This window comes from Blastomyces dermatitidis (assembly GCF_000003525.1).
Source record: "Blastomyces dermatitidis ER-3 genomic scaffold supercont1.9, whole genome shotgun sequence".
In the NCBI taxonomy this organism is placed as follows: domain Eukaryota; kingdom Fungi; phylum Ascomycota; class Eurotiomycetes; order Onygenales; family Ajellomycetaceae; genus Blastomyces; species Blastomyces dermatitidis.
Genome location: NW_025544782.1, coordinates 2,623,971 through 2,693,438, shown reverse-complemented (window position 1 = coordinate 2,693,438; position 69,468 = coordinate 2,623,971). Strand labels below are relative to the sequence as shown.

Here is a 69,468-nt window from a genome sequence, read left to right as displayed (position 1 = left end):
TCATGGTTCCATTTTGAGATCTGATATATAGTCACTTTGCATATTTATTTAATGATTAGTCCCAGCGGGATTCACGTCAAGAAATGTATGAGACCAGACCAAATGAGACCAAATGTGAAATTCATAGTCTCAGCGGCCAGTCTAGTCTTAAGTGACTTCTGTTGTTCATTCAGTTCTGTGTCTCTCTCTTTCATTTCTTCTGTCTCTGCTCTCTCTCTCTTGACTTCTGATTCTGCAGATTCTATGCTCTTCTCTAATTTCTCTATGTGTACATGTATGCATTTCTATATTGACATTTCAGTCAATCTTGCAATAAATGACATTAATGTTGTATGCAGAGCAGTAGAGGAATTGAAGACATGTATAATATTATTACAAGAGTGGCTTGCAGCTCTCAAATCTCTTACAGATCTTGAGTTTTGAGATTTTCTTTATTTTTAGCATTTTTCAGATGGTGTGACATTGAAATTAGATTAAATATATGATATATGAAAATGAATGAGATGTGTATAATAATATTTATCTTTTATAGCTGACTCTTACAGTTGATAATCAATTCATTATTTCTTTTCTTACACTTTTTCTTTATCTGCTAGTCACTACTCTTACACAATCTCTATATAATACAGTGTTCAGTATAGACTGACCGTGTGACCGTGTCTGAGACCAGGACCAGAATTTTTGATAGTCTCATTGTCAATTCAACAGATTCCATTACACGGTTCTAACATTAGATAGTAGTTTCATACTGTCCCAGTGAGACTTACTGTCTACTCTTGTCACATTTTCCAAATGAGACCATGATTTCCACTTCTCAATTTAAATTATTTTTATTGCTTTAAATGACTTTAAATCTCATTTGAGTGTTACCAAAAAGCGTTACTTTTTAAAAAATTAAAAATAGTCTAAAAAAAACCTTAAAATGTCTAAAAATAGTAACTTTATGCCAAGAATGAGACTAAATGGGACCAAATGAGACCACTTTCTCATTTTTTTCAAGTCATGATTCCATTTTGAGATCTGATATATAGTCACTTTGCATGTTTATTTAATGATTAGTCCCAGCGGGATTCACGCCAAGAAATGTATGAGACCAGACCAAATGAGACCAAATGTGAAATTCATGATCTCAGCGGCCAGTCTAGTTCAGTAACTAGATTCAGCAGCTTTCATCTTTTATAATTCTGTCTTGTACATTATACTGTCTCTCTTCATTCACTCAGATCACTACAGTGAATAACTTATTAAAACTAATCTTATCTGATCTCTGAGTATTCTTAGAGATTAAGATGACTTAGTCTCACATATCTGCAGATGTTTCAGATAGTTCATTCTCTGTGATCTTTGTGATTGAACTAGTGTAAACAGTTGAATTCAACTCTGAATTCCTTTTTCTTCTATGATCTGACTCATGTGTAAGTCTGCTGCTTTAAGACTGCTCTTTACTGTGTTATACTTACTATCTATAGTGTGTTATCATACAATTAGCTACAGTCTTATCACTTATTGAAGTGTAGTGTTTGTCTGATTTCTTCATTTCTTTCCATTCTCTTCTTATAATTATGAAAAGATCAGAATAAGTGAGATCATCTGATTTATAAGTATCTATAATTTCTCTTACTTTGTAAGACTTTTCAATTATAAGTCTCTTCTTTTTCAACACTGATGATAGTGCTGTGAATAATTATAATCTACTCAGATCTTGTATCTTTGCTTTTATAAGTTATGAATCATTTATTAAGTTGTGTAAGATCTGTCTCTCTGATTCTTTCAATACATATATTCTCAGAGAATATGATTTGAGTATTTTATATGACTTAAATCATCTAGGTTGAAACTTCTCAGAACTCTCATTATGTACAAGAACTTACATTCTTATCTTGAGACTTGATTTCTTAACTAATGAGTCTCATATTCTTTTTGATTGAATTGCTTGATTCAGAAGTAACTTGTTAGCTTTTATATGTGTATGACTGATCTCTTTCAATCTTGATTCTGTGTCTGCAACTGTTGCATTTACAACTGCTGTTTCTGCTGTATCTGCAACTGCTGTTCTCTCTCTCACCTTTTTCAAAGCATTCTTCAGAATGCGCGGATGCAATTCATACAACAGATAGAATGATGAATACTTGAAGACTGCATGCTATTGAATCCGTGTGATTAACAGTGCCTGCCTGAGATATTCATTTCATAGTCTCATAGACTTGCTCACTAGATATTTCATCAGCATGTTACTCAAGATTCTATTCAAGTGTTTCATTTTTCTGTTTATCTGCAGATGATATGATGTTGTTCTACAATATCTTGTCTGTAACTGACTCATGAACTGCCTCACTGCTTCTTCTATGAGATTCACATTATTATCAGTTAGAATCTCATATAGTATCTCATAGTTAACATAGATCTCATTATGTAGAAACTTCATTATTATCTTTTCTATCATCTCTGAAACTGCTTTTGTGACTGACCAGTCAGTAGTGTAATCTATAGCAGTGATTATTCATTGATTTTCATTTGATATCTGTGATAATATGTCTATAAGGTTCATCTCTCATCATTTAAACAGTTATATTATACACTTCATCTGATATTGTACTTTCTCATATTCTAACTCTTTCTTAGATTCTTTTGCAACCTGGCAATTCAGACACTTGCAAGTGTATATCTGAATGTCCTCAGCCATGCTTAATCAGTATGCTCTTGATTTGAGTACACTCATGAGTTCAGAGCTTTCTAAGTGACTGAATTCCTTGTACATGTGAGTTACTAAGTTATGTTTAAATAAAGGTTCTAGATAGGGAGCTTCTGCATATTCTAGATCACAGTAAAGTATAACATTGTTTTTCAATTTTCTCAGCTTGAAGTTCAGAAGCATCTCTTCTATTACTTTCATGAGACACTTATCATTCAACATCTTATCATTCTTCAAGTGAGAGATTATAGTGTTCACTTATTCTGATTCCTTGCATTCTCTCAGTGTGTTTAATGTGAATATCTCTTATATCTGATTTGCAGAACTCTCACTCATGAAATCAGATCTGTGACTGATTGTATCAGATATCACAGTGTCTGATCTCTTTTAGTATTTGATATGAAGATTGTACACTTGAAACTCCAAGATTCAACATGCTAAGTGTTTGAAAGATTTTATTATTAATTATAGATAGATAAGACTTTTGTAATTTATAATCACTGTTGTTGTATATCTGTTATTAATATATCTATCTTATAACATCAGTGTGTGCTTGATTATCAGTAATTTCTTTTCATGCACTGAGTAATTGAGCTCAGCATCTGATAGTTTTCTACCATTATATATTATCAGATGCAGCTTGCTGTTCTTACTCATTTGTAGAAGAGTGTCTCTGATAGCTCATTTGAATACATCTGTCTCAATGTAGAAAGGTTTATTACAATCTGATTGAATAAGCACTGAGAATGTTATTATATGTTCTCTCAGTGTGAGAAAAGTCTCTTTACATGCAGTATTTCAGATGATTGAATAAAACTTCTTCTTTTACAGATTTGCATCTGTTTCTCTTAAGAGATCTGAGAGTGATACAGATATTCATGCAAAATCCTTGATGAATCTGTGATAATATGAGATTAACTCAAGAAACTATTGTACATGATGTACATTTCTCAGTCACAGTCAATTCACTATGACATTCAATTTCTTCAGAATGAGGTATATACAGTCATCACTCACTATATATTCTATAAACTTCAACTCTTTCATTTCAAACACACACTTGATTGATTTGATATAGAGCTTATACTCTGCTAGAGTTGTAAGCACTTCATTGAGATACTTCAGATATTCATTGTATGAGTTTGAAAAGACTAGAATATTATTGAGATATATGAGATATGAGGTTTCATTTTATTTATAAAGAATTATATTCATCATTATTTGAAAGATGATAGATGTATTTATCAAACTGAATGATATTATCAGGAATTTGAACTTCTGTCATTGCATATTAAACATGGTTTGCAGATTATTATTATTATTCTTCAATTATAGATGTATGCAGTCAGAGACTATGACATCTACCTGAGAGCTTTTAGTTCTCAGGGTTTTTTCTATGTCTGTAAAGTTAACTATTATACATTCATCAATTTCAGATATGCAAAATCAAAAAATTCCAGCTCAGAATACAAAAACTGTTTACAAATTACAGTGTTTTAACATCTTTTGAAACTTTAAAACCATTTGACAATATCATGACAAAGGAAAAGAGAAAAAGAACACAGTCTCAAAGATAGACACATTAAATAGATAGATAGAAAGAAATTGAAAGGAAAAGATAAAGAAAAAGATAAAGTAAAGAGAGACTATAACAAAACAAATTATTAAAAGAGAGTGTATAGCTGTTTTAACAGACTATATCTGATTGATTTCCTCCTCTTCATATTCAGATAATTCTGAATTTAGTCATTTTCTTATAGCTGCTTGAGTTTCTGATAGAAAGTCTATTAAGTATTTAATTCCTGTCTCAGTTGAGAATAAGAATCTCATATTTAATTGATTTAGATTATACTTCTCTTTCAATCTGGCTCTGAGACTATTGTATAATGCACAGTGTATTACAATATGCTCAGAATTCTCATTTGTATTACAGAATGAGCATTCTATTGAGTCAAATCTATCATCAAATCTTTGTATATAAGATTTGAAATAGCCATGTCCTAGTTTCAGCTGTATTATAGATGAGAATATTTTCTTTTTACATTTAATTGAACAAGATTTCCACTTGGGTTTTGTTTCAAATCTTGAATAATGTATACTCTTCTTTTGTTTCTGCCAGCTTTCATTCCACTTATCTAAACAAGATTCTTTTATTTTTCTCTTTATAAAAGATCAGAACACAATTTTTTGAATAGATCTGCTTAATTCTGCACTCTTTTTTGCAGCTGAATCAGCCAATTCATTGCCATGAATATTCATATGAGCAGGAACTTAGTGTAGATGAATTATCAGCTTTGATGTTCTTCTCTTTTGAATTTCAAAACAGAGTTTAAGATCAGTTCAAGATTCATTTGATCATTATAAATCTGACTATTTCTAAGTCTTTTTAAAGCAGCTTGACTATAAGAGAATATTCATACCTCTTTCAAACAATTTCCTTTTTTATGAGATTTTATTTCACTGAGTTTGAAAGCTTTCACTATTGCAAATAGTTCAGCATCAAAGACTTCACATTCAGAGCCTAGATTTCAGAAATCTGAGATAAAATTAATATTATCTTCAGTATAAGCAATGCCTGCATCTAATCTATTCAAGTTCTCATTTTTTGAGTCATCTGAATAAATCAGAATAGAGTTCTTTATATTAATTGTAGAAATTCTCTTCAAATGCTGTTCATATTCTTTCTCTTTTGATAGTTCACTTATTTATAAGTTTATAAGAGATTCAAGCTTTTCTCTTCAGAGAGATAACTTCTCATGATTAACTTTTTCAACATTTAAAGAAGAAAATTGATTTTTAATCAGAGAGCATAGTCTGTACAGTTGAGAAGACATTTTCTTTGAAGAATTATTTTCATTTCAATCAAGAAATCTATTTCAATCCAGTTCATTTTCAGAGTTAATTGATGAAAATGAAGAAGAGACTCTTTCTCTGATTATATGATTTGAGCTCATCTTTACAACTCTCAGAGCATAGTTTATACAGGCCTTTTCAAATCTAATAGCAGGAGAAGGAATTGAGGCTTCAATTTCCATTGCTTTAATAGAAGATGATTTGAATGCTCTCAGAATTCTTCTCAAGACTCTGTTTTGCAGACTTTGAAAGAGTTCAGTGAAATTCTCTTGATTATTTCATCAAACTTGAACTTCATAATCAGCTACTGATGTAATACAGGCTATATATAACTGTCTCATAGCCTGAAAGAATAGACCTCTCTCTGTATTTGATAGTCTGATTATGTTATTCAATAGTCTTTCTGCCTTGACAGTTCTTTGTTGAATGTGATATTTAAAATTCAACTTAGAGTTTAACCATACTTCTAATCATTTGACATTTACACTGGGTTTAATCTCTCTATTGAAAAGAGTTAGAGATAGTTCTTTCTCATTGAATCTAGAAAAGAAATGAATTAACTCAGTTTTATTCATATCAAATTGAATTTGATTGATATCTGCTCTAACAAAGATTTCCTTTACAGCTTCTTCAATTACTTTCAAATTCTCTTTGATAGTTTTTAAGCTGTAGACTAGACCAATATCATCCACATAACTCAGAGATCGCACTATTCTCATATTTCTATTTTTGAATAGATATGCAGTGTATATTGCAAATAAAATGAGTGAGATTGAAGATTTCTGTGATACTTCTATTTTTATCTCAGTCTTGTCTTGTTTCATTCCATCAAAGAAGAGTTGTATAATTCTTTTAGATATAAAATAGTTAACTCATTTTATTAGAGAAAGTGGCAGTTTTAATATCTTCAATGTCTGAATTAACTTTGACTTTGAAACATGATCAAATGCTTCTTTTATATCAATAAAAACTGCAGTTGAGACCAGACTCTCATGCTTTACTATTTGAATATCATGAACAACTGAGAGAACAGTGTCAATTGCAGAACACTGTTTTCTACCTCTCATTTATTCACTGAATAAAAGAGAATCATCTATAGAGCTTATAAAAGATAGTTGAGTAGCTATTATCTTTTCTAAAACCTTTCCTAGGCAGTTCAATAGAGATATTACTCTATATGACTTAGGAATTGACATTTTTCTATTAGGTTTTGCAAGAATCACTCCAGTGGCTTCTCTCCAGCATTCAGAATGATATCCATTTTTCAAGAGATTGAAAAAGAGCTCAAAATATTCATTCTTTAAGTAGGAATATGTATTTTAAATAATCAAGTGATTAATTGAATCAGGACCTGCAGCAGTTTTAACAGAACTTGAGAAGATAGCTGACTCTAATTCATCTTGTGTAAGATCAGGCTATTCTCAGTCATTTTCATCAATGTAGTTGAGAAGTAATATATTCTCTTTCTCTGAATCTGAATCTGAATCTGGTGAGTTCTGAAAGAGAATTCTTATGAAAGCTTGACATTTTTCCTCAAAAGAGTTTGCTGTATATGATTCATTCTGAAACTCATATTCTAAGGCTGGAAGTTTTGCTACACTTCTTGTTTTAATATAGTTAAAAGCTTTAAAAACTTCCTTCTCTTGTGCTTCTTCAAGAAATTTATTTCAGTAGTCTGTTTTAGCTCTTTTAATATCTGAAAAATATTCATTTCTGACAGCTTTGAACTCTTTATCAGATATTACATCATTCTTTCAATCTCTTCTAGCAGTAGCTAATTCTTTTCTTTTAGATGAGATATTCTCATTTCACCAAGGTTTTGAATACTCAGAAGATTTTCTTTTTGAAATATTATCTCTAACACTTGTTAGAATAATAGATGTAATAAGCTTCACTCTATTCTTAAGTATTTCATTTGAGATATCTTGACCAGAATTTCAATATAGCTCATTCTGTCTTTCAGATTTTAACAGTTTTATACTTTCTTCAACTGCTTTTCAATCAGCTTTTTCAAAGTTATACTGATTAGAGAGAAGAGGATTTTCACTCATTTGTTTTTCACTCAGTTCAATATCAAATTGAATAATCTCATGACCTGATTCTGATGTCTCATTTGAATTAATAAACCAGTTTACAAGTCTTCTTTTCATTAGATTTTGTGACATGAAGATTAGATCTATAATAGACTTCTGTTTCATGTCTTTTCTAAAGAATGTTTGTTGATCAGACTTATTAACTAAATCTATTGAATGCTCAAAGATTCATTCAATCAGATTATCAGCTCTCACTGTTCTCTTGCATTCTGAATTTCATCAGAGATGATGTGCATTGAAATCTCCTGCAATTATAAAGTTTCTTGATGAAGTTAAGTTCAGAAATCCTTTATCAATTATTCAGATATTGTTATTTTCCTTCAATGACTTTTCATTATAGATATTTATGAGCTGTATAGTATCAAACTCATTTTCTTTATCTATAATATCACCCACCAGAATATCAGGGTCAGACATGATATCAAATCTTAGATTAAATTGATATCTTGATCTCTTTCTTCCATAGATCACTACTCTTGACTTTATCTCAGACTTTTGAGGTAAAAAGCAGTAGTAGCTTGAATGAGAAATGACATATTTTTGCTCAGCATCAAAATTCAGCTCCTGAAGCAGTATAAAATCAACTTTTTATTCAAATGCAATTTGAAGACAAGAATAAATACAATTTAAGTTTCTATTTATATTATTTTGAATAAATGTGATTTTTGAAGAGTTTTTAAACTTTTTTTATTGTTTTTGTTATATATTCATACTAAAAGAGAGTAGAGTAGAATCTAATCACTATTATCAGATAGTAGATTATAACTGTTCTGAAAAGTAGAAATCTCAACTGCTTGCATTATATCTAGTTTATCATCAGAGTCATTTCTCAATTCTCTAATCTTAACAGAAGTTTGAGAATTCAAATTCTGTTTACATTTAGCTGAAGAATTGGAGTTTGAAGACTTAGATAGTTGAGAGTTTCTTCTTTTTGAGCTTGCAGTTGTAAGTCTACTGGCTTGACTCTTCTCTTCAGTTCTAGATTGACTTTGAGCTTCATCTTTTCTTCAGTTCTTTTGAGTTCTAGAAGCAAACATACATTCTTTTGAGCTAGATGCATGTTTTTCTTTGCAATTAGAGCACTTAAGCAGAGTATGTTGACAAATTTCACCTCTTTTTAAGCATGTTTCACATTTATGCTCACTAGTTTTGTGATCTCTGGCACAGAATGCACATTTTGAGTCTCTAAAACATGAGATTGCAAAGTGTTCATATCTTTGACAGTTTGAACACTGTGTTTGAGCTTTGAGATTCATTCTTGAGTCTTTGTATTCATGAACTCTCATTTTCAAACCTGCTACTCTTACTTCAGAGATCTTTGACTGTTCAAGTGTTTTTATATATACTAGAACAGAGGCATTTCTCCTGCTTTATCTGAACTCAATTGAATTTAGTTATACAGACTCCTTTCTCAGTTGAATAGAGTTGTATTCTTTCAATTCATTTTTGAGAAGTAGCATTCCTTCTTCATAGTCAAAAATTTCAACTGGAATATCATGAAGAATGAATTTGTCTTACTTTTCATCTCTTTCAGATAGAATTGTTGTGTTTAACAAAGATTTCACTGCTGACTTTCAGAGATTCTCATTCTGAATAAGGAATTCAGCACTGAATTCAAGCATTGTAGTCAGAATGATGGAGTTTTCAAAGAATGATGACTCAATTGAAGCTATAACTGGTTTTTGAACCTTAATATCAGTCATCAACTGAGAAAAGAACTGCTGATTAATTTCATTTCCGATTCTGAAAATGAGATTTGAGTTTAGCTTGTTTCTTTGCAGAATATTCTGGTTTGAGACTTTGAGAATAAGTCTTCTATTTCTGAAGATTTGGAAGTTTTTCTCTTTTTGCATTTTCTTTTCCACTTTTCTATGAATAGAGGCATGAGCAGTATTCTTCTCAGTTTTCTCAGGATTTTAAGCAGGTTTTGAGACAGCAGGTTTAGAGACAGCAGATTCAGCTGCTTGAGCATATATTTTCTTCTGATTCAAAGAAGAAGAAGAAGTAGGAAAAAAGAAAGAAAAAGAGTAAGATGAAGAGTCAGTGATTGTACTAGAAATTTTCAAGGTTTTTTGAACTGTGTTTGAGATTCCAAGTTTGAACTTGATCATCTCCTGTAGTTGTCTAGCCTGAGTATGAAGAATTAACAGAACTTCTTCATTCATCTCACTCAGACACTGCTTTTCAAGAATCTTGCTTGCTTTTTCAAGTTTCTGTATTTCAAGAACTTGTTATTTCTCTATTTCTTCTTTCTTTCTTCTCTTCAGAATTTCAATCTCAGAAATAGCATTTGAGAAAGCATCTTTTTCCACATCAACTGAGTGTATTTTTGAACTCATTGTTTTCACTCAATGAAAAGTTGGTCAGACTGTTTCAATTGAGATATTTCTAAGTCTGTTTTCAATTGAAAAGTTGGTCAGACTGTTTCAAAAGAAGAATAAAAGACTTTTGTGTATAAAACATCTAATTTTTTTCACACTAGTTCAGTAACTAGGTTAGATTTTTGAAGAGAATCTAATAAACTAAAATTGATTTTTAAGATAAATCAATAAAATCTTTACAATCTCTTTCTTGGAATACAGTGAGGAAAAGTATGATATTAATTGATAATAAATCAGATAATATGACAGTTTTTGAGAGAAAAACTGACAAAAAATAAATCAATTTTTTGCAGAGAAATTGATTAAAACTATTCAATTTTATTCTAAATCATTCAATTCTCCTCACACAACAAGTGTGCAACTCAAATCAGTTAATAAAGAGTGTAAAAAAGAATTAAGTATTAATGAAAGCTCTTCAGCCACTGAAAAAGTAATTCTTACTTAAAAGAATATGAAATTATGATAGAAAACAACTCTGTTTTTAATTCTTTGTAAGAATATTGTGTAAAACCCAGAGAAAAACACCTTACTTTTTCAAGAGAAGTAAAAAACTATTTCTAAGATCTTTTTTTTTTTTTGCATTAACTGCTGCAGAAGAATGAGATAGAAACTGCTAAGATATACACTACTGTATACTCTCTATCAAGACTTTCCCTCTTCAGAGTCTTGATATTATAGAGAATATAAGTCTGTTTCTATATAATAATATAAATATTGCCAGCGGGATGTAGAGGAACTGGTTATTTATATCTCAAAATAGAAGACTTTGTCAATGATTATATCAATATAGAGTTAATTCTCAAATTCAATAGAAACCTAGTGTTGCTGTTCTCAATCCCTTGCAGAATCTATTGAATATTGAGGTATTAAAACTAGATTTAATATATCTCACTGTGCAGGGATCAAAGGCTCAGTCAGACCTTGAGGTATACTGATTTTATAGTTGTTGTGTCTGCTGATTATGTATCGAGTACAGTTGCTGAGGTATCTTTTTGTACTTTTCTGTTGGGAATGGGCCAGATTGAGAGGGGTGGTACGAGGATGAGACTTGGCGTTGATATGATTTGCAGAACTGACAGTTCATCTATATGAATCTGTCAGTATTCTGAGAGAAGATTGATCTTTGATAGATATCAGATGTTTCTGACTGTATTCAACTGTTGTTGAATCTGTGACAGTGAATATTCATTCTTGATTGTAAGCTTGTTAAGTGCTCAATAATTGATACACATTCATCACTTCTCATCTGTCTTTTTCACAAATAGAACTGAAAAGTCTCATATGCTTAATGAGAGTTGTATAAGATCATGTTCTAGAAGGTCAGTGATCTGATGCTTCTGTTCTTCAAGATATGTTTGTGACAGAGAGTATGCATTCTGATTGACTGATTTTATGTCCTCTGTGTCAATCTTATGTACAAATCCTCATTCCAGTGACAATTTCAGTGAAAGATCTGTTTAAAAGATCTTTTCATACTTCTTCAGAAGCTTCTTCATATGCTTGTCCTTCTGCATATCTTTTATCTTAGTTTTCTTCACTTTCAGGTTCTGTATGATATACAGAATGCTTTCAGATAAGGTCTTGTAAATCATTCTCTTTGCTTATTGATGTGTAAGCAGATTTAATTCTTCTATATCAGAGATGTGAAATGTTCTTTTCATATTAGTTGATAGAATTGTATGAATCATTTTCTTTCTATCAGTCAACTGTATATGACATGTATATTATTGAATCTGCAGATTGAATCTTTGAAATCAATCAAGTCTGAGAATAAGATTATATTTCACATTCTACAGCTCTCATACTTAAATATAGCAAGATCATTCTCTGAAGTGCAAGAAAACTCTTACTCTTGCAGATGATATTAAATATCAGTTATCAGATAATCTTATACATCAGAGATTCTTCACTCAGTGAAATTCTTTCAATCTTCAGATTATATAATTATTAATATATTGTGTAGAAGCTTCTGTGTCTGCTAATACTTTTACTATCATCTCTCAATTCTTACTCAAGTGCCTCTTATACATTAATATTTCAGACTCTAAGGCATTGAGATGAGTGTTCACTTCATTATTCTCACTCATATCTTATTCAGAAGCCTGCTTCTTCTTTACATTTACAGAATTCAGAGAGTCATCTAACACAGACATCTCTTTTACTTTGAAGACTTTTCATAGAATATCAGTGAGTGTCTTCAAGCTCACTGATTCTGCTAGTTTTTTGAGTCTCTTACTTCTCTTGACTGTACACACTGTTACAGATAAGAGAGAGAAGAGAAAAATGTATCATAGAGAGAAAAGAATCTTTTTAAAAGATTCTATCACTACTGTTAACTTTGTCTCTAAAACACATCACTTTTACAGAAAATTTTATATATAAGATGAAATATAATGAGAGATCTGCAAGTTACTTATTAACTACATTTTTCATATCTTAAATCAATATATAAGAAACTCACTTATTATACATTTGATTTAAATGAAGATGAGAAAAGAAAGATCTATATAATTAGTAGAAAAACTTATCTATTTCTTTGTATCATGTATAGCACATGCACTGTCAATTAATTGACAACTGTTACTATATAACAAAGATAACTCTTAATCTGATAATCTTAAGAGTATCAGAATTATACTCTTAAAGAGAAGAATATTATCACACTCTCAGCTATATTAAGATTTTATTACAGTTTCACACAGCTTATTACTTTTATATGAATAATTTCATCTTATCTGAATCAGTTTTCAATCACTCTATAACATTATTCAGATATATTATAGAAAGATTTAATTAATAAATATAAGAATCTCACTTTTATATAAGATCAGCAGATTACTCTTTCTTAATAGTAAGACACTGCTGAGATATTACTTCAGCTATTCTTACTTATAGAATAAGAGAAGAGTATTCACTCATTATCTATATAGAATAGTTAGATACTAACTTCTTATTAAAGAAGTCAGTGATTTATTTTTCTTTCACTGAAATATATACAAGAGTTACTGTATATCTTATACAATCTTCTTAGTATACTAAGTATTATATCTGTAATATTCTTGCAATAACTCTGTAGTCTACAAGCTCACTATTTAAGTAAGATAGTCAAGCTCATTTATACAGCTTCTTAAATAACTATCTCTATATAACACTGCTGACTAGTCATCAGTTCAGTTCTGTTACATTACAATTACACAGAGTCATTATATTAAAGAAATATTAAAAGATTTTGAAATAAATAAGATTAACTCTGCAGAGATCTTAATAATAACAGATATATAACTGAAATTTTCATCTGATAAGAATAGTGAATTAAATAATAACTTTATAGTTATAAGATATTATCAAGAATTGAAATTGTTACAGTATTTAATCTCAAGTAGTTAGTCAGATTTGATATTCACAGTTAACTATCTCTTATATTTTAACTTATGTTTATGCAAAGTATATTAAGCAGTGTTAAAGCATGTTCTATATTATATTAAAAAGATGAAAAATCATGACATATTATACAGAAAGAAGATTAGTGATAAGAGTCTGAATTCTATAATATACTATAATTCAGACTAAGCAGAGATAGATTCTTAATATAAATTAACTACTGACTATATTATATTAATTAATAAGTTACTGATCTTATAATAATCACAGAGACAGATATCTATTATTAAATTAATTATAGAAGCTGAATATATTATAGTTAGTAAAACAGCTTATAAGATAATCTAATTAAATAATATATTATATAATACTGAGTTAATGAATAATGAAAAAGTGAAAATATACTTGTATCTATAAGTTGATAATAAGAGAGTAATCAATCTAGTAAAGAGAGAATGCCCCAGTGGCTGAATGATTAATGCAGTCACCTGATAGCACCTTGATATGAGAAACCAAGGTGTGTGGGTTTGAAACCCGCAGAGAATACATTAAATCCGGAACTCAAGCACCTCAGGTTTCTAATAAATACAGAGGTGTATAAATCACTTTAATAAAATCACTCTATGTTCCTGGGCTGGGAAGTTATTATCGCATGTATCTAATTGTCACTTCTTTGTATTTCCTATGTTCTTGTTATCTTGGCATGGTCTCAACACCTGTATTTCCTCCTGTATAATCAACACTTGACCTGTATTTAATATCATGCAAGAACTCATCATAAGCTCCACTTATATATAAGTATAATGAAAGAATAATAATAATAATAATAATAGTAAAGAGAGAATTCTTAATATAAAGATTATATTATATTAAGATTAGATATCATATTCTTTATAATTTAATTAAAAAAGAGAAAATCATGATAAAATATATTAATTCTATAGTAAATATAGCTGACAGACTCACTAAGTCACTGATAAAGCCTGTGTTTGAAGATTATATTAAAAGAATTGATTTAAAAGAGATCAGAAAGAAATAATTAAATGATAATAATAATACAGTTATTATTATTATTATTCTTCAATTATAGATGTATGCAGTCAGAGACTATGACATCTATCTGAGAATCTTTAATTCTCAGAGTTTTTTCTATATCTATAGAGTCAACTTATTATACATTTATCAATTTCAAATATGTAAAATCAGAAAATTCCAGCTCAGAATACAAAAACTGTTTACAAATTGCAGTATTTCAACATCTTCTGATAGTTTGAAATTATTCAGAAATATTATGACAAAAGAAAAGAGAACATAGTCTTAAAGATAGATATATTAAATAGATAGAGAAAAGAATAGAAGGAAATAAGTACAGTAAAGAGAGCTACAGAACAAGATCTCTGCAGTTTACATCTTAAGCTATATACATATTTTAACATTCTATATAACTGACCGCTGCCTCTGTTCTCTCAGGCCCACTTCAGAGGTTATCATTCTCTCTAAAGGGCCGCTGCTCAGCTAGCTCCTGTAACTAGCTTACTCATAAGTGAGATCCTCACTAAGAATAACATCAGAGCTACTCAATTCTAGTTAAGTCTCTAATCTTCCAGCTGTCAATCTCAGCATTCCAGCCTATCAATTGGCTGTCACAGTCTTGCTTACACTAACCACCTATTAAGAGCGCCTAGGCCTCGTCTCACCTAGGTCCTTGCTAGGCCCAGGGTGTCCTAATTGAATAGTTTTTAAATCTCCTTCCCCGGAAGTGGGTGCCTAGAGTGGGGGGGATGAGACCTGGCCAGTTAAGCTTGATGATGATTTGCTATCCTGCGGGCACCCTAGACCCCAATCACTCTAGTACTGATCTAACTTGAAGCGCCCGGGGGGCTGTTAACCCTAAGATCAGTGAGAATTAGCGCCCGGGAACCCCCAGGATGAACATCTTAAGCTTGACAATGATTCGCTATAGTGCACCCGGGGGCCCCTGGTACTGTTTTATAACTTAACAGTGGAAGCTGTGGTTAAGATGGCCCTCGCAGGGTTCGAACCTGCCCCCTCTTGGCATTCATTCCCCGGGGGGAAGGCCGCTAATTGGGGCTCCATGGTAGCGTAGTTAACCACTACGCCACCGGGCCATATAATAATACAGTGAATTAATGAATTTTACATGTATTTCTTGATTTTTACAGTTATTATCATACAGATATCTTTTCTAATGAGGAAATCAGAGTCTGATTGATGTAATTAATTATTATTGTATTTTTGAAAGATTTGAGAATGAGAGAGGCCCCGGGTGATGACTTATTATAGGTTACAGTATAGCAAGAGAGGTGTTGATGATTACTATACCTACTCTAGTCACGTGCCACTTCAACCTATTTAGTGTAACTCGCGTAGTTAGAACACAACATAACAACATTATATAGGCTACTGAGGCAAAAGAGCTCAATCATCATCAGCACACTGCTGGTAGAAGGGCCGATCAACCGCGGGACCCTCAACACCCCCCCTTGAACCAGCTATCACAGAGTACAGTACTTCCTCTCAGTGGCTCCCTTCAGTGGCTCCTCACAATGGCTTCTCTTAGTGGACTAGATCACTCAGTTCTAGGGCTTAAAGGGACTTCTAGAGCACACTCCTGAGATGTCTCTTGACACTGTTAAAATGTCCAGGATATTTTGTTAGGAATTTTTAAGTCCATTCTGGGATTGAACTCATGCATGTTGACCACAGCGGGGCTCACACTTAACAGTCTCATAACCTGTAGGCTACTGGGGCAAAAGAGCTCAATCACCACCAGCGCACTGCTGGTAGAAGGGCCGATCAACCGCGGGACCCCCAACACATTATCCTTCAAGAAAACTAGATCTGTGAGATCTTAGGGTCAGGGTCCCCTGCAGATTCAGATTATTAATATCTTATTAATATCTTATTAATCACCATCACGAAGCGTTTGCTGGCCTAAGGGCAGAGGCTGGAAAATGAGTCCCCACCGAACCGAACTGAACGCAACATCGAGCCGGCTGAATGGCAACCATGGGCTAGCTATCTTTCAACGAAGAAGGGTTCTTTTTGCCTCTGGTTATGGGTAGGTAACCTGGTACGATTTGACAAGCTCTTAGCCAAGGGGCTCAGGGGCAAATATATAAAGAGAGCAAGCTCATAGTCTGTGAAAGGCTAAACTATATATAAACTATAACTATAAGAACATACTAACTACATTAGGAGTAGTGCAATTGGTGCGTGCCTATATAATGAGTATTGTGTGGAATTAAGCTTTTACACTCAAAAACATCCGAAAAAAGCCTTTTGAAACCAAATGCTGCCAACGTTCAAATGTCCCCAGTTTCTGTATTTTTGTTTGCAGTCAGAACAACCGCAAAACTCGATCGCTTCTCTATTTCATTTTCCTTTTTACGTCTACTAGATGACCAGTTCCTACATTTCTACGTATATCTATTGCATAGGAGAAGGGCACACTTCATATCGCTTGGCATACGAGCATGCTACAAATATATTGAGTTACTGCGGTATCCATGTTTTTGCGCTTTCATCGTGGTGGCTATTTCGCTCCATTTCATGTATCATCATAGACTGGACCATTTCAACTTCGCATTTACCTTCTTCGTGTTATGCTTCTCTGTCACCATGCCATACCCCTTCTATCCGGATGAATTGGCAAATAATCTAATTCTTCTCGACAGGCAACAGCCATTGGCCTCCTTACTCTCTCTCATCTATATCATACTCATTTGGTGTCGCGCACATTTTTGTTGCTGTTCCCCCAACGCAACGGTCCCGTTGGCTTTCAGCATCATCATCTTTCTGGTTCTCTGGACTGTATCGCTGGGCGTGCTGAGCTGGAGGCTCTCCCGCACCATACTATACTGCTCAGCTGCAGCGCGAAACATTGGGGAAAACCAAGCGGAATTTCCTTCTGCCATCTATCTAAAATGCTCTTCTCCTTCACAGCCATCGACGTGGTTACCCCATGCTGCCTCCGTATTCCTCGACCACGCACGCATCATTCCCGGTACACGAATTGTCATATGATGGGAATGACGAGGGTGCGGGGTGAGGAGGGGCGTTATTAAACCCGTGTAATATATACATGTATATATAGCGGTCGTTGTGCATGGGGACATGCTGATACTCTAGTATTTTGTTGTTCTTTTGGATGGATATACCTCCATTCTTAAGTGACATGGATTTCCTTCATGCATGTGCTTGCTTGTCTATGTATAAATGCTAAGTGCCGAATGAACATTGATAAAATAGAAGAGATAAAGGGGTATATATAAAAGGGAAAATAAAATTACTCGTAACAAAACAACCTCCCGCTAACAGCTAACAAAATCCTGTAAAGGGAAAAAAAAAAAGAACCTGAATCCCTGGCTGCCACCAGTCAATCAATCTGCCGTGGATCACACTGTAATAGCCCTGGTCCCCTTGACAACTTGACAACCAACCACCCAGCCAAAAGCGCATGCAGCCACCTCCCAACCACCACACTCTCCAACATAACCAGTTTCCCTCCTTCCCCGCGGCGATAGGTAGGATGCCGAGGAGGAGGAGAGCGGAGGTACGCGTGCTTGGGATCGGGGAGTCGCACGGTGGAAGGAGAGGGGATGGGGAGGCGGTTAAGAGTAGAGAGCATCTTGACTCTCTGTTACCTTATGAAAGATGATATAGTAACTAGTTCTGCGCCTTCGGGTACGTTATGATTTGAAGTTGAGAAAGGATTTGTTGAACGGATAGTCATCAAAAACAATACAATGTAGCTTTTTCTTCGGCTTCCACTTCACACTGTTTACTGTTTATCAATGACCATTTATATATACCCAAGCCTGTGAGACTGGCTGGGTGTTGTTGGGAGGTTTTATATACTTTACCTCAAATCGTTGGTCTGGAAGCCATATGATCCTCCTCCCGCATCATACTTTCTTGGAGGAGTCCGTTGGAGCATGAAGAATCGGCTAATTGACAGCGAATACGAATGGAAGCTCCGGGATGCCGATGCGCTAGGGAAGCCAATGCATAAATATCAGAATAATTCTGCGCGACCAGGGACGTATGTTTACAGCGGACTTCAGATGATGAGTTTAAAATAAATAAATAAATTATAGCACTGATTAAGCAGAACAAAACAAAAAGAGGCATTTTCTCGCACATTTTCACGTTTGGACTGGAAAATATTTATCTAAAATGGGAGGGAGTATATGGAGGGCCATAACAAAAAGGGGGGCATAGATACAGCATAAGACACTGAATGGATGGGTTAGATCGCTTTACATGATGACTTCATTGGCGACGTCCTAAACATCGAGAAATAATTCGTTAGTTTCCTGTCTACTTTCAAAACAAATAGGGCAGTTTATGAGGCCTGGAATATCATATCATACCCTCTTTAACTCCTTGTACGGCAGGCAGACGCAATTCTGCACCCGCACCTCATCACCAACACCACACTCCTTGCCCAAAATCGTAATACTCTGCACCTTCACACCGTTCTTAACGATCGTTGTCGAATGGCTCCCGACAGGCGTTGGCGTGCCTTCTACTCGGGCCCATGCCCCCACCCGACTGCTCCATCCGATTATCGAGTACAGGACACACGCATCATGTTTAATCTCTACATCTTCGAGGACGATAGATTCTTTGATGCGAACACCAGCGCCAATGACAGCGCGGGCCCCAATGGAGACATTAGGTCCCAGTTTGGCGGTTGGATCGACGGTGGCGGTTGGGTGGATGTAGACGGGTGGTACAATGTTCGCCGAGGGCGTGGCGATTTCTTCGGATTGTGACTGGAACGCCTTTTGGAGGTATAGAGCGTTGGCAGGCACAGCGGAACCGGCGGTTTTGATCTGGCGCCAGAAGTCTTTGGTCTCGTGTACGAAGAAGCGGTTGCTATCTGCGAGGTCAGAGAGAATATCTTGTTCGAGTCGGAGGACTTCCGGTTTCTCGCCCTCTTCATCTTGGTTGACGACGTGGTAGGTTTCGAGGTTGTCGGAAGATGGGTAAGAGAGGAGGCGGGGCCGCGCGGTGCGTCGCTTGATTGCGCTGCGGATGGAGGGGAATATGCACTCTGTGGCGAAGAGGTAGACACCGCAGTTGATTAGGTTGGAGATATGGGATTCAGGCTTTTCGACGTAGTGTAGTACGCGTTTGGAATGGCTATCGGACACGATGCAGCCAAAGTTGGTGGCGGCATCATTGCTCACTCGAGTTCCTAATATAACCGCCTCTGCATCCTTCTCTTCGAACAGCTTGAGCATCTCCCCAAGCGGGAACGAGCAGCAGACATCTGCATTGAGGACAAAAAAGCGCTCTGGGCGGCCCTTCAAAATGGCATCTCGGAAGTGGTAGAGGCCTCCCGCGGTGCCCAAGGCCTGATATTCTCGAAGATATTGGATGCGGAATTGGGGGAATTCCTTGGTGGAATCCTTGATGAAATCCCGGAAAACAGTTTCGTCGTAGTAGCCTACAAGGATGACTTCTCGAATGCCAGGGACTTTGGCAACAGCTCTTAAGCAGTGCCAGATGATGGGGTGGCCAGCGACTTCAAATAACGGCTAGAAAGCATATCAAAATGGGGCCCCGTCAGTAAAATCTTCCTCGAATAAGTCTCACGTACGTATGTATATGAACTGGTGGTAGTGCGGATTTTGCTTCACCAGGGAGGGGTGGTGGTGGTGGTGAGGGGTATGGAGATGGTCTGACCTTTGGAACATCAAGGGACAAAGGCCTAAATCTGGTGCCTCTCGAAGGCCCGCCCACCTAAGAGACCATTTGTCAGCTTAAATTCCCATATTGCATATATCGGACCATTGCATTGCGTACAAGGATGACGGCCTTTGTGGAAGCCATATCGGATTCCCTGATGGGGATTTGGAGCATGGATGGTAAGTTCTCGAGGCCGTAAATGGGTTCTCGAGGCCGGGGGGGGGGGGCTTTGTATGAAGATGTGCAAGGCTTTGGTTAGTCGGGGTTAAATAAGGCGCGATGGCGACAAGAGAAGCAGTTTTGAAGATAAAGTCCAGAGGAAGCTACACACACATACGGTGGAGGACACTTTGGAGGCGGGGGTTCGGAGTACACAACAAGAAGAATTCAGGCACAAGTTGTATAAACCAGAGGAAATCGCTAATAATGGTATTAAATATTGTATTTGAAGAGCTGGCACTGCTAGCTGTAATTCTCGTTTTCTTTGTACTGGTAAATAAATAGTTAGTTACACGAATCGATATTGGGCGGTGAGGTTTGAGAGTTGCCCATCTTTGGGGTTTGTTGTTGTCTCCCCCGCTAGTTAAATAGTTAACTAAGTCAACTAGTTATTTAAGTTAACTATTTAACTCACTCGACTCCATAAATAACCAGAAAGAAATCCCGTGATCCAGCAGTCGCAGTTTGGCAACCTTTGGATCCTCAACCTCAACTTCCCCCTTTCTGATGTGTATACAATTGGGAGCTACATATCACAGATATTTCCAGCTCTTTTGATGCTTCGTTGTAGAGGAAGGAACCCACTCTATATACATGATCTGTAATTATGTCAAATATATTCTGGGATCTACTCTTCCCCAGGTACGGCTTGTTTGTGCCTGTAAAGGAGTCAGTCCCCTGCATAACAATGAGCTGTGAAGACATCCGCAAAGTGAGCCGCTCAGGAACACAACACTTTGGGCTACCACTGTATTGTATTTCTCTACAGCTTTATTCAACAATAACACTGACCAATGGCGGTTGGCATCACTCTCTGTTACTGTCCTGTGAAGTGTTGCTATAAAGGAAAACCTTCTCCCTAACTTCCCCTCTCTTCTACTCATATCCTTTTCATCTCAAAGGAACCTTCTCTATCTCCTATTGACTATCTTATAGATTGGAGATAAGACAAGTAGAATCGCAGTATCAGAACCGTTCGTTCTTTTCCCTACTTTTACTTTGTCTCTTCTAGTTTGTCTTTCTACTTCGTTTCCTCGAAAATTCCTCCAAAACAAGCCAACCCAAGAGCTTCCCCGAACTAGCTTCGTGGCCTCGAGGTTCCCATTTCAAATCATTTTGTCTTGCGTGCTGGATATCTGCCGTTTCCTTCTCTTTTATTTACAACTCTGTGCACTACGCCAGCATGGTTCAGCACCGTATTTCTCTTGGGAGCCACACTGTTTCGGATTCTCCTGGTACCCTCTTCCATATCTTCCTGTGTTGTATATATGATATTCTAACGACCTACATACGTATAGAGACAGTTGCTGAGAGTACTCCGCTGATCGTGGAGGAAAATGACTCCATTGATATGATTTCAAGGACGATGAAAGCTTTAGTCAAGAAAATCCAGGACTTGCGCCACTTGGGAATCGAAAATCATAAGCTACCCCTTCCAAAAATCTGTGTTGTGGGAGATCAGAGCACGGGTAAAAGTTCACTCATTGAAGGAATGAGTGAGATCAAGGTTCCCAGGAGTGCTGGCTGTTGTACTCGCTGTCCCCTAGAGATCAACCTCTCAGACTGTGAACCAGATGCACCATGGACTTGCAAAATCTTCCTAATGAAGAAGTACATCTATAGCACTCAGTTGGCTAACCGTGGTGGGAGAGGTAAAGGTTTAGGGCCCTGGGTTGACCAGGACCCCGAGATGATTCCCTTCGTGACAATAACGGACAAAGCTGGTGTGCAAGATGCCCTGAAATGGGCGCAATGCGCTACCCTCAATCCGTCAGCGTCTCATGAGGACTACATCCCAGGCAATAATTTGGGAACAGATGAAACCACTCAAGTCAAATTCTCCCCGAATGTTGTGCGTCTGGATATTTCTGCACCCCGCTTCCCTAACCTCTCTTTCTATGACTTACCAGGAGTCATCAATGTTGCAGAAATCGATACAGAGAAATACTTGGTGACCCTTGTTGAAAATCTTGTGAAGCAATATATCTCGACAAGTAGCTGCATTGTGCTCCTGACCCTCCCTATGACCGATGATGCCACCAATTCCAGCGCTGCAAGGATCATCAGAGAGGTTGGAGCAACATCTAGGACATTGGGTGTTCTTACAAAGCCAGATCGCATAGGCTATGGGGAAGGGTATGACCAATGGAAGGAGATCCTCCGTGGTGAAAAGTTCACCGTCGGTCATAGCTACTATGTTGTTCGCAACAACCCAAACCCGCAAGTCGAACACAGCCAAGCTCGTGAGGAGGAAGAAGAGTTTTTCAGCTCTGGACCGTGGAGAAATGAGCTGGTTGAGTATAGCGATAGATTCGGCACGCGGAACTTGCAAATGGCACTCTCAAAGCTTCTGAAACAGCAGATTGAGCTCAGTTTACCTGGGATTATGCAACAACTCCAAGCTCGAGCGCAAGAAGTCAAAAAGGAGCTGACGACTCTTCCTGATCCCCCTTCTGCCAATATTCAATTTATTTTGTCTGATAAATTGAACGAATTGAATAATGCCATGCATGCACATATGAATGGCACGTCGCTAGGCTCGGATTACTCCCTCCAGAAACAGTGGATGAAGATTGCTGCCGACTTCCAACATAGCTTGTTGGTCACTAGGCCGACAATGAGAACGTTTGCTGTGGTAGAAAACTTCACTACTAAGCAGCCAACCTCGAATCCAGTAGGCAGGGCGGCATGTGACGACGACGAGGGAGATTGTGAGATTACTGAAAGTCGTCCGTCTCCTAACAAACGTAAGGTAGGCACGGTGGAGCCTGATGGGGGTGTCAAGAGACAGATGAAATCGCCAATAACGCATAACACCCCAAGGGCCAGTCAAAATCTGTATTCCACTGAACACTTCGGTAGATTTAAAGGTTAGCATTTATCTATGAAACCAACTTTAATAATTTTCATCTGTTAATCATACCATTGCTGATCTGAAATCATAGGCCCTGTGAAAGTATTCACCCTGGAAGAGATTCGGGAAATTAGCAGCGAGACCTATGCCTCTGGCGTTCCTGGGCTTGCCAATCCCTATGCTGTTGAAGAGATGAACAAGCTCAGCGTGATGCATTGGGAGCAGCCCATGAAAGAGTTCCTCACAGCGACCTATGAGTTGATGGAAGCCTTTCTCATGGGTAAACTGGACGTTGTGTTTTCCTCTTACCAGCGCACGGCACTCTATGGAAAGTTGAGGAAGATAATTCCAAATTTCCTGGAGTCTTTGAAAAACCCTCACCTCCGCGCCGCCAATGAATTTTATCAAGTTGAGCAGATGAAGCCTTTCACGATGGCCACTGCCGCCTTCCAAAGCGCCCAGAGGGAAGCGCTTGATATCCTCAAAACGAAACGGCAGGCGTCTCGTGTGATGCGTTTCTTGGAGAGTGGAGATACTTTGGATGGTGGAAGACGAGTCGGCCCGAGCGGAATCTCCGATGCCCAAATGGGGGAGGACGAGTATGCTAAGGAGATTGAAATCATGGCGGTATAACTATCATCACTTATATGTGTAATCGTTCTGAACTAACGCCTTTTTACCTCTATGTAGGTATCCAGAGCCTACTACGAAATTGCTAGCTCCCGCTTTGTGGACACGCTCTGCCAGAGCGTCCACACGAAATTGTTCTTCAAATGCGATCGGGAACTTCATTCAGTGATCATAAAGGAACTTGGAATATTGGATAATAACGGTACGGTAAACTGACGTATATATCTAGATATCCAACCTATTACAGCTCCACTAGGAATGATAGGGCGATACGATACATCCTCTATGTCAACTAAGTTGCTAACCACTATACAACATCTCTTACCTAGCTTCCGAACGCTGCATGGAGCTAATGGTCGAAGACCCCGAACGCCAAAAGCGCCGTCGCGATTTGAAGAAGGAGGAGGAAAAGCTTAGAAAGGCAATGGGTTCATTGAGTACTATTGAGGAGGATGCTGGCAGCGCTGATGTAGCGGGTCCAGCCGATTTTGATCTGTTGCATGCTGGGCAAGCATGAATGGCCACTGCTAGTGAGAATTACTGATGTCGGAGATTTGATGTTTTTAGGCACATGTTTGTAGCTGGAATGAAGTGGGGGTTTCTTGCTTTGGGTTTCGATTAGTTCATGTTGGGTTGAGTCATGTTGGGAAAAAAAAAAAAAAGCACTGAATGATATTTGATACTTGAGGAAGTCACTTTGCGACTGAGAGTTTCGTAGTAGATTTGTAATTTGTAATGACTGAACGAATACTACCAGAGGGAGGGGTGTCTACTGTGCTCATACATTCCAATAATAATAGCAAAAAAGAAAAAAAAAATTAGAAGTCAATGACCGGAAATTTTCTTGACTCACCCCATGCAAATCATCCCCTCCAACAATCCGGAAACCCCACCAACACACTGTCACAAAAAAGTATTTCTCCAAACACCGCAATCAATTGAGTTCATAAACTTTGACCACATTCTAGGGTGTGTCGCAAATACCTACGTCCGGCTAAATATCGTGGACATATCTTACAAAACAATAAACCATTTGTGATTCCCCGCTTCTTGCCCCTCCTTCGCCCCCCACGCATACACGATCCGATCACAACAACAATAAACAGCAATGGCTGGACCAGACCAAGGGCCGGACGCTGATGCCGCCGCCGACAACCTCGCCAACCTGCACCTTGACGAAGTCACCGGCGAGCGTGTGTCTAAGTCGGAATTGAAGAAGAGACAGAAGCATCGGGCTAAGGAGGCGGAAAAGGAGAAGAAGGCCGCTGCCGCACCGCCCAAGCCAGAGAAGAAGGCTAATGCTGAGGAGGAGGAGAGCAATCTGACGCCCAACGTGAGTTTTCTATAGGAATCATGAATTTGTGTCAAGGAGTAGAATTAATTCATTAAGTACTAACCATTTCTTTTATATGTATTATATAGCAATACTTCGAGATCCGAAGTGGACGAGTGAATAAACTCCGACAGACGAAGAGCCCCAACCCATACCCACACAAGTTCCAGGTCACGGATGATGTACGAGAGGTCATTAAGCAGTACGAGTCACTGCAGAAGGGTGAGCAAGTCAAGGACAAAGAACTGCGCATCGCAGGACGGATCTATACCAAGCGGGCGGCAGGTGCCAAATTGATTTTCTACGACGTTCGTGCTGAAGGGGTCAAGATCCAAGTCGCATGCCAAGCGCAGAACGTGACGGGTGACGTATCCTTCGAGCACCAACATGAGCATCTGAGAAGAGGAGACATTATTGGCGTTGTTGGATTTCCAGGCCGCACTGCTCCGAAGAACCGCGCGGATGGGGAATTGTCGATATTCGCCACGGAGGTCGTGCTGCTCGCACCCTGTCTGCATCAGATCCCCTCGGAGCATTACGGACTTCGAGATCAGGAACAGCGCTATAGACAACGGTATCTGGACTTGATTATGAACGACAAGTCGCGGAATGTCTTCATCACCCGATCTAAGATGATCACGTACATCCGCCGCTTTTTCGATGAGCGCGACTTCATCGAAGTGGAGACTCCCATGATGAACACTATTGCTGGCGGTGCCACCGCTAAGCCGTTTGTCACGCACCACAACGACCTCAACATGGACATGTTCATGCGTATCGCGCCGGAACTTTATCTCAAGATGTTGATTGTTGGTGGATTGGAGCGCGTTTATGAGCTGGGTCGCCAATTTCGGAACGAAGGCATTGATCTCACTCATAACCCAGAATTTACCACTTGTGAGTTTTACTGGGCATACGCGGATGTCTACGATATCATGAACGTGACCGAGGAGCTAGTTTCTGGGCTCGTGAAGCACATCACCGGTGGCTACGAGACTACCTTCCATACCCAGACGGGTGAGGAGTACAAGATCAACTGGAAAGCTCCCTGGAAGAGAATTGAAATGATCCCCGCCCTTGAAGAAGCCACGGGTGAGAAGTTCCCACCCGGAGATCAGCTGCATACCATGGAGACAAACGCGTTCCTCAAGAAGGTCCTGAAGAAGGTCAATGTCGAATGCACGCCGCCTGAAACAAACGCGCGCATGCTCGACAAGCTTGTCGGCGAGTTCATCGAAGAGACCTGCATCAACCCGACCTTCATCACGGGCCATCCGCAGATGATGTCCCCACTCGCGAAGTACCATCGCGACCACGTCGGGCTGTGCGAGCGCTTTGAAGCCTTCGTGTGCAAGAAGGAAATCGTCAATGCGTACACGGAGTTGAACGACCCCTTTGACCAGCGTCTGCGGTTTGAAGAACAAGCCTCCCAGAAGGCCCAGGGCGACGACGAGGCGCAGATGATCGATGAGAACTTCTGCACGAGTTTGGAATACGGCCTCCCGCCCACTGGCGGCTGGGGAATGGGTATTGATCGACTTGTCATGTTCCTGACTGATAATTATAGTATCAAGGAGGTGCTGGCGTTCCCGTTCATGAAGGAGGAGAAGCATACAGGTGCAAAGGGGGAGAAGTTGGCGGCTGAGGTTGCTGGTATTGAACCATTGCCAGTGGAGGGAATTCGTAAGTCCAAGCAGAGTCCCCTTTTCCCTGCACTTTAAATATTTCATGAATACTGACTTTGGTTTACATCAGCACACAAATAAATGTTTAGTAAAGCATTGTGTCAATTTCATGAGTGATGACTATCTGGATATGGGAGTGGTTACGAAACAATGTTAAAAACTAGAAGTCAGTCATTCAATAGTTTCCCTTGTCATGGGCCTGGGATATCATTTATTTCTATTGCTGAAATTCTAAGGAATGCTAAGGAGTATCTTACTCAATATTTACGTGCTATGTTTCCCCCCTTTGAGTCCAGTTCCTATATTACGTGACAGGCATACATATATCAAAAATGAGGCGATGAGTATTTATTTATTTATTTTTTGTTTTCTATTTTCCTTTCCTTCAATGAAAGAATCTGCCATCCCCAACCCGCTTTCTTCCACATGGAACTCGCCGTTGTTCTATTGCATCCATGACCAAAAACAAAAGGAATCAACCCCAAGGCAAACAGAAATCAAAGGGAATAAATAAGGGAGCTCTTTTCTCTTATACTTCTTCTATTCTGTCGCCTTTTTTATTTTATTTTATTTTATTTTTATTTTATTTATTTTTATTTTTAATTTTCCCCTTCTTTTTTCCCTTTGCCTCTCGGTTTCCGTTTGTCCCTCAACATGGCCACAAGATCAATGAAAACAGCCCAATCCCCACCAGTCAGTGAGTGAACAATCTATAACTCTCTCTAATATGGCCGCCCCTAGTCCCACCCCTCATATAGTCACCGTATATTTCGTCATCTTTACATTTCCTATGTCTTTCTTGACACGGGGAATATATATATGACTACTGAGACTGCCATTTTCACTCCCTCCCAAGGACAAAATTTATTTCACCAGATGGCCACAGCAAATTAACAGCCTGGAAACTTCCCCACTGCGGTCAAGATGGCATAGAACAATATGCGTGAATATGACCTTTGCGCTCTATTTAAGCTGCTCTTCTCTTGCCAGTGGGGCTGCTTCCTCTCTCATACGTGCATTAATATCGCGATTCTTTATGTATTCTATCACCCCTTACCTATCCTTACCTCTGTTGACCCTGTTTCATCCACATAGGCCCATCCAACCGCTCCTCTAAGATACCTCCTCAGTTGGCGACGTCAAGAATCATTTCTGCGTTTTCGCCTTGATTAACTGGGAGCGTGAGATAATATTTTTTAGGCCCTTTCTCCATTTGTCTCTGTCGTTGTCTTTATCGTCTACACTTGAATCCTATACTAAGGAAGGCTCTTCTCGTGGAGAGAGTGTGTGTCTGTTTTCGCTGCTACATTTACCCCAGGCATCTTTGGACATTCAGCAGCATTAAAAAGATTGCGGGATAGTATTTGAACTACTAAACATTTCGATATCCTTGAGTTATTCTTTTACCAACTCACAATCTACCCACTTGTCTTACCGTATACCCTCATTCTTGATTCCCTCCTTCAATCAAAGAGATCCTTCGTGTCTCTCCTTTCTCTCGCTCCATTCTACATCCTCAAAGAACATACCACATCATTGTTCATGACAGGACAGCAGTGAAGTATCGTCAAGTAGCTGTTCTGCTTTTCCCAAACTGTTTTTAATATTTGGATATTTTGTCAACTCAGGGGCCTTTTGACCTCTGCCAGTTTGAAACCTATTCATCTACAAACTGTCTCATCACAACACACCACGCCCTCATTTCCTATCATCTTGCATATGACTCTGTCTCATTTAACATCCAGCAAACTTTAACGACTCCCTCTATTGCCTTCCACTATTGTCTCCCATCATCACTCTCCACTGCCAGAACAGGAATCCAGTCGAAATATTCACATTAAGTTCTCACCTATAGTCCACCCACTCGGATATATCACACCATGGAAGCAAAGAACTACTCATCCATCTTGAGAAAATTTTCATCGAAGCCCCCTCCATCCCGCTCCCGTCGCGAATTATCCTTTCAGCAAGTTGATTCGAGCTCACGAACCCATGCATCCAGCCGCCGTGCATCCAGGCGCACATCCCTCAAACTATCCCCACCACCGTCCAGCCCCGAGGACTCTAGCTTAAGTCGCCTAGGGAAGACGCCTGACAGAGATGTCTCCCCTCTGTCCCTCCCTTCACAGTTAGAAGTAGTTAAAAAGCCAGCCTCAACGCCAACAGTGTTAAACAATACTGCTCCGCCCCCGCTTCTTAATCCACATACAGCTGCTCCGCATACCAACTTCAAGCAGATTCTCATCCACACAGCGAAGTGTGACAAATGCAATAACCATAACAAGGCGATATTGCGACGATGTACGACCTGCGGGTTCCAGATATGCACGCCATGTTGGGTTAATAGGGGCGGTGGGCAGCACACGGCCACGAGGGTGTTTAGGGGGCCGGTGTTTAATCCCAATGCTGCAAATGATGAGGAAGTGGATCAAGGGGATGAAGGAGGTGATAACGAAGAGGATGAAGTCGGGGATGGTAGTATATCGGCGTCTGACGATAGCGACGATGTGGGGGATGCCATAGTCGTCTCCGATAATGAGAAGGAAGGTGGGGTCCTTTCGATACATTCGGTTGACGAGCCTGAGCCCCCTCCACGCCCTCCAAACCTTCGACATAACGATTTGGATATTCCGTACCACGATCCACAGACAGGGGAAGTCTCGCGACCCATGTACGCCTACAGTAGCGACCCACAAGCTACTAACTCTGAAGACACCAATGGTGCGAATGAACTGCCGGTAAATAAACGCACTCGCGCACGCTCTATCACCCGTCGATACACCCGTGGCACCCCTTCCAACCAGGCACGGAAGGACACCAGCGATGACGAGAGCCTTGTCGAAATCACCTGCGAGCCCGCGAGAGGCAAGATCAAAGACAGGGGCGGTCTCTATTACAGCGATTTGACACCTGAATCCCGCGAACGGATCGACATCCTCATCAGCACCGCCATAAACCTATTCCAAGGTGCCAGCTTCAACTCCTCCCAGAGCCAAGCCACCCACCCTCCCACCTCCAACAATTACCCCCTCCGAACCAACTCTCCCCCAATCAACTCACGCTCCCCCCTTTTCGTCCCCATGGAACCCAACGATCACCCCGCAACGGCGTACAACGCGCGTCTCTCACATGCCGGCACCCCCCGTGGAAGTCCTAGGACTAGTCATAGGCGCCCGTTCCACATGCCGCATGGGAAGGGGATGGGGGACAAAAGGCAGACGACCCGCCAGTCGCGGCCGCCTGCCCCCAACCCCCCTGCCCGGAAACGAAAAAGGGATTCAGGCGATGTTGAGAGGCGAGAGCGTATTTGGAGGGGCCCGTTTCTTGATGAGAGCTCTGATGAGGAGAAGGGGACGCGAGGACTCTAGGATGGAGAGGAACAGGGGTAAGATAGGGCATGTTGAGATGGTGAGGGTGCGTGCGGAGGTGGTTGAGCAACAACAATATAGTGAATAATGGTGGTTTGGAGTTAGGAATTTGCTTTTGTTATAAATACCAGGAGGGCTTGTGTGTGCAGTTTATGTCTTGGGATTTTTGGGATTTGGTTTAATGATGTGATGTCTGATGATTGGATGGATGATATTGTTGTTTGCACTGTTCAAATTTGTTCTGAGAATCTATTTTCATATCATGTCTCATCTTTTTGAAAAGAAGATGCAGAGGGATTGAAACATGAGATTTGATGAAATCTTCACTCCTTTTTCTTTCTTGTTTGCTGATGCATCTTTATATTTCCTGTAACTCTTGTTTGATCAGTTATATCATGCTGACCATATTCTGCAAGCTTCCTGCTACATGACAGCTGAATTTATAATCCTTGTTTGGCTCTGATTTTGGACCCTTTTATTTATCATTTACTGGAAATGAGCTAGCAAATACCCAACTCTGTTTCATGTTTCTCTTCTGCATTCAGGCGTTCTCTTTTTTGGTCGGCGCTGAGTCTCTCCTTTCGCCTCAGCAACAACAGCAATCCATTTTGTATCCTGTCTGTTTTTCTACTGCAGTATCTGACTTTGTCTTAATTGAAAAACTCCTTAACATCTCAAGATGTGTTATACCATTCCCTCTGTTCTCTGCTCTTATCTTCTTACGTTGCCATTCTTCGGCTTGTACTGTATCTTTATAACAGAGCCATGATATTACTTCCTTGTCCATCCACATAAGTATGCAGAACAGTGGGGAAAATAAGGAAATGTCATTTCTTTGATCTCTAGTTCGGTGGTTCGCGTCTTTCTTACCGTGTACGGAGTACCGCTTTCATTTTATTTGCTGTCTGCTTAACTCCCTATTCTTTGATGCTGCTGTGTAACTCGCCGTTTCAATATTGCTGTGTAGGAATATATAATACCTGCCACCATATGGAAGCAACATGGAGACAAAAAATTAAGGTATGATATATATTTGTTTGTGATTTTTCCTTTTTTTTTTTCCCCCGAGTTTTTCTATGGTAATTTTTGAGTCTTGCAGGGAGTCAAGCTTGGATGTTTGATGCCAGGATGTGAATATCTTGAAGGGTGTGAGGAGCCGGCGTAGATTAGGTAGACATGTTTTACAACTGATATTGTGATATTAAGATAATCATGCTAGAAGTGACTATGAACATGTAGATCGTTGGCTATCGGTGGATGAAGTATATACAATAGATGTGAGCGGGAGAAGAGAGGGGTGCAAAAGCAGAGATATGTGCGTGTTAAAAAGGAAATAGAGGGATAGATAAAATACATAGTATAAGAACACAAGAGAATATGAATGGAACCTTGCTCATCTGCAAAGCTCCACTAAATTTACGACACGCACGCGAGATACCATCCGGCCCCTATTGACCAGCAACAGGCTTTGGCACAGGTCCCTTATTCATCTTCGCTGCCATCTGTAGCAGCCGCGCCGTGCGCGACGGATGCCAGACTCTGCTCCCAAGCACAAGAACCCATGTTAAGAGCAACAAGCTACCAGTCTGATGTGCCGAGGCGAGATGCATGGGAACCAGATATACGAGCGTGGAGATACCAAGGGAGACCTGTAGGAACGTGAAGCCGACAACGCCGTGCATCCCTTTCTTTGCGACCTTGGGTAGTAATTGCTTAATAGCAGGGGAGAAGTGCGTATAGGCCCACAAGCTCATGACAGAGGAGAACGTCGTTAAGGCTAGGATGCGATGGTTGAGCTGGACCAGGGAGGGGTTTTCGAGCATGTTGCGCCACCATAGATCCGTCCTATCGGCCAGGCGCGAATATTGAGCGGAGAAGAGTTCTGAAGTGGGAGGGGCTAAGCCTTCGCCCATCCAGGGGAATTCGTTGTAGATAAGGCCTGCATCCAGACCCGCGACGAGCCCACCGGACATGACAGTGGTGAAGACGAGGAGGGCGAGGCCGGCAACGGATTTGCGGAAGACGCTGAGTTTGGGGTGGCGGAGGGCATTGAGGATTTCCATGCCGTTGGCGGGATCTTTGAGGAGGAGGTGGGAGCGGAGGATCGCGAGGCCGTTCCAGAGCATAGCCGTGTAGCAGACGAAGGCTGTGCCCAGGTGCGCGGTTAACCTGTACTGGCTCACTCTGGGATGGCTGCCGGGCGCGAAGAGGTCTTCCACTAGTCCTGACTTAACCATCCACCAGCCGATGAAGCCTTGGAATCCGATCAGGCCAGATATACCCAATAACCGTAGAGCCATTGGTTTGGTAACCCTCTTGGTTGCGAAGAAGTAGGCTGCTGGGAGGACGAAGGATAGGCCCACAAAGCGGCCCCATTGCCTATGTATCCACTCCATGTAGTAGATCGATTTGAATTCGGAGAGCGTCATATTCGGGTTCAGGACCTGGTATTCCGGTGAAGATCTGTATTTAGAGAATTCTGATTCCCAGTCATCTGCGTTGAATGGGGGTAAAGATCCTGTCACGGGTCTCCATTCTGTGATACTCAGTCTGGGAGGCATATATATGTTAGTTATGTCCTGGGTCTTCATTAAAGATTATCAACCCAGTGAGAGGTAGATGGGAGTGAAGTGAAAAACAAACCCGGATTCAGTCAGCCTCGTCAACCCCCCGAATACGATTAGCCCAAAAACAGATGCAGCACTCCCCAGCAACCAATATGCGACAATTTTACTGCTCACATCGGGATATTTGGATTTGCCGGCTGGGGTGGCATTAGTAGCAGCCTTCGCGGTGGAAGCGGAAGCGGAAGCAAAGGGCGCAGATCTCAGTATCGAGGAGCTTTGTATCCGTGCAGCAGCGGACGTAAAGGGCGTGAACCTAGGACCTGGAGCTGTGCGGAAAGGGAGCATGCCCACCCATCTTCGCGACGAACTGTTGAATTGAGGTTCCTTCCGCAGGCATTGCCGGCAGGTGAAGAACTGCTTTGGAAAGCGGGGAGCCAGGCTCCTAAACATAGGAACGGCAGAGGCCATTGTGGCAGTTGGCAGCCCGCAATGCAATTCCCGGTAGCATGCAATGCGTCGATATTTATCTATCTATCCAAATGCGAAATTTCTACTATTAAGAGGTTGAGGTCAAACTTTCCGCTGCCTGATTGGGCAGACCAGCGGGACGAATATGCACGTGATCGCCAAGCCCCTACTCCGCGGCAATATTTATCCGAACCACCATTGGAACTAGTTTAGTCAGCATGGTTTCGTCGAGTCACCGCCTTTGCTCTTTGGGCTTGACTGCGTTGGTTTGACGACGACGACGACGTTACTTGACTCGACTACGTTGACGCTTCTGTATGGCCGCTTTGGCTGCGATGTGTCCACCTGGCGGCGTGGATGGGCTCCAAATGCACCCGTTGACAAGTAGGAATAGCTGGTTGCACGGGATGTATACCCGCTGAGGGGGACCCAAGGCTGCCCTGCCCCGTGATATCATGCTATTCTTTTTCTGAAGGTTGCTTCACTGTTGTTGCTGTTGGTAGGTGTGCCTTACCACATCATATCAACCCAATATGAGGAACAACTCCACTTCTCATATACTTCGTGATTGGAGAACCAGAGGACCCTTTCTCCGATGTTCATGCAGCCGCCGGCTGAGTTTAAAATATGTGAGGTTATCGGAACGAGCGCTTGAGAGATGGAGCTCGGTATAAGATATCCCTCTCATCTGCTCTGTTGTGATTGCACCAAGTACCAGTATAAGCATTGAATTCTTGTATATTTGATTTCATGCTATTTCTTTATTTTTTAGGTCAAAGAGTGACTTTCTGTTAAGACAATGCACAGAGATCGACAGAGATACAGTGCTGAGTGGCAGAAAATGATGCCCAATTCAGTCACTACCAGCAATTATCATCATCACAATACTTCACAGTTTGACAATGATGGCCATCAATCTTATCAATCTCTCCAGAACCACCTAGAGAAAAAAGTGTTGTTGTCGCCTTTTTCATCGAAACAGGAAGACAGCCCTTTGCAAAATGTGAAAGCTCCAATGAACAACTGCTGTTCATCCTCATCCATTTCCTGCAAAAGCCCCTTAATCCACCCGAGTCATTACTGTCCTGTACAGGTTATCAGTGCTCTGATATCCTCATTGTCGAAAGACATAGGCAGAACGCGAAGCTGTAAGCGCGCCCCACCTACGGCTGCCTCTGCCACCCTCCCATTGCCATCGAGTGTTGTTCGGCCTCAGAAGTCCAGACGGGCGCGCAACAAGTCCGCCTCCAGCAGTTTAGAGTCGCCTTCATCGGAGTGGCTAAACTTGATAAGTTCATGGCCAAGGAAAGCACAGGTTTCCCGAGAAACCGCAAATCCACGCTCCTATGCCGCGTTAACCGCGGAAGCTAGCCTCAACGCTGATTTTTTGGATTGCGACTACACCATGGCAGATCCCGCCTCTGTAATAGGTAAAATGCCCTTCCCCCCCTGTCCCCCTCCTCTTATAGAATGACTGATTGTGATTTCTTTGTTTAGCTGGAGCGTATCTTCCCATTGGCTCAATATCTACAGTGACGGTTATGCCTGGCGGTGCTGTAGAATGTAAAGCCGATGTCACCGTTAACGCTTTTGAGTCAACTTACAGTTTGCATCGCTGTATCCTCGAGAGAGTCCCTTACTTTGCTGCCATGCTTTCCGGCCAATGGAATGAAACTGGCAACCACGTACTTTCAATCTTTCCCGATGAAATGGACCCAAACATCACGAGAGTGGGATTTGAAGTTGCTCTTGAGTATATGTACGGTCGGAAAGTTATGGACTTGATCGAATTGGATCCTATCGGGGTATTCGCCGCCTGCCAATGGTTAGATCTCTCTGAGCCGTTGAAATGGGCAGTTCAAAATATCATGCACCACTTGGATATCTCGAACATCCATTTGATTTTGTCTATATTCACTGAATATCACTATGGGAAGGAAGGAAGAGTGGTACTAGATGCTGCGAAGTCTTTACTGCGCCTACGTGGCTGTGAAATGCCACTCGCTGTTTGGGATCACATCCCCGCGGAGATCGTCAGAGACATAGTTGGTGGCGATGCGTTTTACATGCCCTCCGAGCTCAAGCGGTGGGAGTACGCAGTGTCCCTTCTAGACCGAGTTCTGGAGTCTAAAGCCTCGAAAATGCGAATCCCCTTCTTGAACGACAACGCCTCAGCTCCTGCCCATGTTAAACGTCAATTGGAAGGCATCCTTCCCGATGACCCTCCGGAAGCCGACACGGACACGGAGCTGGATTTTGAAACGGATCGCCAATTCTCGGAAGATATGCACAATCAGTGGCTCAATCTCTACACGCACCCGGACATCCTTCCTATCCGACAAATGATTATGGAAGACATTGCATACATGCACATCCCGCTTGAGCATTTTCGAAGAGTTCAGTCTCATCGTGACATCTTCGGGGTGCGTCCTGTTCAGCCGGCTGTGATCCATTCTGCGTTTGTACAGGCATTAAAGCTTGCGCACCTGGTCGATACTGCTGATGAGTTCAGCCTGAAATTGGATATCGGACATGCTACGTTCATGAGCGAGTTTCCCGCACGCCAGCGCTCGCAAATACACCGTTTCCACATAGATTCCGGCTTTTACCCATGCTCCATGCCTGGTGGGGATGTGATCCGCCGCGAATATCCTGTTACGAAGGAAGATACAACAACGTCGAACCTTACAGTTACGCGTAAGGCAAGAGGGTTTATTCATCAGGACTGCAACAAGCACGCAGGGCAACAAGGATTCCGTACCAGTCATCTCGTTATGGGCTGGGAACGTCGCGATTTCATAAAACCACTGCCAATCAATTCCACTGTCACGCATCCTGACCACAGCCCCTTTCCGCCATTTAGATTCTCAACAACCTTTCCCCACCCGGCCACACTGGAAAATAGGCAACGATTATTCTCGTCTCCTTTCTGGTACGCAGGTGCAACATGGGTCCTCTATCTCTGCCACAACACCATCCCCAAAGCGAGCAGCGTAGGACTCTACCTCCGACGCATCTACGACACTCGCCCCGCGGAACCTTCTCTGGAAAGCTGGAGCTCCCGCATCAACCCACCAGGCATGGCCCACTACGAACCGCTCGTCGCTTGCCACTCCAGACCCAGCAACCCCCACCTAGACGAGCCGTCCAACTATTACAACGAAGCTTACCCAAGACTCGATCTCGTCGGAGATAGGTTCGGGTCCCGAAACGGCGTGGGACACTCTCTTGGGCGCGAGAGGGATACCCCTGCCCTGCTCCCCTACGTCGACATTCGCTCTTCTGTCACCGCGCACTTCAAGCTATACTCCAATTTCGTGTGTGCGGGACAGCCAGCGTGCTTTCAGAGCAAGCCGGAGCAGTTTCAGATCGATAGGTGCTGGGGGTGGGATGTGCGCGTGCCTGATGGGCAGGAGCCGTTGTTGGACCTATGTGGTAATCCATTGAATGAGAGGCAGTTGAAGATTTGTTTGGTTATTGGTAGGTGATGTTCTTAGCTTTTCTTGATTTCCCCATGCTTTCTTTCATCTTGGTTCATTGTTTGAGTTATTGGTATCTGTGTGTACTCATTTGGCTGACTCTCTTACCCTTTTGTTTTTTTTAGGCATCCTGTGAGGTGTGGTAGTTAATGGCTAAGAAAAATAATCATATAGTAAATATGACTGCCTCTTCAGTTGTGTCTAATGATCATCTTCACTATTTCTTGTCTCTTTTCAACATCTCTTATTTTCTGTTTCAAGTTCTTCTAATCTTCAACTTCACTTGTTTCTTGTTTCTATGTCAAACTTCTTTATATGTGCCTCTCTTTTCTTCTCTTTCCTTCTCTTTCTTTTCTTTTTCTTTCTTTTCTTTCTTTCTTTCTTTCTTTCTTTTTTTTTTTTTTTTTTTTTCACATATCTCACTCTTCTATTTTTCAATTTAGCTTTCACTTCAGATGAGCTCTCAATGAATCATGAAATTTCATCTGTTATTTTAACTACTTTGTGTCAATCATCACATTAATTTTTTAGTTTGTTTATCTTTCTTATGCTTTTCTTATTCAATTGAAATTTCTTATTTAATATCTAAGCTCTCAGCATATTTTTTTGTGTCAATGTAAATATTCATAATTGATTTTTTGTCTTCTGCTCTGTTGGCCCTTACGGCCGTTGCGGTTAGAGCTCTTTTTCGTTTCTTTTTCTCTTCTCTTTTCCTCTTTTCTTTTCCCTTTTCTTTTCCTCCCCCCCTCTTTACTTTAGTGAAGCAAGGTTTGCTTTCAACCTGTATTCTCCTGTTGGCTGGATTTCATTCTCACTTTGTTCATTTGTTCTATTCTTAAAATTCCCGCGCCCATTCTTCCTTATTTCTGTTGTCATTATCTTCTTGCGTAATTTAGGATGCCTCTTTAGAACAAGTGCGCGTTAAGGAAAGCTTTTGCTGAAGGGTGGCGTTTTCATTTAATCTTCTTGTTGACTTTCCCATTCATTTTCCTACAGCGCTCAATCAGTCCTTTTCTGCGAGATAGTCCATGGTTTATATTCTAACTAATTTGTTTCCTATCCATGTTTCACTAAGGACTGATAACATATCTAAGCAAAGTAAAATAAAATAAAGAATTAGAACAAGTTGTTCTTGACAGTTCATTTCACCAAGTGAGCACCATCTGACATAACTTATTCGACGTTGCGGTGGGGAACCCGCTGAACCGACCCAAAAATCTGACGCGTTGGTCCGAACGTTGAACGAGGATCTATCGGTCTCGTTCAGCCCCAGCGAATCAGAGGGTTCAAGTCCGTCGTGAGAAAATATCAGCTCATCATTGGCAAACGCGAAACCTGGGGCAGACTGGGTCTGTTGGTCCGGCCATGGTCCCATAGCTATCTAGGTAGAGTCAAGCCCCTGGTAGCACACCGCTTGCATTGTGGGGGCGCGCAAATCGGAGTGGCGCTTGGCCTTGATACACGAAGAGCAGACTTTTCTGCGGGGAGCCAGCCATTTTTGCTACAGCTGCGGAGGAATCCTGCATCGAAAACGAGCGACATTTGACTCCGTGTTTCTTTTTTGGATGGGATGAAGGCCCAGAGTTCTAGGGAAGGGCTGGCTGACTAAGGAAGGGCTAAGTAAGTAGGGCGCTAAGTAGGGCTCTTGTCCAGAACAGGAAAAGTCGGCGGAAATCCACCAACTCAACTCCGCAACCTCACTCGATCTCCGCCAGCAATTGTTGCTTGATATTAACGGAGCTCCGCTTGCGCACGGTTTAGGATAATCCAGCACCCATCTTTTAAAACACCATCCTTTTCTCGAGAATACAAACCTCTACCGCGCGACATGTAACTATTTCAGTATGCGAGCAAGGAGAGTCCGGCCGGGTTGGAAATTATAAAGAGCGACAAGCCTCCCTCACCTTTATCCCTAAAAATTCGGATGTTTTTGGGCCCTATTTATTCATCGGATCTACATATCAATTAAGACAAGCAGTTAAGGAAAGGCGAAAACTGCTCTGCTACATGCTCCAGAAGGGATCGCCAACACGATATCACTGCAATGTCATTGCAGACGAAGGTAGGTCAAAACCACCGGCTTAAGAACCGGCAGTGGACTAGGCGCACAAGCAATTGCCATTATTTCAGAGTGAAGAGGCGGGCTTACGTCCGCGATCGCAGTCGTGGAATTCGACGAAAAAATTTGTGTATATAATCCACAGGCCCATTCCACTTTTACTTACAAGATGTCTTCTCCGGATATAACAAGTTCCTCCGAGCTAGCTAACTCGTCGACTCTCGGGCTTAGTGAGAGTCGAATATGCCGTAATCAGCTACAGCCGAAGAGCACGCATGGTTGAGAAATGGGTTTTGACCGCGGTGGTTCGGGAAATACATAACACAACCTCACCGCTACAACCCGGAAGGGCGGTAGAACGAACGTAGCCCCTTAAGCGTGACACCACTGGATCCATCATCAGGTTGCAGTACTACTCGGCCTCCTTACGCCTCGGAAATAGAACGGGGAGGAAGCACGCTCCAGCGGCAAGTGATGACAAGAATGCCCAGACCTGGATGTGATAAAAAAAAAATTTGATAATGGTGACTATGTTGTTTTACTGTAGTACACTGATTAAGGCAAGAACTCAACATCCTCGGCCTGGTACCAACTGCTTCTAGTAGTCATTCGGTCCTTACCGTTTCCTCTCTCAACAACAGCAGTTCTTTCTGGCAATCCACCCATTATATATACATCTACCGCCTGATATATCCAAACGAAGAGCTGGCTGGACGATCAAAAACCATACGTCATATGCCGCCACAAAATTGTCGAAAATAAAGAAAGAATAAATCATCCAGCAGAATTCGCATGATATACAGCACAAATGATGCGATTATAAAGAAAAACCAACCAAAAATGCGTAGAGAATAACAAAATTGACGTCATCTATAGTGTCGTGTCGCGTGTTTTTGCTTCTCTAAATCAGATTACCACGCAGCGCCTGCTCGCGCTCGATGGCCTCGAAGAGGGATTTGAAATTCCCCGCGCCAAAGCCAGAGAAGTTGTGGCGTTGGATGATTTCAATGAAGACGGTGGGACGGTCCATGAGGTGCTGAATATCGCCGTTAGCATGATTCCAACCAGCAGCCCCCATAGGCAGGACCTGACGGGATGAAGGATTCTAGGAGCGAGAGAGGGGATCCTACCTTGGTGAACAGCTGCAACAAATACCCGCCCTCATCAAAATCAATGAGAATATCCAAACTCTTCAAAGCCTCAAAGTCCTCCTTCAACTTCATCCCGCCCCGTTCCAACCGCACCTTCATATCCTGATAGTATGTCTCGGGAACTTTAATGAACTCGACACCGCGCGCTTTCAGGTTCGTGATGTCGCGGATGATATCGTCCGATCGGAGCGCGATGTGTTGGACGCCGGCACCGTTGTAGAAGTTGATGTATTCTTCGATCTGGGATTGTTTCTTGCCCCTTGCGGGCTCGTTTATGGGCATTTTTACACGCTCGTTGGGCGAGGCCATGACGACAGATTTTAGGGCGGAGAATTCGCTGGGGAAGGGTTGTTTCTTGTTAATTGGATATGTTTAACTAATACGGAAGAGAACAACACATACGTGCAGATATCCTTATCATCGACGGACCAGAATCGGTGGAAGCCTAGGGCTTTCTCATAACTGAAATAGGGGGGTTAGCAGGTTCCTCCCTTACACGCCGTATCAGAAATGAAGGGGGAAATATTACTATTGGCAAACCCTGTCCATCTCATCCCAATCCTGGTTGCCAACGCAATGATCAACATGCAGCAGCGGGACTGGCGGTAGATGTCTTGAAAGGGGATCCTTGGCCGTCTCCTCTCGATAACCGGGCAAGAAAACGCCGGAATATCCCGCCCGTTCGACCAAAGTATGCGTCGTCTCGCCGTATGTCTGTATGGTAGCCACTTTGACCACCCCCTGTTTATCCTCCAGCATCTTAATGCCCGACACAACCGTGGCCCCATTCCGCACCGCGGCGTTGAAAACAGCCTGAACATCATCGACCTCGAACGCAACGTCCTTCACGCCATCGCCGTGCTTTTCCAGATGCGTATGGATCTCCTTTAGCAGCGCCTGCTCCTCGTCGTTGAACTGAGAGAGGTGGTCTAGTGATCGCAGGGGCGAGGTCAGGACGAAGGTAATATCGCCGTTGCCGACGACGTGCGAGGCGACGACCCTGGATCCGGTCTCCAGGCCTCGGTATGCGATTTTCTCGAAGCCCATGCGGGCTGTGTAGTAGGCGGCGGCCTGTTTTGCATTGCCCACGTACCAGTGGACATGGTCGTAGCCCTTGTAGCTGGATAGATCACCGTTGGTTTGTCGGCGTGGACTGCCGGGTGGGGAAATAGCAGCGGGAGCCATGTCTACGTAAATATATATATGTATAAATCCCGTTCTGGAGTGTTTTTTAAGTGTGTGCTATGTGTTTCACTGTGACACCGTGACACAGTGTCAACTCGTGCTGTGTTTTTTTTTAAAAAGGAATTTCGATCTGTGATGGAGACGAGAACAAGCTAGCTATCCCCAGCGATATATATACACATCCATCTAGCCTGTTCTGATATCCACGCTGGGCAAACGGTCTGCCGGCAGTGGCAGCCGCGGGTCCCCGGCGAAATATGCCATGTAACTAGCCGATAAGATAAGGGCCATGCCCCGTGGTTCCGGGGTGCTTTGCTGTGTTTCCAGGGTTGCTGGTGCCCATAGCATTACCCATCACCGCTGCTGAGGCACTTTTGGCTACTTTCGGCGAGCGTGGCAATCGCCCGGCTACTGTCGGGGCGGAGGACTGCGCACCAATCACAGCCGGCGCCAATACCGAACCTATCCTGGGCGCTCCGGCAGTGCGGTTGCCATACAAAAAGTAGGTAGTTAGCCGTCGCCCAGCTTGGAGTCTGGGGGCTATATGCAACCTCTATATATTAAAATATATAGAGAGACATATTATTTGCTCCCCAACTAAACACCCTCCAGCATCAACTATGAAATAGTTGTCAAATGTCAAATTAACTATAACCAATACCACAAATTAATATAATCTAGAATACTACCGCTAAAAATGGCAACCGCAACGACAGCAGTAACCGCCTCAGCCCCCCATCTCTCCGCCAACGACTCCGCCGTCCTCCAAGCCCTCTTCGACGCCGAATCTTCCCTTTCAAACGCTTCCACCGGAATCCACCTCGACTCTTCCCTTCCTCAGCAGCTCCCCGGCATATCCCCCGCCGAACTCTCAAAACTACAAGCGCTGGAACGCGCCGCGATACTCCCCTTGCAGGCAGAGACAACAGGCAGAGACACAATCAGAGATGCCAACAAGATAAGAGCGGCCGTGGCGAAGCTGACAGCCATCATTGAGGAGAACAAGGGGTATGCGTCTGCGTATGTGAATCGGGCACAGGCGGCGAGGATGCTGGTAGAGAGTGGGATGGATGGGAAAGAGAAGGATGAGGAGGAGCAAAGGGAATTGGCAAACATGATCTTCGCCGACCTCTCGACGGTCATTTCACTACTTAGCCCATCTCCTTCCTCTTCCTCGTCCTCTCCCTCCCTCTCTTCCGCATCACAGCATCCATCCCCCCTCAGCCCCCTCCACGCCCGCATCCTCGCAAACGCCCACACCCACCGCGCCTACATCGTCTACCGCGCCGCGCGGGCCCTCGACTCCAAACCACCTCCTCCCTCTATGAATAATAATAATAATAATAATGATAATACTACCTCTGGCACTGCCACACTAACAACTCTACCCGTGCACCTCCGCGACAAATCCGCCCAGCACCTGGAGGAGATGGCCAGTATGGATTTCCAGTTGGGCGGGCGGTATGGGAACGAGATTGCGCGCCAGATGGCGGTTAAGACGAACCCGTATGCGAAGATGTGTGGGGCGATTGTTAAGGAGGCGATGAGGAAGGAAATGATGGTTCACCGGGGGGAGGGGGAGGGGGAGGGGGAGGGGGAGGGTTTTGTGGTGTAGATATATGTCGGGGGTATGGTGGTGGTGGTGGTGCATTTGTTTGTTTGGTTGAGTCGTTGCCTTTTTTATGTATTGTTTATTCTGGGGGAGGTACACACAGTATATATGTAACTTAATAATGTATTAGATTAGATTGCAGTGATTGATTGGCATTGGGTGTGGTGGTGGTATCTGGCTAAGATGCACAGTTCGGAAGAAGTTGAATATCATAAATCAAATCGTCCACTTTAACTATTCCTTGCTATTGAAGTAAAATACGTAACAACGTGAGTGATATATCGAAATTGTCGAAAATAGCTACTAACCCACTCATGATGAGCGTAAACGTTATAACCTACAATCAAATCAACTAACTACCAGCCCCTTCTTCTTCGGATTCTGGAAATTACGCTTCAACGGCATCCAGCTCTCAGCGTTATAATCCTCCCGCACCTTCTGACACGTCTTCAGCCCCCACTCTGACACCCCAACCATCAAGCAACTACATTCAACAATACACACGTTAGCAAAAGCAATTCACACATATAGAAAGAGGGGAATAGAAGTAAGTAAATGGTAAAGAGAAACGCTACAAACCTCTCAAACATAAACGCCAAACTCCCCTGCCCAACCTTCTTCGGCGACAACTCCGCCTGACTCGCCGCCTGATGCGTCTGCGCATCCGGCCCATGCGCGCTCATCACATTATGCAAACTGGCCCCCGCAGGTCGGAACCCCCCGCCAATCTTCGCATCATAATCACCGGAAATCAGGCCCATGAACTCTGACATCGTGTTGCGGTGGTACCAGGGCGGGCGGAAGGTGTGTTCGGCCACCAGCCAGCGCGGGGGGAAGATCACAAAGTCCGCAATGGCCGTGCCGACGTGGTCTGAGGGACCCGTGAGGACGGTGAAGATGGATGGGTCCGGGTGGTCGAAGGAGATGGAACCGATGGTGTTGAAGCGGCCTAGATCGTATTTGTAGGGGTAGTAGTTGCCGTGCCAGGCGACGACGTCAAAGGGGGTGTGCGATTGGCGGGCGGTGAAGAGGGTATTGTTGAATTTGCTGTGGAGGCGCCATTCGGGTCGTGTAGCGCCTTTGGCGACGGCTTCGTCGTCTTCGTCGTCGATGAAGCAGGCGGTTGGGGCTTGGAAGTCGCGGGCGTTGGCGAGTCCGTTGGAGCCGATAGGGCCCAGTTCGGGGAGTTGGTAGTGGCCCTGGTAGAGTTCACAGATGTAGCCGCGGGCAGGGCCGGTGGGGAGAGCGACGCGGTATCTGCTTGGTATATTAGCGGTTATTTCACAAATGTGGAAGAGATACCTTCATTTTATATATATTAAATTGGGTAGGATATAAAAACTAACCTAACACCGCGGGGAATGACACAAATCTCATTCGGACGCACGAGGAGTTTCCCCAGCTCAGTCTGGATATCCAAAACACCATGCTGCGGCACGATCAGAAAGTCCCCGTCCGCCGAATAAAACGCTTCATTGCCCATGTCCTTGCCTACAGCAAAGATGAGGATTCCCAAGCCAGTCTTCATTGCAGGTTCTCCTGCGCCAGCAACCAGATGCAGCCCATTCACCCAGTCAACGTCCTCGTTGAAATCGAAGGGGTTCCATCGCAGCTGGTTAGGGATCTGTTTGAGAGAGCTGGCATCCTTGGACAGGCTGGTGTGGTAGGTGGAGGAGTCTACTTCGACGAACGGTTGGTGGGCGGCTGAGGGTAAGATCCGGTAGAGCCATGTTTGCTGGTTCTCATGGCGAGGAGCGGTAAAGGCTGTGCCGGAGAGCTTCTCTGCGTAGAGGCCGTAGGAGGGCATCTGTGGCGAGTTCTGCCCGATTGGTAAGGCGCCTTCAATGGCTTCCGACCTGGATGCGGGTGGATGTCAGTTTCGCGGGGGATTGGCAGAATGGACTCGGAAGGTACCCATCTGGAGCTTACTCGTGATAGGAGCCGAAGCCATTGAGGTAGGTGTATTTCTCCGGCGTGGAGAAGTCTGAGACGGGCATGATGGCGCTGTATGTATATATATCTATATATATATATTGTGAGTGTGTGAGTGTGTAAGTGTTGGCTGTGTATGGGTGAAATTACCGAATCTAGCTCACTGAGCCCAGTGCGTGAGGAGAAGGAAATGGTTTATGTAGGACAGAATTTGAGAAGATGGTGACAATATCCATCTATCGCTTGCAAGTCCGAACGAAGCCTCGATGTTGCATCTTCAACCCGCACGGGCGCATCATGCTGACGTCATCCGGAATTGTTGCCGTTGTTGCGCTTTCGGCTGCAGCAGCTAGCGCGCTCTTCTGCAGTCGGTTCAACCGACGATAAGCGCGCGGAAGCAATTCCGGAAATGCGGGGCGGGTAGAATTGTCAACAAGGGGAAGTCTTAGCCGCCGCTCATGGCTTCTGGCCCAACGTGTCGAACGGAATCGCCAGAAATGTATACAATCTCCCCCATCCCGACAATCCTAACCCATCATCTCATCGCAGACCAACTTCGCTCCGGAGAACGCATGTTTTGGCATGGCATCCATTCCCGCATTTAGCTATTTATTCTGCGAAAGAGGCGCGCTTTTTGAACGTCTGAAGTGAAGCCAGCCGCTTCTCTGAGCAAGCAGCTCCAAATCTCTCTCTAGTTCGATTATGGAAAACAAAAACAAGGGAAGAAACCAGTGCACCAGCAGAGGTCAATGCTTCCGGTGGGATCCCCATTTATGATAAAAAGTTATAGCAAATGCTCCTCTGTCTCAAATCAGGCATGTCTCAAGAGTGTTAGCTGGCTCAGGCCATTTCATCATTCAATAGCGCTTCCCATGCTTACCTATCAGTATCCCTATGCCACATCCCCCACGTGTCCTTAAACTCGCCCTTGCCGAAAAAGCACAGGAAAACATCTCCAGTTTGGATTGGAGTCTCAGCTCCTCCTGCACTTGTCACCTGTGGAACAGCAATCCACACGCTCGCCATACGCGCAACCAGCCGACACCATGATGTGGCGGGAACTGGTCATTTTACAGCTGAGGCTGAGATCATCCCACAACCTGGGAACTCTCCTCCGCAATATACCCAGATTGGGGCAAAAACTCAGCGACTGTATAACGGTCGCGTATGCTGCAGCTTTCATCCGAGGAGATCAGGGAAATGATTGGCCGTGTATCAATGATGGTTCTATATTCCATTCATCAATCGCCATTTCGACTCTCCGGATTGGTTGGCTGGATGTTGTAATGGGATATTTCAAAGCCCAATTTGTGTAACTTGCGCATCATTTCTTCTCACGGTGGAAAGCCAAGAAGGCATAGCCGTACGGAATACAATGATATATGGAATACATGTACATGGATGTATGTACTAAACGTTTCGTGTACCTAATCGATCTGTGCCAGGGCACAGCTAATTTTTGGACATGAGATCCACAATCTGATATCACCATCACCATACCATACCTGTCTTCAGCTCACATGATTGACTTTGGATGTCGCATCAGGCAAAAAGCCGGTTTGAATGCATCAAAATATTTTTACTGCTTTTTAGGAGGAGCGTCGCCGGTAAATATTTTAGATGTTTGATATTTTGGAAAGTTTTACCTATTTTGCTTGGACCTGTCAGACGCACCTTGCAGATGCAGGTTGACTTAAGGATCACAGCCCGATACAGGGATATCAGGTTGCATGTCTACTACGCAGACGGGACTAACAACGGATCCCACATCTGAATATTCAGATCGAAAATGTCATTTTCCTTCCTTCACTTCATTTCACTTTTTATACCGTTCTTCTTGATGACAAATTCATTCCTTTGTCACTCTGTCTCATCATATCTTATTTTCTTCAAAGGAATTTCCTGCGTTTTTAATAGCTTAGAAGAATCCCATACCATACCGGACATCATGCCGAAGCACCTGGTGAGATGACGTCTATACATGTACGGACCTTCTGAGCAGAGGGGATCGGATCCGAAGGCGACAGAAAATAAAATTACCGGCAGAGAGAATGTCGAGTAAAGCCGTGTTTATATCGAATAATCTTGCCAGCGAGCAATTGGTAGCTTGTCTTGCTCGTCCATCCCTGGCAAACGGGGTTGAGGCTCCGCCAAGTATTGAAGTTGATTGGGATGGAGAGGAGGGGAGTTGAGGTAGCTGGATCATTATTTTCGGCAAAATCACTTTGACCAGAGCATCAAGGTCCTAGCGTTTCAAGTTTGTTAAGACTCTACTAGCTAGCAAATGGTGAGTCCGGCATCTACTTATCTCTACTATTGAATCATAGTGTTGTAACAGCGGGATCACCGACAAGGATTAAGGTGTGACTTTTGCCAAAAAAAAAAAATACGTGGAAAATACGTGGGGCTTCTCCGTCGATGAATTAGTTTGGAAAACCAGCCCTCCCACGTTTCATTTATCGACGGATACGAGTAAAGAGATGCAGTCTGCGCAGAACCGGGAAATGATACCCTGCCGGATCAGGATCTTGGGAACCTAGCAGAACTAGGGCTATTGGCTCGCCAGCATCCGTCCACGAGGCCAAAATAAATATCCGGGACGAATTGAATGATTTCAAAAACATCCCTGCTGGAGGATCTGCTTTCGCCGAGCTACCGGGCAAGAATGACTATCTTTGCATTTGGACATGGGTGCGACGTGGCGCATAGGGTGACAGATATGGAATCCTGGGACGGACGAGCTGAGGGTGGGCATGGGCCCATTCCAAAACGCTGGGTAGGGTGGATGTAACGTGGTTATCTTTATATTCTATATATACTGGCACCCATTCCAAAAAGGGGCGGGCCGCAATACTCGAGATATTGTCCCTGTCGATCAGCATAACTTTGGTGGCCGGTATCACGACTATTTTCTACTCTTTATACCCTTCCAAGTTGAATTAGTCTCTGGGGTTAGATGACGGAATGGAGATCCTCCAAGCCCGGCGGCCTCTAAGGGTGGTTGTTGTTGGGTAAGGAATTTTTGAAATCATATTGCTTATATATACTTGATTGTCGCTGTTGTCTGTTGTTGCCCTTGCGCTTACGATATGAGATAGAGCAGGTATGCAAACTCGCAATCGGTAGACGATGGGGAGGGATCATAGGAAAACGATATTAACTTGTGGCCCGTCCCTTTTGAAGGCATTGGAGGCCTCGCGACCGCGATTTCTTTGGCAATCCGGGGACACAGGATTCTCATACTCGAATCTGCCCCCCAGGTATGGGTTGATAAGCCACCAGTTAAAGGCATCGCCAGGCTGAAATAATCATGGCTTATTTGTGTAGATTCGGGAGCTAGGCGCGGGAATTCAGATTTCCCCGAACATGCGAAGCGTCCTTCGGCGTAAGTGATCTGACATGATTGACATTGGCGGATCCACTTGTCAACATTTCCTATTTTAGGTTTGGGAGTTGAGCCGGCGATCAAAAAGACCAGCGTTGTCCTTGAGCGCATCCAAGTCGTCCGATGGCAGGATGGACGAGTCCTGAACGAAACTGCCGTTAACCATCAGTACGGCGAAGCTGCCGCCATTCACCGTGGAGACCTCCAAAAAGCCCTCCTTGACAGAATTTTGGAGCTAGATAATATTCAAATACGAGCGGGTGCCACCGTTACTGATATCGACTTCGATCTTACAGCAGTTCACCTACAATGCGGGAAGGCAGTATATGGTGATGTAGTTATTGCAGCTGATGGTATCAAATCCACTGTCAGAAGGAAGATGTTTCCAGGTATCGGTCATAGAGTACAGCCTAGTGGGGACGTAGCTTTCCGGATCCTCATACCACGTGAGAAAATGCTGGAGGATGAAGAGACTGCGAAGTTAATAAACAAACCACAGGCAGTGCGATGGGTTGGTCCGCACCGGCATGTCATCGGCTACCCGATACGGAACCACCAGCTGTATAACTCTGTCTTCGTCCATCCTGACAACGGGCCAACTGGCGAGTCCTGGACTATCCCCGGGACAAGAGAGGAGATTATGGAGGCGTTTGGTGGGTGGGATCCCCGACTTTCAAAGCTAGTTGCGTCGTCCACGAGTGTGTTAAAGTCAAGACTCTGTTTGCATCCGCGATTGCAAACGTGGGTAAAAGGCTCCTGCGCCCTGGTTGGGGATGCATGTCATCCTATGCTGTAAGTTGCACGAACAATCGAAATTTGTAGGCTTGATGAAAGTAAGGGGTATATATAGGCCAACGCTTACTGGTCGTCATAGACCTTACATAGCACAAGGTGCCGCTCAAGCCCTTGAGGATGCAGCCGCTCTTGGGGTGGTATTATCCCAAATAGAGACGGCGAAAGACGTCCCATTTGCACTGTACGTTTATGAGAAGTGTCGAAAAGCCCGCGCAGAACGAATCCAGCAATCTGGCACCGATATTCGAATCGAACTGCATCTTCCTGACGGGCCAGAGCAAGTCAAGAGGGATGAGCGGTTTGCAGCTGCAATGAAGGGCGCCAAGAATCCCGATACGTGGAACGACAGGGAGACACAGAGAGCAATCTGGGGCTATGATGCGGAAGAGGCAGCGAGGAAGTGTTGGTCTTCCTCACGGGGTATAAAAGGGGCCATCTAAGAAGGACACTGTCCAAGCCCATTTCCAATACTGTGTAGCATTGCTAACTCGGCTGAACTGATGATAGAATTCACAAGAAGAAAGGGGTGGGGTGGATAGCGTAGTTGGTGAAAGCGCTGTCCATGGAGGGCTCATGGGAAGTAGGAACTGACTATAGGGGATGATCCTTCTTAGACATCAGGGTTGCAAGGTTCAAATCCTGTCTCTATCACAAAATGATTTTATCATAATCTATTGATTACATTCACAATCTGAGATCAGTTCTTGACTATAGAGAGTTAATCAATAGATTAGAAGAAAATGATTTTCACTATATAAATAATTTGCGGAGCGAAGCGAAGTAAATATATGATGAAAACCCTGGTCATTAAAAGTGGAGAATTTCCTTTTTGAGGTTCTTGACATGAATACAGCTCACTGATTGATGTAGAATTAAGTGAAGCACAATTCTGTGATATTTCACTATGACTGCATCTCTGTACATTCATAACATGTTCATCTTTCATCTTATCTTTCATCTACTTCATACAGATTCTTGAATAATAGATTATATATCTCATTAACTATCTACTCTATACAGATTCTTGAATAGATAACATATCTGATTAATTATCTCTCATAGATTCTCAAGAATGAATAACATATTAAAAGTCTGTATTCACTGCTTATAAAATTAGTCTCTTGACTAATTTATTTCTTTATAGTATTTTACTACTTCTACAGCTATCTGTCATTAATATCATACTTAGAGAATTTATATATTATAATCTTCTCTTATTACATCTTTTCTATCACTGATTATCTCTTTACACTGTGTAGAACTGTAAATAAATATATATAGTAAAATCAGATTCTTCTACAGTTACAGATTCTATAATAAATGAGTCTGAACTTCTCTTATTATCTCAGACATGTTAATACTTTATATAATTAATAGCAGTCTCTCAGATCTGTAAACAGTTTATTGAAATAGATATATTATCTAAGATTAAGTTTTATTACTATAAGATTCATAGTTCTGATATATCTTTATTAACAGTAGTTTATAAAAAGAAAACTATTATTCAAAGAGCTTATTATGTTATCAGATATTATAGAGAATATCTCTCATTAACTTTATTCTTAACTTAATTAAGAAAATAGCTGTGACTATTATCTTTGATAATTAATTCATCTTCTAATTCTGCAGATCTCTCTTCAGTCTTTTATTAACTATCTATATTATTATTTAACTCATCTGTAGTATATATCATCTGTAGTATATGTCATCTGTAGTATATGTCAATCACATATTATACATGTAAAAAGGTAAATCTTGTCTCATTCTCTAAGATGAAGATGAGCGGACGCCTAGACTGACTGTGTGACCGTGTCTGAGACCAGGATTAAACTTTACAGTTGTCATGTTGCCTAAAAGCATTACTTCTGATCATGATTTATGTTCATTACATTGATCTCAAATCATGTTATTTCAAATATTAAAGATCTCAGATTCATTTTTCAAATAAAAATCTAGTCTCAGATAAAGAATATGTTTGAATTCTTAGTCACATTTTCATTCTGATTTCATTATTGAGAATGATATCAAATAAGACTATGAAATTACTTCTCACTTACATAATATCATAATATAGTGCTCATTTGTTGAAAATTCAATAGAAAGTGTTACTAAATATTGTTACTTTTCTGAACATAGATCATAATTCATATAATTTTAATTATAAAAAAAACATAAAATACAAAAAAAAATAAAAAATAAAAAACAAAATAAACACAAGAAAAAATCACATTAAAAAAAAAAAAAGAAAAGAAAAGAAAAAGAAAAAAACAAAAAATAAAAATAAAAAAAATCAAGATCACAGAGCTGCAGTACTCTTAAAATACTCACTTCTTAGAGTCTTCATAATATTCATCATTAACTGTGTATCTCTCACAGTGAGAGTAATACAGCTGTAATGAGTCATTGTCTTAACATCATCTAATAAATAATCAGTATATATCTGTATAAATGTGAATAATTAGAAAATATACACTTAAAAAGTGTGATCAGAGTGAACTCTGCTGTCACTTGAATGATATCAAGAGCAGAATACTGAAATCAATGATTCCTCTCATCAATTTCATGAATAAGGTGTGTGAAGATGATCTTGAGAAATATAAGATTCTCTGACTTCTGATAAAAACAGATCTCATGAAGAGACTCTATTTTCATGATATCAGAGACTGAGTATTATTAAAAAGCATTACTTTCATACAATACACATGCACTTACTGCAGTGATTCATTCTCTGCATATGTGACTGAGAGTTGTGGCTTTTCCACACTGCACAGCTCTTCCTGGGATACTGCTGTCAGTTTGCAACTCACACAGTCTCTCAGTCCAGCACACGCTGCACATATACAGCTCTGTGTGCTGAGACTGTGTTAATCATTATGACCTGGCGTGGTACTCACTTTTTATGAGTCATGTTTTGTTTGAGAGAGAGGGGAGAAGATGCAACTGTTGTTTTATTAAGAGAGAAATGAATAATTAGTATTATTGAATTAATTTGATTCATCTGCATTTAAAATTTGATTAGTTTATACTCTTCAATTTGAGGGTTTCTGTGAGTGTTTTAATAGTTTTCATATCAGCTTGAACTTAGTGATGAATTGAAGAAGAAGAGAAAAGAGAGAAGAAAGAAATAAGAATAACTTATCTTTATAATATAAAAACAGAGAATTGCTGCAATCATTCTTCATAGTAACAAAGATCTGTTTTCTGCATGTATCTCTGATATAGATTATATAATAAATGCATATAAAGAATATCAATAGTGTATGCATTGAATGAAGATAATATTGCTATATAACACTGTAGCTGTTTCTGTACATCTCTGAAAGCTGTTAATAGTTTCTTTGTCTCTTTATGTTTAATAAGTCAATAATATATTCTGATGCACTCTCTCTTTCATCATCATCATCATTATCATTATTATCATTATTATTATCATTATCATCATCATTATCATCATTATTATCATTATCATCATTATCATTATCATATTATTACCTGCCTTCATCTCTCTCTCAATACTTATTAAAATCAATCATGTCATCTCTCTTTAAATATTCTGCGGTTCTGCGGACCATCAAGGCGCGTGAGCACTGTCATAGATTGAAGAGAGAGGAGAAGAAGGCATTCAAGTGCAGAGAGACAGATTACAAGACATATTATAATGTCTTAAAGAGGCTCTGTAAGAGAGTAGAATGATAATGATTTTAAGTAATACTTCTGATAGATTTAGACTGAACTAAGTATAGAAATAATGCAGATGACACTGTCTGTGAGAGATTGAAAAAGAAGACAGTGAAGAGTCTCATGCAGTAGCAGTGAGATCAGAAGAAGTTCTGAGAATGATTTAAGGTCAAGATGAAGAGAGAGAGAGAGAAGAAAAGTGTTACTGTAAATAAGCAGTAGCAGAAGAAGATTGAGAAGATATTGAAGTGAGAGATAAAGAAGTTAAAACTGGTAAGTTTTTTATTAAGAGATAATGATTTTTGATAATACTTCTGTTCTCTAATTGATTAGCAGAAGCTGGCAGAGGAGAAGAGAATTGAGACCTTGTTCAGGTCTCAAATGCACTTCATGATTCAGAATATTGAGAAGACAGCCCTGCTCTCTGAGCATGTCAATCTGCTTGCTGCTGAGATGAAACCTGAGACAGCAGATCAGGAAATGCAGGATTTTGAGATACAGGTTAATCTGGCTGAGAGAGAGCAGTGAGAACCCTTCTCTGAGAAGGCAGTGAAGAGAGATTTTGAGGTGATTATTACCTCAGATGAGAAGAAGAAGAAGAAGAAGAAGAAGAAGAAGAAGAAGAATGAGAAGTGAATTGTGAAGAATGATAAGAAGAATGAGAAAGAGAAGAAGTAGATTTTTTTCTTTTTATATTAGTTAGTTATAAGTTTAAGTTTTTAATTATTAATAATTAAAATTGATTTTAAGTTTTCAAAAATTATTGTACAAGTTGTAATCAAGTCAGGAATGATATATATATATATATATATTTAACTATCATGATTCACAAATCACTATAATGTATAAGTATTAACATTTTTTCAATATTGATATTCATAATATTAATATATTTTTAATGATATCATCTGATAACATAATTTGATAACACTCTCTTTCACAATATTAATATATTTCAAGAAATATGACAGAGATTAATCAAGATTATTTATTTACTTTTATACATCAATGATATTCAATCTGAGTTAGTACTAAAATTATAACTAAGCTAAGAAACAAGATTATTTTCTCTTATATTAATTCTTCTTACACACATCAGTGATCAGTTATTGAAAATAAATTGTCATCTTTCTCAAATTATTATCATGTCTTCTGAATTCACTTCTTTCACTTCATTTACTTCTATTGAAGATTCACAAACTCTTCAAGAAATCACTGTGAATCACAAAGTCTATGTTATTTACAATTCAACACAGAATGCTCTCTTTCAATTATGATGAATAATCACTTCATTCTTCACATCTGATTCCAGGCCATGAAATTTATGGAAAACTCAACACAAACATTGAGATGAACTATGAAATAATTATCAACAGGTTGTATTGCAGATTACTGAAGAGTCATCTCTTTGCTGCAATCACTGCAACTTCATTCAGAAACATTCATCATAAACTGATCATGACTCTGAAGAAATTTCCTGACATCTGAAGTCATCAGAATGCAGACAATAAAAGAAAAATAATCAGAAAATTACTACTGAGCTGGTAAGTTGCTCTACCAGGTAACAATTTTTGATAATACTAACTTTCTAATTTGAAGAAAATCATGTGAAAATGACTCTGTATCAGTACTCTGATTTCACAACTCTCATCTGATAACTTTCATGAATAATTACTTCACATATGTATATCTCTGAATCTTTCTCTTCAATCAATTGAAAACCCTGAATTCTGAACACTTCTTCAAATGCTTAATTCAAATCTTCATATTTCACATTGATTCTGTCTTCAGTTCAACCTTGAGACACACTACAAAGTCAATATACAACATCTAGAATCAGAGTTGAAGAATCATTGAAGAGTGTCTCTCACAGTGAATGCATGAACTAGTATAAACAATCTTACATTTATAGAAGTTACATGTTATTACATTGATGAGAACTGAACTTATCAAGAGACATTAATTGAATTTGAATCATTGATCAGTAGTCATACTGAGGATTATATGACAGAGGTATTAATGACTGTGATTAAAAATGACTATTGAGATATTAGTCTCAGTCTTCTTGCAATTACAACTGACAATGCTGTGAATAACTACACTATGATGAAGAGCTTGAAGCAAAAATTGACTTTGCATTCCTGAAATAATAAACAAGGTCATATCCCCTGCATTGCTCATGTGGTTCAACTTGTGATACAAACACTGATAAAGAATCTTAACATCAAGACAAAGAATAATGAGATGGCTGGTTCTTGAGATGAGAATGAGATGAAAGTGATTACTCAAGTAACTTTTACATTCACTTTGTAAAAGATAATGTTTTTTGACAACACTTTTTGATATTGCTTTTTGATAACACTTTTTGATAATGCTACTGTTAATTTTGAATAGATTGACTAATAATTTAAATATTATAGATTTGAAACATTGCTAATGCGATTTGTACCTCTTCTAAACAATAACAACAATTTCATGATATTCAACAAATAAACAAATCAGTCACACCTAGACTGGCCGCCGGGACCATGAATTTCACGTTTAGTTCCATTTGGTCTGGTCCCATACATTTCTTGGCGTGAATCCCGCTGGGACTGGCTATCAAAAAAAGAGGTAAAGTGACTATATATCAGATCTTAAAATGGAACCATGACTTGAAAAAAATGAGAAAGTGGTCTCATTTGATCCCATTTAGTCTCATTCTTGGCATAAAGTTACTATTTTTAGACATTTTAAGGTTTTTTTTAGACTATTTTTAATTTTTTAAAAAGTAACGCTTTTTGGTAACACTCAAATGAGATTTAAAGTCATTTAAAGCAATAAAAATAATTTAAATTGAGAAGTGAAAATCATGGTCTCATTTGAAAAATGTGACAAGAGTAGACAGTAAGTCCCACTGGGACAGTATGAGACTACTATCTAATGTTAAAACCGTGTAATGGGATCAGTCGAATTGGTAATGAAACTATCAAAAAATCTGGTCCTGGTCCCAGACACGGTCACACGGTCAGTCTAGTCATACCACTGAATATGATACAGGATGTTAGAACACAGTGGAGTTTAACATATGAGATGACTGTTTAAGCTCTTCAATTGCATCAGATGATTGATCATTGAGTGCAACACTCTGATCAGAAAAAGATTCAGATATTGAAACTTTCTGATATGAAGTGAACTCAGTTGAAATATGTGATTGATTTACTGTTTCAGTTTTATAAGACAATAAAGACAGTCTCAATCACTTGTACATCAATGCTGCAGTCAGCCTGGTGAGTGTATAACAGTTTATTTACTTATCTTGAGAAGCAGTTGAATCACTCAAAAAGAAATTCAGTCTGAGATGATGCTATAGCGCAGGCTATTGTTACTGCAAGGAATAAACTGGCATATTACTACAGCAAAATGAAACAATCTTTTGCAGAGTACTATGCTGTAGCAGCTCTACTAGATTTCTTCTGTTAAGTTAACATCTACACTTCTCAAGATTGAACAGAGGAGAAATAAGACTCATATGTTAAATTAGTCTGAGACTATTACAATGTCAACTATCAGAGATTTGAACAAGCAGATGTTCAAGATATGAAGACAGTGAAATATAATTCTCTAGTAAGTAACAATCTTTGATAACACTTCATATCACATAGAACTATAATACTCACTTTGAAACAGAACTTGCATACATTGATTGTAACTGAAAATCAGGCAAAACTACATGCTTGTAAAACTGAATTTGACTGCTATCTTCAAGATAATCTGACAAATTTACACACCAAATCAATTCTAGAGTTATAAAAAATTGTTGAGAGTACATATTCAACTGTTGCACTGATGACGTGTGATATTCTGACAATTTCATTGACAGGGATGAGAATGGAGTGAAAGTTCAACTCAAGTCAAGATATTTATCACTATTATTGAGGACAATTACAAGAAGAAACAATCAAGAAACTCATGATTGTAAAACATGAAATTATCAGACAGTTTAATACCTCTGATCACAGTATATCAGAGAAGTGTAGTTTTCATGAGAAAGTGAAGAATAAACTTGCACAAGAATGTATTTAGTTGTTTCATGAGTGTTATCAATAATCATTACCAAATTCTGATTATATAAGCAATCACTGAATGAACTGAATGAGACTGATTTTGATCTTCAGTCTCAGTTTCATTCTGATTTTGAAAGAATGATCATCTTTCACAGTTTATCCTGGAAAATTACTCTCATTTCACTGTTCTTGAATTAAATCTGGTCATTTTTCACACCATTTCTCTCAGAAATGGTTCATTTTCAGATTTTTTTAAGGCTTGGTCCTGGTGGGACTCACGCCAAGAAATGTATGAGACCAGATCAAATGGGATCAAATATGAAATTCATGGTTCCGCCGGCCAGTCTACGGACGCCTCTATATATATATATATACATGCTTGTTTATTTATTGTGATTAACTTTTACAGAAGAAAGAGGTGAAAGTCTCAGAAAGAAAGAGATGAAAGTTTCAGAAAGAGATAAGAGCTCTGAGAAGTATCAGATAGAGAAATAAGAATAGAGAAGAAGAAGAAAGAAGCAGAAGCTCTGAAAAGTAGTAAGAATAAACATCACAGTTTCTCTGTTTAAAAAGAGACAGACATCTGAAAATAAAATAGTGAGATGAAAAAATGAAGTTGAAAGAAGGTGATAGAAACTACTAAATACTACAGACACTAAACTTAATAAGAAATGAGAGAGTGAATACTAGATATTTTTCAGATACAGATTAATATTCTTCTTGTATAAGAGAGTGAGTAAAGAAAGAAATTAAAATAATGAGATAATAATAACATAATAACTATGAATGAGATAAAGAATCTGAGATAATAAGATGATAGAAGATTAAGTAAATATTATAGAGAATCTTTGTCTTTCATAAATATTATACAGATAAAGAAAGGAATTAAAACAATGAGATAATAATAAAATAATAACTATGAATGAGATAAAGAATCTGAAACAACAAGATGATAGAAGTTATAAGAATGAATAAAGAGATAAAAGATAAAGAACTATAAAATTCAGAGTAAACATGAATAAAAGAGAATAAGAAAATTAAGAATAATAAAGAAACAGATCTTTTATCAGAAGACTAAGAATAATATAAGTAAATAATCTATAAGTATATAATACAATCAGTTATCTCTCTCTTTTATTTTTTTCTTTTCTTTTTCTTATTATCTTTTCATCATCATTCTCATTATTATAAAAAATAAATTTTCATTGAAATTTAGAGAACTTGCAGTGATGAGTTCAAGAAAGATATTCAGAATATTAGATACAGAAGAAGTAATTAATCAGATTAATTATTTTAACAGAGATGATAAAAGAAGAGTATTGAAAAGATTATTTCAGTTATTAAGTCAGAAAGAGAGTAATACTCTTCTTAAGACTGCAGAGAAGATAAATAAAATTAAAGAGTCAGAATCTCATTCTTTAATATCTAAGATAGTTTCAAGAAGTAATGAGAAAAAGACAGCTGTATCTTATTATCAGTTAGCTATATTATATGATCAGAAAGCTGCAGATAAGTTAGTAAAGAAATCTGAGAGTAAAAGCTTAAAAGATTCAGATATAACTGCAGAGAGAATTAAATAAAAGTTTATTACATTATTTATCAAGCTGAAGAAGTCATGATCTTCAAATATACATGAATTCTCTGACAGAGATACAGATGCAGAGACAGTGACTGAAGATAAGATAAAGTCATTAGTTTAGATAGAAGTGAAAGTAAAGTCAGTAATAAAAGATATTTATAAGAAGAAAGATAAAGAGAAACTGAAGCTGACTAAAGTAGATAAACAGTAATGAAGAGATAGTCAGAAGCAATGTAACATATTAAAGAATAATATATCAGAGAGAATAGAGTAGAAGAGAGTTATTAAAGATAATTAGACATCTTAACTATAAAATGTAACTTATATACACTGTCTGTATTATAATAATAAGATCAATCTATACTTTCAGAAGAATGAGAAGCCAGCTCAGTTAAGTGTATTAATAATACAGAATTCAACTGTAGAAGAACTTGCAGATATCATCTCAATTATCAAAAGACTTACAGAATATAGTAAGAAAATGTCATTTATATGTTAGTTATTACGGCCGTTGCGGTTAGCGATCTCACTAGATCACGTGACCCACCACTATATTATGTTCTTGTAGATAGATCTATTAATACACAATCTTAAACTATTCTACAGATTATAGTCTGAATAACATGTTTTTCTTTTTAAAATATTGTATCAACATTTTTAACATAAATAGTTTATCTTTTTTAAAAAGACTCTTACTTTTTATTAGAGAAATTTCATTTTCTCTGAATCTGCTGATCAGCAGATTTATATACTTTATATTTTTAAAAAGTATATTCTTCATTGTGAAGAATATCACTTCTTTTTTATATCTAGAAGAAGTAGAGTTATCTCAATATAAGTAATACATCTGTTACTTCAGAGTTCAGCTCAAGGCTCAGAACTACACGCTTCACTAGACAACTCATTGATAGAATGATCACTTATTATAAGAAGGCTTCTGTCAGCGTGACTTAGTTGATAAGACTGATAATCAAGGCCGCACACATTAGAGGTGTATGAGTTCGAATCTCATCACTGGCACCTGCTACTTCTTACTCATGAAAGCCCTCATGTAATAGAGGCTGAGTTTAATTAGTAAGGCTTGGTACAGAGTAGAACTCTCTACTGCAAGCTAAGTCACTAGTTAAGTGAGATTCTGTGAACACTTATTAAAGCTGATATGAGATGTCAATGTCTTACTATTCTACTATACACCTGTCAAGGTTCTAACAATATAGAGTCAAGCCTAATGTAGTGATTATACACTACTTAAGTGAGTCTCTAACTAGAGCTGTCATCAGAGCCTAGCTTTTCTTCAAATATAGAGAATGATTTTGAAAACTATCTGACTAGCAGGTCTAGATATGCATCTAGGCTCTAGACAGAGCACTCTGATAGGCTAGAGTCTGCAAGCTCACTGCTAAGCTCTAATACTGGTAGAGAGAACTGCAGTCATCAAGCCTATAATTAGTCTTTAACACAGAGTGAGGTCATGACAGCTGATTGATAGACCTATGAGCATCTAATGAGACTGAGATCAGTAACTGAAAGCTTGATGTGTACATTATCAAGTGAGCAGTGACAGTCACTAACTAATGCCTCTGGAAATTAGTGGCTGGTCTGAGAGAATGAACACAGTGATCAGTTAATTATAGAGGGTTAAATGTAATTAGCTTAAGGTGCATTCTGCGGGTGACTAGCACCTGTAGATCTTGTTTAGACAAGTGAAATAAAAGCTGGCAGAAACAAAAGAAGAGTATACATTATTCAAGATTTGAAACAAAACTCAAGTGAAAATCTTGTTCAATTAAATGTAAAAAGAAAATATTCTCATCTATAATACAGCTGAAACTAGAATATGACTATTTCAAATCTTATATACAAAGATTTGATAATAGATTTGACTTAATAGAATGCTCATTCTGCAATGTAAATAAGAATTCTGAGTATATTATAATGCACTGTGTATTATACAATAGTCTCAGAGTCAGATTGAAAGAGAAGTATAATCTAAATTAATTAAATATGAGATTCTTATTCTCAACTGAGACAGAAATTAAATACTTAATAGACTTTCTATCAGAAACTCAAGCAGCTACAAGAAAATGACTAAATTCAGAATTATCTGAATATGAAGAGAAGAAAATCAATCAGATATAGTCTGTTAAAACAGCTATATATTATCTTTTAATAATTTGTTTTGTTACAGTCTCTCTTTACTTTATCTTTTTCTTTTAATTTCTTTCTATTTATCTATTTAATGTGTCTATCTTTAAGACTGTGTTCTTTTTCTCTTTTCCTTTGTCATGATATTGTCAAATGATTTCAAAGTATCAGAAGATGTTAAAACACTGTAATTTGTAAACAGTTTTTATATTCTGAGCTGGAATTTTCTGATTTTGCATATCTGAAATTGATGAATGTATAATAGTTAACTTTACAGATATAGGAAAAACCCTGAGAACTAAAAGTTCTCAGGTAGATGTCATAGTCTCTGACTGCATACATCTATAATTGAAGAAGAATAATAATAATAAGAAGGCTTCTGACTTGCAAGATGAGACTGAGATCAGTTTTCATCAGAGTATGAAATTTGATGATGAGACAATGAAGAAGCTTCAGAATAAAGAAAAGCAGAGTTAACATTCATCTGCAGAATCTGTTCATTTCAACTCATCAAATTCTTCACTGTTTCAGAATCAAATAACTGCAGCTGAAATCACTCAACATCTCACTACATCTGTCCCTGCACAAAGAGACACTATGAGAAATGAGTTGCAGAAATATCAGAAGGAAGTTAAATATGCACTAGATATCAAATCAGTGATCACATTTGATGACTCTAATTATAAAGTCTGATGTGTTGATATGTTGACTGATGCAGAAGTTATTGATAAAACTGATATTCTATTAAGAACTTAACAAGAATTCTCTTTTATACATCATATTGACTTCAAGAAGTGAAGAATCTGTTCCAAGTCTCTATATAGATGTATGCTATCAAGTCTTGTTGAAAACATTTAAATCACTATTAAAACCTTGAAAGCTGACAATGCTGCAGCTCTGTGAAACAAGATCAATATTGAATATATAATATCACTAACTGAAGAATGAGTTAATGTCTTCAAGAAATTGATAAAATTATAAGTTAAGAAGAATGATTATCTTACTTTTCAGAGACATTTCTGCTATCTTATTGCCTGTTACAAGGAGCTCTGTCAGAGCACTGAGAATGTATATCATGATCTTTTTCTCAACAATCTACAAGATTATCAAAGATCATTTATCAAGATACATTTGAATGAGTTTTTCTTCACTGATCAGAGACTCATTGTCAACATTAATATCAATGATTTGATGAAGCAACTGATCAATTGTACATTCAAAAAGATTATCACTGAGTGAAAAAAGCAGTCTCAGACTGATTCTGTGACTGTGAAAAAGAACAAGAACAAAGATAAGAACAAAGATGAGAATAAAAGCATATCTGTATGAAAGTGTACTCACTGTAGAAGACATGAACATACTGTTGACAGGTGTTTTATCTTACATTCTGATAAAAAGAAAAAGAAGAATGACAAGAAGAAAGAGAAGAAGAATGACTTGATAAGTTCTCAATCAGCAGTAAATTCAGCAATTATAAAGATTGAGTTCTATTTCTCTTTCACAGTCACTGAAAAATCATTCTCTAGATCTTGATATTTGAACACATGTGCAAGTCTGAATATGATGAGTGAGCTTCATTCTTTCTCAAATATCAAATCTTTTAATAATAACATCTCTGTCAATTCTGTAACTGAGAGAACTGAGTTTGTCAAGAAGATTGAAACTGTCACCTTGAAGATTGAGAGCAGTGATGTTAACTTGCAGAATGATCACTATATTTCTAATATTACAGTTAACCTACTCTCATTTATGAAGCTTAAAGATCAGGAATTCTGATTTACATTGTCTTTCATCATTCTCTCATTTTTCATTTGCAGAGCTCTGAACAGTGTTATTTTTCATGCAGTTCAGACTGCTCAGAATAACATATATAAGATTGATAAACAGAAGTTCAATGAGAATCTCAATCACTCAAACAAGGCAGTCAAGTATATTGCAATATCACATGAGTACAATTTTGACTGAAAAGTTGATCTTTCTGTGATCACTGTCACTACTGTTAATAACATTGATTCTATAGTTCTGAATACAGGTCTCAAGAATACAAGAATATCAAAGACTCTTTTGAACTGGCACTGTGATCTCAGTCACATTTATGCTGATGCTATAATTACTATGACCAAGGATTTTCATACTGAAGTCACAATTAAAGATTCTAAGATCAAGTTCTTTTGCAAGAAATGTGTCAAGACAGATATGACATGAGATTATTCAAAAACACTGATGCCTAGATCTATTCAACTCATTGAGAAGGTTCATATTGATCTTGTAGATGATGAATGTACATTGAAAGATCTCTCTGATCATTTCTTGAAGTCCCGCCAGAGAATCAAATACTGAATGCTTATCACCTGTGATGTGACCTGCTACTGTTGAGTATATTTTTTAAAATTCAAGGATGAGGCTGTTCAATACTTTGAGTTGTGACTCAGATTCATAAATAATCTCAGATATACAGTTCCTGCTTTTCTACAGACTGATATTGATAATGTTTTCCAATTCACATGTATGCACACAGTTATGAATTCATATGATATTAAATGAGAATCAACAGCATCACATTTGTCACATCAGAATGGCATTTCTGAATGTGAGATCTGCACTATTATAAGATAGGTTAGAGCTGCTCTTTTGAAAGGTAATCTTTCTAAGAGATTCTGAACAGATGTTCTAGAGACAGTGATTGCAATAATCAATAATACTCTCATATCTACAGTTATTTACAACTTGAAATTTTGGCCCTCTGCTGCAGAGACTTCTGTGATTTCAAGTTCATATATGATTTCTTAATATGCACTTACAAATACCCCGCTGAATGTGAGGCATTTTCACTGATTAAGTACAGAGGTTTTTGTTCACTTGCATGAATCTCAGAGGCCCGCGGATAAGCTCTCTTCATGTGCTGATTCCTATTGTATTATTGAATTCAGTGGCACTTTGATATATCATCTATAGCATTCTGAATCTGACAAGATTATTGTCAGTAGTGATGTGAGATTTCTGATTGCTGAAAAATCAGTCATTACATCTGTGAAATTCACTAATTATGTTATTGAACTGATTGTCACATCTGTAGCACTCATTAATAATGTCAGTGAACTGAAACCTGATATTTATCTGATTGATGATAAAGATGCTTCTGATATTGATGATCTGAATTCCACATGATTGCAGCCCGCGAAATCGCTGACTACTTACACTTCAAGCCTCATTACAGATAACCTTCTGAAGTCCTATAAGAATGCCACATCTTAGTCAGAAGAGATAGAGAATTATTGAAAGAAGTTCATGTAATGTGAGATTACTGATCTGAAGAGATGCAATACATGAAGTTTAATCTCTAGATCTGATATTCTGAGAGATGAACTGATTACTTCAGGCTGTTGAGTGTTTCTTGAGAAAGATAGACCTGTGAATCTAAATACTGATTCTGATGATATTCTTAGAAAATTGTGTTAAGTGATTTGTGATAACTGACTTAAGAAGAGTTCTAGAGAAGAGATCTACACTTCTGCTATTACTGATACTGTCAATCATATTCTTTTTACAATAGCAGCACTACACAGTTGAATACTCTGTTAAGTGAATATAGTGATGATATATCTGTATGAGCATCTCACTAAGAAGGTCTATATAAGATAACTTACTGAATTTGAGACAGGTTCACTGAAAACACTTGTCTGCACAGTTGAGAGTAGTTTATACAGCCTGAACCCTGCAGTGAAGATCTGATATGATTACTTAACAGCTCTGTTGAGTAATCTTGAATTTACAGTCAGTGTCTACAATTCAGTACTCTGATATTATATATTCAGATGTCATCTTTATATGATGATCTACATTGATGATCTTAACATTATATTTGAAGTTTCTAAGAATGCTGATTGACTAGTGAGTATACTTAGTGAGAAATTGAAAGTCAAGAATCTATATCAGTTAATTAAGTATTTGAGTATGAAGATTAATTGTTCATACAAGAGAATTGATTTGATATATTATCAATATATTAAATGTCTTGTTGAAGATTTCTACCTTGATGATGCAGCTGTTCTCAGAATACTAATAAAGGATGAATTCTGCATTGATGATTCCTCTATACCTGAGAAAGAGGCTGATTTCACAATTCAGTGATATCAACATGATGTGAGTTGCTTGCAATATCTTGCAGTTAAAACACATTCTGATATCACTGACACTGCCTTGCTACTCACTCAATGAAATGTTGATTCAACACCTCAATGTTGAAAGACCCTATTACATGTTATACATTATTTGAAAGAAATCATGACTCTGGGCATTTTCTACAGATGCGGTCTGTATGAGGGGTTCATTTCTACTGATCTTTTGATTCCCTCTGATTTCTCTGATGATTTCTACCTACTCTTCAGCTACTCAGATTCCGATTGAGCTGGTCTCTTGAATGATGATAGGAAATCAACATCCGGCTACATTTTTAAGCTCACAGACAGCCTGATTTCATGATATTCAGTGAAGCAATCTTATGTATCTCTAAGTTTCAATGAGACTGAATATATAGCTCTTAGTGAGACAGTCTGTGAGACAACATGAATCTGAAACCTCATGATTGAGCTTGGCTTCATCACTACATCTCTGATACAGATTCTCACTGATAATAAGAGTGTCATAGATCTCATAAAGATGGCAGTTATTACAGTCTGAAGCAAGCACATTGACACACATTTTCATTTTTTGTGTTGGCAGTTGAATCAGAGAATCATTGATTTAGAATACATTCTCACTGCTCAGATGACAGTGAATGAAATCACTAAATCTCTAGACACTATGACATTTGTGTGATTCATGATTTTGCTAGATCTTACAGATGTAAAAGTTGAGAATGTTTAATTTTACATTTGAATTTGATTTTGACAGACTATCTTAGTGATTTGAGTGTTTTTGTATATAATTCTTATTATCTCAAGAGAGGGTGTTGACTGTTACAGCTGTTGCAGTTAGCAATTTCACTAGATCATGTGACTCATCACTATATTATGTTCTTGTAGATAGATCTATTAATACACAACCTTAAACTGTTCTACATTATAAACTGTGAATTTTTTATTCTGCTTAGTCAGTAGTTGATCAAGCAGCTGAGATAAATATCTATATAATAAAAGCTGCAGTGACAGATGCTAAATAATGACTTAATTACTCTAAGAATAGTTAATTTCAAAGATTCAGTCAATCAGAATATTATTATTCTTCAAACTCATAGAGAAGTAGTTCTCATGCCTTGTTAGTCTTCTACAGTGAGTTATAAGTGATTTAAAAAGTGTGTGATTACTTCTTCAGATAACAATCAGACTTAGCAGAGACATAATACTTATATTAACTATTAGTGAGATAATAAGAGTGTCTGCTGTTCTTTAAATTGTCATAGCTGATACAGGTTTGAAAAAAACACTGATAATCTGCTATTTGAGAAAAGTATGCTGAGATTCAAGAAGACTGTGAGTGTGAACAGAGATAATACTATTGAAGATAGTGATATAAATGAGAATGATTTAATCTTTGTCTCTGCTGAAAAGATACTCACTCTCTTCAAATAGAAGATCTTGAATTCAGTTACTCTGAAACCTGTTAAGCATATCTGAATTAGTGAGAAGAATGCTAGTTCAACTTCTGTCAGAGTAATTGAGAATATTAAGATAAGTAGTAGAGAGTAGTTATCAATTTTATCTTCTAAGAGTCAGACTAACAACTGCATGACACAGAATGTGAAGATGTTAAGATAGCTATCTAATCTTAATAAACATAATCTGAACACTGTTCAGATTATACAGAAGAAGTTAGACAAGATCAGAAAATTTACTAATATAATCTCAGCTATGAATAACATTATCAATAATAATCACTTCTTCAAGCTGTCTAGTGAGACATGTTTCAGTGATTGTGACAGGCTGCGCCTGATCAATTATATAGACTATTTTATTACACTTCACAGATTTCTATCACTTCAATTCTCAGTCACTGATTCTCAGCTGAAAATCTATGAAATTTCTATTCTTCCGCTCTGAAGCTTATTATTATTATTATTATTATTCTTTCATTATACTCATATGCAAGCGGAGCTTATGATGAGTCCTTGCGTGATGTTAAATACAGGTCAAGTGTTGATTATACAGGAGGAAATACAGGTGTTGAGACCACGCCAAGATAACAAGAACATAGGAAAATACAAAGAAGTGACAATTAGATACATGCAATAATAACTTCCCAGCCCAGGAACATAGAGCGATTCATTGAAGTGATTTGTACACCTCTGTATTTATTAGAAACCTGAGGTGCTTGAGTTCCGGATTTAATGTATCCTCTGCGGGTTTCGAACCCACGCGTCTTGGTTTCCCACGCCAAGGCGCTACTGAGTGGCCGCATTAACTATTCGGCCACCGGGGCCGCTCTGAAGCTTTATCATGTACAAAAACCTCTATTCTTTCACTCCGAAGTTTCACTGCATATGCGATTATATACACATATAAATATTCACTTCAATTATCAATTCTCACACTTTCTCTTTCTTTTCTTCTCTAATGTTTTTCACTTTGTTATATAAGATTTATAAATATTATATCAATCTATTCAGTGTAGATCTCTTATGCTTGAAAAATGTTCTTCATCTTCTTATTAGAAACAATTATTCATCAAGAAGATATTCAAACATGTAATAATATATAAGAAAGAGAAATAATCAGTTAAAATGAATACTGAGTCTCTAAATAGAAGCTTACTCATCAGTCACTCTAATCTCATAATAAAATCTTATAAGAGAATGTCAGTGAAAGATCTGAGAGTTCTGACATCTCAGATATATAAGATATTCATATAATTATACTTCTTCAGATTTCACAGATATCATATATTTGATAAATGATATAATCATGTCTAATGATAATATAAGAGAACTCTTAAATGTGAATATAGAAGTAATATCACAGTGACTCTGAGCAATGTTGAAATTATAACAGCAATAGATAGCTGATATGCATGTGACTTAACAACTTCAATACAAGGAAATTCAGCAATTAACTTAACAAGAAACTCATGCAATTCTAACATCTACAGAATTAAATACAAAAGCACTGAAAGAACACTTAGATACTTCTATATATTTTAATACTTTCAATCTCACTCTCTACTCATCATAAAGAATGAAAATGCTTATAAAACTGAGTGTGAATAAAGATATCATCAGTTTGCTAATCAATCAAGATTGATATATTAATGAATAATTGAAGAATCACATGAAACAGAAGTTTTATTCATGAATAAAAGCATGTGAATCAGTATTACAAATGTCTGATAATATCATCAAATATCTTAATATTCTGTTTTAAAACACTGTCATGCAACAGAAAGTATTAGATTGATTACAAAGTATCTAACAGAGAAACACTTCTCTTATAACATTCATTTCTGACTTCAACACTAAGATCTTAGAAGCAGGTAATCAATCTTGAAAGAATTGAATGAAGATTAGTATACTTAAGAAGATATTAACTTTCAAACTCTTACAGACTCTTATAAGCATAAATAAAGAGCTGACATATAAAGGCTTCTGCACACAGCTTCAAACATTGAATAATCATCTTACTAAGCTTAAGAGTATACAGAACAGTGATAGAAGATATTATACTTACATACTTATACTGAGAAATAACTCAGTCACTCATACATCTGCACTAAGAAACAACAATAATAATGCAGATACTATGAACTGAGTACACTCAAATGTCTATATATAAGCAAGAGTCTCTGCTGTCTGAACAGGCTTCTGAGTCTCTGAAATCACTTCTGAAGAAGTCATTAATTAATGTCAATGAGAAGTGTGCATCAACTATAACTGATCAGAGTATATTACTTTCAACTATTAATCAGCCTATATATCTTCTTACTCAAAGAACGAATCAGCATCTGTTCACATCAATCACATTACATTAGAGAAGAATTCAGAAGATAACTATGAGAATACTCTGATGAAACAGAGAAAAGATTAGCTTCTGTTCAAATTTACAAGCAGAAGCTTGAAGAGATCAGATGACAACAATTTGAAGAGAAAATGATAATGAATGCAATTCTTGTATCTACTATAATAGATAACATGTATAATATGAAAGTCATGATAGACAGTGATAGACTGACCGTGTAATCATGTCTGAGACCAGAATCAGATTTTTTGATAGTCTTATTATCAATTCAACTGATCTCATTACATGGTTTTAACATTAGATAGTAGTTTTATACTGTCTCAGTGAGACTTACTATCTACTCTTATCACATTTTTCAAATAGAATCATGATTTTCACTTCTTAATTTAAATTTTTTTTTTTTTTTTTAACCGCTCCACCACGAACTCGCTTGATTTTTCGAATAAGAACCCGCCGATAGATCCATCGAAAAGCCCTCGATCATACGAGCATTCTGACCCCATCGCCGACCGCATACCCTGTGTGGTGGTGGAGTTATCCAGCCAAACGTGAACCGGACGTTGTTCGAAACTCCTGTGTGGGATTATTTATCCCCTGTTCTCCCCTACCACACCACAACCCCGGGCCAGAGTGCCATACAAATTGTAAGGTGAAATGACCTAGCCATATGCACCAATCTTCTCGATTTTGGAAGATCCCCGACCTGTAGTTGTGAAGATATCCGAGGAGCGACCTCCGCGAAAACCCTGTCCATCTTTGATCCAAAACACCAACGCCAAGTCTCACCCTCGTACCGCCCTTCCCAATCTGGCCCATCCCCGGCAGAAAAATACAAAAAGATACCTCGGCGATAATATCAAGCACATAACCAACAGACTCTTCTGAAGTGCAACCTCCACGGTCTGTCGCCAGTGTATCTAGACTTCAACACCAAGTCTCACCCTTGTACTACCCCTCTCAATCTGGCCCATCCCCGGCAGAACGATACAAAAAGATACCTCGGCAACAGCATTCAATACATAACCAGTGAACAATGAGTCAACAGCACATCAACAACTATAAAATCAGTATATCTCAAGGTCTGACTGAGCCTTTGATCCCTGCACAGTGAGATATATTAAATCTAGTTTTAATATCTCAATATTCAATAGATTCTGCAAGAGATTGAGAACAGCAACACTAGATTTCTATTGAATTTGAGAATTAACTCTATATTAATATAATCATTGACA

At 39.3% G+C, this 69,468-nt stretch overlaps 12 protein-coding genes across 14 annotated transcripts; 7 read left to right on the top strand and 5 right to left on the bottom strand.

The window, feature by feature from the left end:
- Positions 1–17,479: 17,479 nt before the first annotated feature.
- BDCG_07766 (mannose-1-phosphate guanylyltransferase) lies at positions 17,480–20,713 on the bottom strand. The gene is made up of 5 exons (XM_045423552.1): positions 20,238–20,713; positions 20,118–20,174; positions 18,797–19,969; positions 18,287–18,709; positions 17,480–18,200 (listed from the first exon to the last, which is right to left on the bottom strand). Exons 1-4 carry the CDS (start codon positions 20,292–20,294, stop codon positions 18,683–18,685), a joined length of 1,314 nt encoding a protein of 437 aa, XP_045278928.1. The 5' UTR covers positions 20,295–20,713; the 3' UTR covers positions 17,480–18,200; positions 18,287–18,682.
- An 85-nt stretch (positions 20,714–20,798) lies between these two features.
- Positions 20,799–24,340, top strand: BDCG_07765 (dynamin GTPase; the record flags this gene model as incomplete). Its single annotated transcript, XM_045423551.1, has 5 exons — positions 20,799–21,574; positions 21,638–23,209; positions 23,285–23,820; positions 23,884–24,025; positions 24,153–24,340. The coding sequence occupies exons 1-5, from the start codon at positions 21,523–21,525 to the stop codon at positions 24,338–24,340; spliced, it is 2,490 nt and encodes an 829-aa protein (XP_045278927.1). The 5' UTR covers positions 20,799–21,522.
- Positions 24,341–24,931: 591 nt separating this feature from the next.
- Positions 24,932–26,922, top strand: BDCG_07764 (lysyl-tRNA synthetase; the record flags this gene model as incomplete). Its single annotated transcript, XM_045423550.1, has 3 exons — positions 24,932–25,156; positions 25,246–26,839; positions 26,912–26,922. The coding sequence occupies 3 exons, from the start codon at positions 24,932–24,934 to the stop codon at positions 26,920–26,922; spliced, it is 1,830 nt and encodes a 609-aa protein (XP_045278926.1).
- A 1,799-nt stretch (positions 26,923–28,721) lies between these two features.
- Positions 28,722–30,209, top strand: BDCG_07763 (uncharacterized protein; the record flags this gene model as incomplete). Its single annotated transcript, XM_045423549.1, has 1 exon — positions 28,722–30,209. The coding sequence occupies one exon, from the start codon at positions 28,722–28,724 to the stop codon at positions 30,207–30,209; it is 1,488 nt and encodes a 495-aa protein (XP_045278925.1).
- Positions 30,210–30,806: 597 nt separating this feature from the next.
- BDCG_07762 (cytochrome c oxidase assembly protein subunit 15) lies at positions 30,807–33,432 on the bottom strand. Its single transcript, XM_045423548.1, has 2 exons — positions 32,853–33,432; positions 30,807–32,759 (listed from the first exon to the last, which is right to left on the bottom strand). The coding sequence occupies exons 1-2, from the start codon at positions 33,242–33,244 to the stop codon at positions 31,658–31,660; spliced, it is 1,494 nt and encodes a 497-aa protein (XP_045278924.1). The 5' UTR covers positions 33,245–33,432; the 3' UTR covers positions 30,807–31,657.
- Positions 33,433–33,440: 8 nt separating this feature from the next.
- On the top strand, positions 33,441–37,201 carry BDCG_07761 (uncharacterized protein). The gene is made up of 3 exons (XM_045423547.1): positions 33,441–34,674; positions 34,742–36,724; positions 36,849–37,201. The coding sequence occupies exons 1-3, from the start codon at positions 34,044–34,046 to the stop codon at positions 36,857–36,859; spliced, it is 2,625 nt and encodes an 874-aa protein (XP_045278923.1). The 5' UTR covers positions 33,441–34,043; the 3' UTR covers positions 36,860–37,201.
- A 207-nt stretch (positions 37,202–37,408) lies between these two features.
- BDCG_07760 (uncharacterized protein) lies at positions 37,409–38,254 on the bottom strand. The gene has a single exon (XM_045423546.1). The coding sequence runs from the start codon at positions 38,096–38,098 to the stop codon at positions 37,757–37,759; it is 342 nt and encodes a 113-aa protein (XP_045278922.1). The 5' UTR covers positions 38,099–38,254; the 3' UTR covers positions 37,409–37,756.
- Positions 38,255–38,960: 706 nt separating this feature from the next.
- Positions 38,961–41,553, bottom strand: BDCG_07759 (4-hydroxyphenylpyruvate dioxygenase 1). Its single transcript, XM_045423545.1, has 4 exons — positions 40,463–41,553; positions 40,336–40,395; positions 39,913–40,270; positions 38,961–39,818 (listed from the first exon to the last, which is right to left on the bottom strand). The coding sequence occupies exons 1-4, from the start codon at positions 41,116–41,118 to the stop codon at positions 39,684–39,686; spliced, it is 1,209 nt and encodes a 402-aa protein (XP_045278921.1). The 5' UTR covers positions 41,119–41,553; the 3' UTR covers positions 38,961–39,683.
- A 103-nt stretch (positions 41,554–41,656) lies between these two features.
- Positions 41,657–43,045, top strand: BDCG_07758 (uncharacterized protein). The gene has a single exon (XM_045423544.1). The coding sequence runs from the start codon at positions 41,816–41,818 to the stop codon at positions 42,731–42,733; it is 918 nt and encodes a 305-aa protein (XP_045278920.1). The 5' UTR covers positions 41,657–41,815; the 3' UTR covers positions 42,734–43,045.
- On the bottom strand, positions 41,673–45,488 carry BDCG_07757. 2 transcript variants are annotated; one of them, XM_045423542.1, is made up of 5 exons: positions 44,813–45,488; positions 44,660–44,750; positions 44,077–44,586; positions 43,310–43,987; positions 41,673–43,214 (listed from the first exon to the last, which is right to left on the bottom strand). In XM_045423542.1, the coding sequence occupies exons 2-5, from the start codon at positions 44,725–44,727 to the stop codon at positions 43,079–43,081; spliced, it is 1,392 nt and encodes a 463-aa protein (XP_045278919.1). In that variant the 5' UTR covers positions 44,728–44,750; positions 44,813–45,488; the 3' UTR covers positions 41,673–43,078. The 2 variants fall into 2 exon arrangements, with proteins under 2 accessions (XP_045278919.1, XP_045282282.1); XM_045423543.1 differs by having other exon boundaries at positions 44,660–44,859.
- BDCG_07756 lies at positions 45,155–49,619 on the top strand. 2 transcript variants are annotated; one of them, XM_045423540.1, is made up of 6 exons: positions 45,155–47,673; positions 47,761–47,765; positions 47,846–47,922; positions 47,990–48,047; positions 48,107–48,839; positions 48,922–49,619. In XM_045423540.1, the coding sequence occupies exons 1-6, from the start codon at positions 47,627–47,629 to the stop codon at positions 49,280–49,282; spliced, it is 1,281 nt and encodes a 426-aa protein (XP_045282280.1). In that variant the 5' UTR covers positions 45,155–47,626; the 3' UTR covers positions 49,283–49,619. The 2 variants fall into 2 exon arrangements, with proteins under 2 accessions (XP_045282280.1, XP_045282281.1); XM_045423541.1 differs by having other exon boundaries at positions 47,761–47,922.
- A 2,754-nt stretch (positions 49,620–52,373) lies between these two features.
- BDCG_17630 (uncharacterized protein) lies at positions 52,374–53,048 on the top strand (the record flags this gene model as incomplete). Its single annotated transcript, XM_045426723.1, has 2 exons — positions 52,374–52,526; positions 52,854–53,048. The coding sequence occupies 2 exons, from the start codon at positions 52,374–52,376 to the stop codon at positions 53,046–53,048; spliced, it is 348 nt and encodes a 115-aa protein (XP_045282279.1).
- Between the last annotated feature and the right edge of the window lie 16,420 nt (positions 53,049–69,468).

What these genes read in the sequence shown, in the direction of transcription:
- BDCG_07766 (XM_045423552.1), bottom strand. Translation starts at nt 20,294, where the DNA reads ATGCTCCAAATCCCCATCAGGGAATCCGATATGGCTTCCACAAAGGCC. An exon ending in CCACAAAGGCCGTCATCCTT is followed by an intron (nt 20,175 to 20,237) that starts GTACGCAATGCA and finishes ATGGTCTCTTAG; the next exon opens with GTGGGCGGGCCTTCGAGAGG. An exon ending in TGTCCCTTGATGTTCCAAAG is followed by an intron (nt 19,970 to 20,117) that starts GTCAGACCATCT and finishes TATGCTTTCTAG; the next exon opens with CCGTTATTTGAAGTCGCTGG.
- BDCG_07756 (XM_045423540.1), top strand. Translation starts at nt 47,627, where the DNA reads ATGGAGATCCTCCAAGCCCGGCGGCCTCTAAGGGTGGTTGTTGTTGG. An exon ending in TACTCGAATCTGCCCCCCAG is followed by an intron (nt 47,923 to 47,989) that starts GTATGGGTTGAT and finishes TTATTTGTGTAG; the next exon opens with ATTCGGGAGCTAGGCGCGGG. An exon ending in GATGCATGTCATCCTATGCT is followed by an intron (nt 48,840 to 48,921) that starts GTAAGTTGCACG and finishes TGGTCGTCATAG; the next exon opens with ACCTTACATAGCACAAGGTG.
- BDCG_07758 (XM_045423544.1), top strand. Translation starts at nt 41,816, where the DNA reads ATGGCAACCGCAACGACAGCAGTAACCGCCTCAGCCCCCCATCTCTCC.
- BDCG_07761 (XM_045423547.1), top strand. Translation starts at nt 34,044, where the DNA reads ATGCACAGAGATCGACAGAGATACAGTGCTGAGTGGCAGAAAATGATG. An exon ending in AGATCCCGCCTCTGTAATAG is followed by an intron (nt 34,675 to 34,741) that starts GTAAAATGCCCT and finishes TTCTTTGTTTAG; the next exon opens with CTGGAGCGTATCTTCCCATT.
- BDCG_07759 (XM_045423545.1), bottom strand. Translation starts at nt 41,118, where the DNA reads ATGGCTCCCGCTGCTATTTCCCCACCCGGCAGTCCACGCCGACAAACC. An exon ending in GATGATAAGGATATCTGCAC is followed by an intron (nt 40,271 to 40,335) that starts GTATGTGTTGTT and finishes ACCCTTCCCCAG; the next exon opens with CGAATTCTCCGCCCTAAAAT. An exon ending in TGTTGCAGCTGTTCACCAAG is followed by an intron (nt 39,819 to 39,912) that starts GTAGGATCCCCT and finishes GGCGATATTCAG; the next exon opens with CACCTCATGGACCGTCCCAC.
- BDCG_07760 (XM_045423546.1), bottom strand. Translation starts at nt 38,098, where the DNA reads ATGGGACCATGGCCGGACCAACAGACCCAGTCTGCCCCAGGTTTCGCG.
- BDCG_07757 (XM_045423542.1), bottom strand. Translation starts at nt 44,727, where the DNA reads ATGCCCGTCTCAGACTTCTCCACGCCGGAGAAATACACCTACCTCAAT. An exon ending in GGCTTCGGCTCCTATCACGA is followed by an intron (nt 44,587 to 44,659) that starts GTAAGCTCCAGA and finishes ACCCGCATCCAG; the next exon opens with GTCGGAAGCCATTGAAGGCG. An exon ending in TTGGCGTTTATGTTTGAGAG is followed by an intron (nt 43,215 to 43,309) that starts GTTTGTAGCGTT and finishes TGTTGAATGTAG; the next exon opens with TTGCTTGATGGTTGGGGTGT.
- BDCG_07762 (XM_045423548.1), bottom strand. Translation starts at nt 33,244, where the DNA reads ATGGCCTCTGCCGTTCCTATGTTTAGGAGCCTGGCTCCCCGCTTTCCA. An exon ending in ACGAGGCTGACTGAATCCGG is followed by an intron (nt 32,760 to 32,852) that starts GTTTGTTTTTCA and finishes TATGCCTCCCAG; the next exon opens with ACTGAGTATCACAGAATGGA.